Genomic DNA, 72,089 nt, shown 5'->3' with positions numbered 1-72,089 from the left:
AAACTACCCAATGGATTTCCATGAATTTGGTATGGAGATAGTTTGAGACCCTGGGAACGACATAGGCTACTCTTTATCTCAGGAAAATATATAGCGGGACTTTCATTACAGGAAACTGTTTCACGCGGGCGAAATCGCCAGCAATAGTGTATAAAAGACATTGATAGCAGCCAGCCTGCCAGTCATAGTGCTCTTATGTATTCCATTAATCATTATTTTTTTTTAGTCATCCGAACAAAAGTTGAATACATACAAAAATGTTGTTGTTCGTGTACAATTCCCAGATCATATGATATTACAAGGAATATTTTGCCCATCAAATACAATTCAAGACGTAACAAATTTCATTAGAGAACATCTTGAAGATTCTGATAAACCTTTTCATATATGTAAGTAGAACAGCTTTTTGAAACTTGTGTTAGCGGTTATGGTTACAGAATCTACTACAAGCCGTAGATAACTGCGGTCTTATTGTAGAAACGGTCCACGACACTTTCATTTTGATTAGTTTTTGGAAATAATTGTATGGTGGCACTACATTTGGCGTATTTCTTACTCTTTTTTAGTAAAGCAATATCGGCTTTGTGTTACAGACGGACAGATAACACAAATATCGCCCAAATACGCAAAGTGCGCAGCCATTAGTATATCTTATACGAGTTTTTGTCACGGTTTCACTCTCGTGAGTGCTCTGCAGTTTTTCAGGATAAAAAGTGACTTGGCACGTGTTTATCGGGTAGATACAGCTATCAGAATTCATTACCAACAAACTTTCAAAAATCTTTCCAAACTTCACAGTTATAATATGAGTAAGATATAAAGATTTTTACATTTGCAGTTACAACTCCCCTTAAGGAAACATTGGATCCAAAAATGACTTTACACGATGCTAAGTTTGTGCCATGTGTTCACATGCACTTTAACTGGTTAGAAGAGAATATAAATCAGATGTATTTGAAAAAAGAGATATATTCGAAAAAGACATCAAGTGATGCTGCTAGTATTTTAGCGTCTAAGTATAGGTGAGTATGATAAAATTATTAACACATGACTATAAAAAAGTAATGTATCGTATCGTCGATGTATCTATATATTGTAATTACTTGTGGCCCAGTTAGTCCATGGTCGAAATTGTACTATCAGGTGGATGACTCCACTCTGCTGCGATGTAATAGTCTGGTAGTTCTAGTAGAGCCGCATTTGAATTTCTGATTGAAAAAGGGGATAATAACAATGATATTTGAGTAAGAAGTTGTAGATATGATACTTCTTCTGCATTCGGCTTTCAATAAGGGCACATTAACGCACACATTTATAATAACGTATATAATTATAACAAACCACTATAAAAATATGACACGTAAAAGTAGTATGGCATATAGTTCTCATTACTATCATTAAGACCATTTTATCGAACATTCTTTAGACGAGGAATTTCAACAGATGCTTTTAGTTAATTTTAGTGTGCTACTCGCATACTTTATATCTACATCTTTCCATAAAAAAAATGATTAGATAATAATGTGTTCGATAACAATGTAATTAGAGAGACTTTCAAATAAACAATACTCTTTTCCAAGTGATACATGTTTGAATGAGGATTTTACAATAAAATAATTGTAATTTACAGGGCCCCAAGCAGGCGAAAAATAGATGACAATCAAGACAGTTCCCGGAAATCTAGTGCAGCCATACCATCTACTTCTAAAAATAGCAAAGTGCCAAAGTGGTTCAAAAACTAGTTTGTATTTTTCATGTGTGATACCTACTTATATATTTTTTAATTATATTAATTCTTACAGGTAACCGAACAGTTGAGTTTTATTTAACCACCTGGCCTATTCCATATGTAAATGGTACCTAAAAAAATCTTGTAGCAGGGATAAAGGAGATGTCCAGAAACGGTTCTTTATTCGACAAATTGAAATTTGTCATTTAACTTTGAAGGCGTGTGTTTTTGAGATTTTCGTAATTTTATTTAATTTAAAAATTATACTTAAAATGAACGCTTCTGAAATATAAATGCTGCTACATTAAAACGCACTCCCAAAATGAGGCAAAGAGAATATAACAACTACGTTAAAAATGAGGTAAATTTTCTTAAAAAAATAGTTTGTAGAAAAAATAGTATTTCTCTAAGAATAACCGTGAATGATTTTTTTATTTTTGTATATTAATTTTCCCTTTAAATCCGCAAATGACAAAAAGAAAATTCTAGGAAATTACAAATTCCACCTCTTTCGACGAAATCAATAAAGCTATTTTTTTAGTTACTCGGCCAAGACAATTCTTTATTTTTTTTATAAATCGAGGGGGTTTAAAATTATTCTTTTAATAATTACAAGTTCCACTTTTCGCCACTTTATTATACAATATGTTTGAACTTGATTGAAATTTGTGCGAAATAAAGAACCAGCGCCCATACAAAAAGCGGACGTATCCTTCGTTTAAACTCTGTAATTAGGTAAGTGTGTGATAAACTATTGCGCATTATTGCGCACCTCTAAGGCACACCGTGTAACTACTAAAGCATAGAAAACGTAGCTGTATAATCACAGTCCGTAAATTTATTTGTTATTATTATCTTAATTCTAGTATTTAATAATTGGAGCGCGCTTCCAAGGTCGGAAAAATCTTTCAGAACACTCTTTATCCTCGACTATCGGATGGAGTGGCGTGTGTAACGTTTCTTTGCCACTCCGCCCTGCTCGTGCTTAAAACTCAATAATTTGAAAGCTAGGTAACCACGGATGTTCATGTGGCATACTTGCCAAGACAACCTAATAATTTTGTGGCGCAGATAAAAACGTGTTGTCGCAACACCCATTGGAGGGATGATAGTACGGTTCTATTGGTTTCTTCGGTTTTTTAACACTATTTTTTTAACATTACATACATTTATTAGCCTGCCAAGAGTCGGATTGTACAAATACACCGGACTTTTGGATGAATACTTTAGGCGTTCGCAACACTTTCAATTAAGTTAGATGTGGGGCATCTAGATAATTCCACCTCAGTATACCCTGCCTGTCCTAAAAGGCGACTAAATGGGCTTTGTTTTACTTTTTTTAACGGAGTTCGGCACAGAGACTTCACTGCACCTGATGAAGTGAAGCCCAAAGAAAGTGCCGACGGGCAAAAGATACAGGCATCCCCAGACGGTCTGTTAGTCATGCCGGCCTGCATAATTCCTTGTTCACGCTCCGCTTTTATCCCCTCACGATCCCGTTCGGCGCTCTCCTTTCCGCGCACTCGCAGGCGAAGGCATCTGCTCGCTACGACCTCCAGCTGCCGATTACTACGGGAAACGACTGGTCTCCTACGACGCCTGCTCTTAGACCACAGAATCGGGGCACACGGCAGACTCCTTCTTTCCGATATGACACAGGAATAAACCCGTAACATCCATGACCTGTCTGGACCTGTTATATGGTAACCTAATATTGGATAGAGTATAAATCAACCTTGTATATCATATATAAATTAAATATCTGTTAAGAGTCTATTAATAACGTCTATTTACTTATTTGTACCTAGTAACGACATAATTGTGATGAAGAAAAACAGGCAATCTCAATTTTTCCGATTCGTTATGTAACATTCATTTGACGAATGCTCGATTTTCATCAAAATAAACCGGGGGAATCCATAAAAAAAAAATCAATACTTTCAATAATATTGGCTCGCGATGAAGCTAGGTAACTCACTTGCATTTTATTATTGTACATATTATTATCTGGCAAAGCTATACTCGACATGCGGCCGGTCGGGCGTTTTCGTGTGGCCCACCGAGCTTTTACCAATCTGACGTCCAAAATTTAATAAAACTAAAGATATAACATCTGGTCAAAATAACGCCCAAACCAACCAATCACACGCCGTTGCGACCAGCCTCGAGCTCGCTAGCGCCGCGCCTGCACAAGGCGGAAGCGGCGGGAATCCCCGTCGACGCCATGCACGCGCCATTACTCGCCCGGCACGTTAACGCTAAGTTACTTATTGTTATAAACTTATTATTATTTTAATTCAAATAAATATTACTGTGAAAAAAAAACTTTTCATCACTTGAGCTGTATTATAAAGTAATAAGAATAAAAACCCGTACATTACGAAAACTTTTTAATAAAATAAATAAATCTTTACATTTTTATTACATGCGTCAATTAATTCACAATGTGGCCCTGGGTAGACAAAGATGTATTTGTGTCCGCATAAAAGAACGCGATTAAGGTAGATAGATACACGAATCAACGAATAAGTGTTTCAACTATTTCACATAATATTCTTGTTTTGTAACTGCCTACCTAGGTAATTGGATAAATGATGGCAAATTACCTAGTTTACACCTAGTCGGTTTTATAACTTCGGATGTATCATTAATATTATCGTCCCATTTTGCTTGATCTTCATAATATCTACCTTCAATTAGATTTCCTTCTTGTTTTTCAGAATTGTTTGTAGTTGATTCAGTTCGCATAACTGTAGGTTTATTTTCATAACACATGGACTTCTTTCTGACTTTTAGTTTTTCATTTTTCTTGTATTTATAATAAGAATGCTTTTTTGTAAAGTTTGTTACAGTCACGTGGCGATTAACACATTTCTTCCCCTTTTCACAATAACCTTTAAGGAAGTCAGGACATATCTTTGTGTTGTCATTTAATTTAACGTGTACGTAAGGGCAATCTTCTTTAGTGCACATTCCTTTTAGGTAAAAGTAACAAGTTGGCATTTTATTATTTGTTAAATCATGTGACAAGAGACAATTAGAATCGAAACAGATACCTTTAAGAAATTTTCTACATAAACTTACATGCTTCTTGTCATGTGAAAATTCACAATTACCATGAGCATCCCTTATGCACTTTCCGAACTTTTTGAACAAAGGACAAGGTATATTGTTCTTTTTTAACATTTTCTTTGCTAAGATCACTTTGACTTTGTAATTCTTTTTTATCATTCCAACACTAGGTTTGCTAGTTATAACGGTCTTACTTTCATTAAAAGCAACAGAAGTTTTTTTATATTTCGTATACTTGTACCTGCTGGTATATTTATTCTGATTTCCTGAATGCATTACAGCTTTTGGAGTTTGTGGCAAAATAGTCGTCTTTCTTACATTAAGAAGTAGCGATTTCGACGAATTGTGTTCTATCGTCATACTATTTTTGATATCGCTTAAGGGTACTGATTTGTATTTGCTGATTTTTATCGTTTTAGATGGATTTTGAGCAATATTTTCTTTCACTTTTATTGTTCCTTGCCTAACTAAACTGTAACGAGATTTATTTACATTGAATATTGGCAAATTCCGTTCGTTTGTAGTTATATCCATGTTGGGTAGAAGCGGATTATTGTCCACTTTGTCAGGTAAATTATGTTGAAGTACTTTAAAAGTTTCTTTAGAAGCTTGTCCCTGGAGAGATTTTACAAAATTGGGATTGATGAAGATCCTTGCATTACTAATATTTTTATTCTGTTGAGTTATAGCAGTTGAAAATTTTGGGTTAACGTGCATTGAAATATTCTTTCCTTGCAAAACCTGGTTGTTTGTTGTAGGATAACTGTTATGATTAAAATTGGGATTTATGTAGACTCTATTGGCATTACATATTTGTGTTTTGTTTTTTATGTCTGAAATTTCAGCGTACACATCCATGTTATAGCAAATTATATTGAAAATATTTGTTACCAATTTTACAACTTATTTTGTCTACTAAAACAGTTTTCAAGTCTTTATTCAGTTCAGAGACTAAAAGATCGTTAAACTTATCAATGAATTTAACAATTTCTTTCTTTTTATTACCATTCACCCATAACACACTCATATGAAACGACGGTTTCTGAAACAATTTTATAATAATAATGTACATCATATTTTTGAAATAAGTGGTAAAATAACTATATTTTGTCTGCGCAAATCGTGCTAGGCAGGCATATCTGCAATGTCAATTTCTGTTGCCAAATGAAATACTGTCAGCCTATATATCACACGCTCAATAAAAGATTGATCTAACTCAAAAACAGCTTTGGCGAAATCACAAAAGCAATTGCTTTAAAATATAGCTTATAACTAGGTAAAAATAAATAATAAAGTGCGTTACGTTCATTCTCTAACATAAAGTAATGTAATGTCGATCTATTTTTGGGGATATATTTTGTACTAAGTCTTTATTTTATAAATGTCTAACACCTACTTTAAAATTGGTGTTTTAAATTTATACAACCAAAGAATGCGGTGTAATTTTTTACCAGTCTTATTAATCGGTCAGTACCGGCATCGGCAGTGGCGTAGTGTAGTTATAATGGGGATGGCAAAATGCCTAAAACAAAACCTTTAAAAAATGAAAACTTTTGTCGCATGTAGGCACCACCTAGAGGAGCGCAGAAACAACCCAAATTTCACTTTGCCAAACCTAGGATTCGAACCCACGACCTCAGGGCGCTGCCGTTCCACGCACGCAGTACAACTACGCCGCCAAGGCAAGCGTTATAAATTATACTTATTATAATTTTTGTGAACTGAGAAATCTTAATAAGTGGATTTAACGGCATTTGACGGATCGACAGTAATCTGACCTATTTGAAATTGGTGCCGCATTATACTCACAGTAGATAAAATTAAGAAAATTAAGACAAATCTCTAACTATGCTTAACACATTTTTTATCTAAACCGTTAGTCATTTCACACAGACCCTCTTCACCAGCTCAAAGAGCATCGGACGACGGAGTTCAAGTTCAGTTGTTTATACGTTTGTAATATTAATTTTTCGTCTTAAATGTTTTCAATACCTCCCTTTTACGGAGCACACGTCGGTTAAGTTCAAACATTAGTATTAAAATGGCGACTGTTGGCAAAATACGCATGAGAGGTCGCAATCGAAGCCGGTCCATTATGCGATCGCGAAAAACCACTCAAATGAAGCTAGTCAGCTGTGCGAGTATCTTGAGAGGCAAACGGTCGGCTACTGTCGTTATTACACACCAAGTACTTTAGATCGGCTCTCCCGATCATTGTCAATGACGAAAGAAGTGAAATGCAATAATAAACCTTTTTAGATACCATAAAACTCTATTTAAATCGCAATTAAATTCTGCTCTCCCCTCTAAGCCGGTTTGTGTGATAGGACCTTAGTGGTCAATCTTGTATTGAGTGTGCAATATAAGGAAGCCTAAACGTAAAGTCTTTGTTAAGAACACATCCAGTTTGATTTGTAAAATGAACTTGAGAATCTATTCACCACCAAGACCACTATAACTGTAGTCTTATCCCACGTCACGCATTGCCTGATTAAAACAGTATGATAAAGCAAATCAGATAAACTGCACAATTTGTCTTTCGGCAGTTACTGCTGGAGGCTGTGGTCTATAATCAGGCCTGTGCTGCTTCAAGCTACTTTTTATGGTAGGAAAATGTCGACTTTAATTCCTAAATTTTGTTATAAACAACTTGCCATATGATAAGTTGAATAAAATTCAATACTTACATCATAAAATAATGGCAAATTAAATTCACTCAGAACTTTATCTATTTCTTTAGTAATTAAATGTAACTGTTTTTGACTAAAGCAATCAACTTCTAGTACAATAAATGTTCTGGTGCTGTCTTCATTACATAAAACTTTCACTCCACTAAATCCCAATTCAAAACTGCAAAAAAATTATATCTTCTATAAAAACCACGCCAACTTCACCTAATTTATCATGTGGGGAATTCTATTAGTCTTTCAAATGTAAATCAAATCTGTAAATTTGCAGGAGGCTGTCATGTTAGACAAAGGTCACAAAATTTAATCTCAGTAAATAGGATAAAATGCCTGGCCAAACAATAGTTCAGTTGGTAGGTACAGAATTGAATTCATTATTCCCCAATATTACTTACCTTTCTATGGTGCTTAAACTTTTTTGTATAGAAGTGTTGAAGGATGATATCCAATGATAAAGTAAAATAACTGTTTTTGATAAACTTATGTGAAGATCTTCACATATTACCCAAAATGAACCTTGAGATGAGGCTATAGATTTCAACTTGTTGATTAAATTTATCAAGATGTCGTTCTGAGGATCTGCAAAATAGAAATATTCATCATCAGAAAAGGGTGTTTGGCTCACTTTTGTTTTTAGTTGTTATTAAATATTTAACATGTAATAAACGGCAATAGCCAAGTTGGTTGTGTAAAGGACTGCCCAGATGAATAGCCACAGGTTCAAATCCCAAGGGCACACACCTCTGTCTTTTCTAAAGTTATGTGTGTATTGTTTGTGAATTATTGCTTGCTTTAACAGTGAAGAAAAACATCATGAGGAAACCTGCATACCTGATAAATTCTCTATAGGAATTTTGATAGTGTGTGAAGTCTACCAATCCGTACTAGGCCAGCATGGTGAACTAAGGCCTAACCCCTCTCAGTAGTAGCGGAAGCCCGAGCCCAGCAGTGGGACAGTATATAATACAAGGCTGATAATATTATTATAAATATTTAACATATATAAAATTTGCCACAGAAAGATTGAAATCCAGTAAATTAAAAGAAAACTGATAAGAATCACAATAAAGGTAATTAATATTATCTGACATTACTATATATGCAAACTAGCGACCCGCCCCGGCTTCGCACAGGTGCAATGCTGATACTAAATACACTACAGAAAAAATGTGAATGTTGTATATAAAAACATAGCGGCCCGCTCTGGCTTCGCACGGGTATAACGTAACGAAATAACAGTATTTTTCCACTATTTAATGGATATAGGGACAGAGAAAGCGACTTTGTTTTATATTATGTAGTGAAGAAAAGTATAGCTCTAAATCTCCATTGCAGACCTTTTCATGGTTTACAATATTTGTAATGTGAATTGCTACCTAATTCTTAACTAACTTTATTGCTATTTTCATAGAATTACTTTTTCATAATATTTGTTATTACTCATAGATTGAGCACAAGATCAGTCATATTCAATTATTACATATACTAAATCCAATTTTGGTTAATTGTTATTGGCTGTTAATTAGTCAGTTGGGAATGAAAATCTAACTGTCAAAGTCATTATCTGCCAAAGATCTAGTATGAGATTTGAATAAATGTAAGCAACTCGACGCTGACTTCTAAGTGAAGGTTACATTGTGCTCAATATAATATCTTACAAATTAATAAAGATGTACACACAGTTAACATACACATATGAGGGCCAATTTCCTCTTACATGAGGAAATGAGCGTTTGCGCCCTCCATGGAGTTTAGGGTTATCTTCATGGGTGTCCGAAGGAACAACTGGAATATGACTCAAATCTGGCACTGGAAACTTGTTTCTGAAAACATAATTTCGTAATCAAAGTATGTACATAAGGTAATACATTATTATGATATATCGTTATAGTAAGGATATATTTAATGTTTTCGATATAAAAACTTATTTTATTAAGTAAATGAAATAAAGCGATAGAACATGATATGCACCTACGAGTTTCTTCTAAGTCACTTACACTGTCTTCAGAATCAGAACCGTATTCACCAAGATAGGCTAGACCTGACATTACACAAACTACTTTTACGTGATATTTTATTTTCTCTATGCAGACCACTATATAGATGAGACATTAGAATAAATCAACACAATAGTTTTTACTAACTGAACTAAGCAACTCTAAAGTTGGAACCACACATTGAAACTTCGATAAAATTCCAAACAAAATTCATTAAAAGTCGTCAATAGGGTTTTTTTATTTTATTTATTACCAGAGTTTATTACGGCTCTGGAAACTCGACAAAAGAGTTAGCACCAGTGTTGCCAGAGATTTTAAGTTTATCACGTTGAGACCAAGGAAGTTATATTGGGACAGGCAGACGGATGTGGTGGGAGAATTTGTTTTATACTAAGTACTGATTTCCAAAGTGGTTCACGTGACCCCCACAGGAGACTTGTCGGAGATCGGAGGTCCTTATTGGCGTTTCCAAAAAATGGGGGTCCACAATTCGTAAGCCAGCGTACACGAAAAATGTATTTAGTTTGAGAGGATAATACTTACTAAAATGTTGGCTTGACCTCAGCTTTCAATGTAGGCAGATAAAATTGATTGGGGTCGTAAGAAGCACGGTGACCCCAACATAACTCCCGCGATGGCTGGACGGTACGTAGTGGCGGCGCTAGACCACATGTGGACGTCGGCAACATCAAGTTCGCGAGGCCTCTTTTACTTTGCAGTAAAAAATATAAAGTAATGTATGAGTAAAGGAGTTTTATTGTTGATAATCCAATTATGACAAAAAATAATTACACACATAGAAATTAAAATAGGCGAACTTTTCGGCTTTTAGCCTCACTGAATTTTTTCAGGATTGTGTCGTAGCTAAGACTTTCCGCTATTTCAGCTTCGATTGACAAAACTGATAACGCGCATACTTCCATCACGTAAGATGTTTTTATTACATAGATACGGTGTCTGAGCTCAATACTGGCAAGACGAAAGTAAGGTAATTGCCCGACTTAACAGCCAATGAGTGTGCGGCACTAACGTTGTTACGTAACTGTCGATGTATATATATCCTTTTCTAACGAATGTATGCTGAATCTTTTTATTCCTTATTTGAGTCAATTTGTAATTATATGTATAGGTACGTGAATATAGAAAATAGTGCGCCGTTTTTATGTGCCATTTTGTGAGTGTATGACGCGTCTATCTGAAAACGTCATTGTCCATCACGCACGTGTTCGAAAATAATAAAAATCACTATCATCTGCTTAGCTTCATTCCCGAATTGTTCGGAGTCGGCGACCTAAACCAGGATGATTGGCGAAACGAAAATGAATAGGTAACTTTAAAAAAAAATTGCGAGACCGTCGCGTCGGTGCGGCGGTGGCCGACGTCGCCGACGCCTAGCGCCGCCACTGGCGGTAGATGTATGCACTTTCTATGCAAATCCTAAAAAAAGTTTGGGAACCTCTGTTTTATACTATGTTTGTAGAACTTTTTAAGCGGAACAATTCCGTCATACATGTTTGTGGCTTAACTTGAACCGTTAACGCAGCAAATACAACGAAAGCTCTATAAAAGGTAGTTCCTGGGATTAGCGCGTTCCAACAAACTCTATTTATGTAATTATATAGATAGGTATATCTATGTGCCTAATTCATATAAGAAAAACAGAAGCCTAAAGTAGGTTCTACATTGTGCAAACGTTCATAGAGGAAGCATGAGTTTTATATTATCTTTTTAGTGCTTACGCACTACACAATATAACGTACATTTTCTCATGCATCTAATAAATTTATTTACTTATATTCGAAAAATTCGAATACTGCAATCCGTACTTACCTACTATGCAAATAGTACATAAGGCGAATATTCCATTAATAAGCCCTAGTCGCAGTAATATTCTTCAAGTAACATTCATTTTATATTATAATATGAGTGCTGCATTACTTACTTATATGATAAAAAAAGTATTTTTTTCTTCCCTACACGAGATGCTTCTCCTTGCCTCTATAGGCCACGTAGCAGATACGTTGTAATCCATAATTTCATTTGAATAATTCTGTATGATCTTGCACTACTGTTTGTGATCAGGCAAGCGGCATGCTCATCCTGCCATGTACTTAAGGTGGTAGCTCAAGGTCCATTTTCATACATTTTGTTTCGGCTTTAATCTGGGTAACTAAACAAGTATTGGCAAGTAAAGAATTTAAATTCACGTCTAGTTAGTGATTAGTTCTCGCAGTTGAAAGAAAAATGTAAAAATAATTAATAATCATGGATATTTCTGCCTTTAAAATTTCGTCATATTAAATTTTAAAGGCCGAAATATCCATGATTAAAAAAGAATAACAGTGTACTCCAAGGTATTGTCGGAATGTAGGCCGCCGTGTCCTTACGTTAGTCAAGAGTATTCGCCAACTTGAAGTGGGGCTATTATACTTATAGCTCGTTTGTAGAGTTTACACATTTTTAGTTTAGCATACCTTACTTACCTTCATACTTTAAACTCTTTAGGCCACGTTCCCATATAGCTGACCTAATCTACTTAAACTTGAGATCATGAATTTTCAACGCAGTGATTAAATTCTTTGATGCAGTTTAAACAACAGAGTTGCACCGAATAGACCGTGTATAAAGTTTTTTGGGTTTCCACGTTTATAAAAAAAAAGTCATATAAAATCTAACACAGAAAGAATAAATAAAATCCGGTAATAATCAACAAGTTATAAGCCTTGGAATTTCGGTAGAAGGGGAAAATGCTAAGATACTAGAAAAGAGACACAATACGCATACGTGACGTATTCGGCAATTACGATGCGTGCTTCAAAATCAAACGTAGGAAAATACCCTAAGTATTATTATTTTATAGACCTACTATATAAGTAGATTACAGCTAATTTGTTGAATTTCATATTTTATCCTTCTATACCATGATTATAATGACTTTTTTTATCACTCTTTTTAATCTAATTAACACTATTCATTTCATGAACTGTGGAAAGGCTAGGCTAGGCTCTACCCTTAGGGTTTTCGGTTGCCGGTTTCATGCAGTCATGCGGATATAAGTAAGTAATTAAATTAAGTTCTCATAACCATCATTTTTATGATAATTGTGTTGTCCGTTTCCTTTCTTTTCCATCTACGCCTTTATACCGGTTCTAATTTACCTAGGTAATTCAATTCATATGTTCTTAGAGAATAAGGTAAATATGTCCCTAAATTAAGAATGATTTTTTTTTTATAAATTACGTGGGTATATAGGAAGATACTTTTATTATAATATTTGTTATATTATGTGCACACAGCACATTGAAAAATATTTCATAGACACCCAGAACGAATATTAATTTTCACGAATTTAAAAGGCTGCTTAAAATATTAGACTTACAAGATGTTTTGCGAATAATACGCTGTTTATGAAAAATCATTTATTCCTCGGAATTGTGATTTAAATACCATTACTAAGGTTCAGACCAAAAATGACTGGCATTAAATAAATGAGTAATAAATGCCAGGCAAATACTTTCCTTTACATTAGAAACATACTTGAGCTCTTCACTTTTCAATAGATAGAGGAAAGTATTGTCTGCATAGAAAAATAAGGAAGTAACTAATGTTTCCCGTTTTCCAAATGTAAGAAAATCCTTAACAATATTTTAGCTTAAAAATATGTTTGGTTTACGTATGTTTTATCCCTGTAAATGTTATATACAAAATATGTAACAAAACCAATAAATACCACAATAATATTGTCCAAAAAATATATTTTATTGTAGTAGACAACACGGGGGCGCGCGCCCGGAGCCCAGCCCGCGCCGCGCGCGCGTCCCGCAACAACGCTTCGCTATCTACGCCCAGCTCTCTTGTTTAATAATTGGAATAATTTATTTAATAATTACAACGCTTTTTTATCTGTCCATATTTAAACATTAAGTATAACTAATTTCGCCTTGTATAACTTGGTGTAAGAACAGCCTTCAGAAATTGAAATAGAATGGCGTAATATACGCCTCACAGCACTGTTTCCATTTCTACTCGTGTCCGCTCTCTGAAATAGGAAATAATTTAATTCTAAATCATCGTAAAATAATTTAATCAAATATTCGGATTCCAGTTTGAGTTAGGACTTACATTGTATTATTAGATGATTATGTGTACCCATTACAATGCACGAACTTCTTCAAACACGGGATGAAAAACAACACCTTGTATAGAAAGTAGATAGGGGAGAACCTGCTTTCTATATAGTACGTAGGTAGCTATTATCATGCACTCAATGTCATTATACCTACATACTATTATCTCGTATCTACCTAGTTCGTAAATCACCACAAGAGAGCGGTCGATCGAGTTCAGGCAGGAGATCGGCTGGCGGGCGCAGCGTGCGCGGGCGCGTGGCGTCGTGCGCAACTCCGCCTGCCAGTAGCGCTGCGGCCGACGCCAAGCGGCGCGGCGGCGGAGCCAGCCCGTGCGCCGCCAGCGCCGCAGCCAATTGGCGCGCGCGGGCGACTGCCGCATCGCGCTCGTGTCTCGCGCGCCACAACTATAATCCAGATTATGAGATATAAGTAGGCTTAGGTACCATAATTACGAAGAGCCAAACCGGGACGCAGAAGAGAAAGAGGCTCATTTTCATTTTGCTGCAATCGGTATCACTCGTTCTCGCTCGCCTTTGTTTCGTCTTTGACGCGGGTGGCACGGGCGGCGCGGCGCGGGAACGATTGGTTGGGATGTCGGTGCTGTTCAAGTTTGACCGGGACGCCGGGACAGGGATCTCAAACCGGGACTATCCCGGTCAAACCGGGACGTATGGTAAGCCTAGATATAAGTATTAAGCAGGTACATAGATGTCCGCCCTGTGGAATGGGGGCGTTTGGAGAATTCCACCACGGTATCCCCTGCCTGTCGTAAGAGGCGACTAATAGGGGCCACGAAGGGGGTCGTCGGCGGGCAGCAGGGGGCTGTCCGCCTTAGTGCATTTCTGTGCATCTTTGCACATTTGTCGGTTGACCCCCGGGATGGACGGCAGTGTGTAGTTGGCCTCACGCTGCCGTAGACGCCGAGGGCGTCCTTCGGTGCGCGGGGGCTTCTGAGCGCCCCCCCCCCCCCCCCAAATAGGAGACGGACCGCAAGGCGGCACCGCGCAGGGGCGGTTGCGGTCGCAGACTAGACACTTCAACGTCAGAGGAAGCCCGCAGCCGTCCCTAATGCGCCGAAGAGAGCCACCGCGGAGTTTTAGCTGGTAGGTCGTGCATAGGTTAAGTTGTATATAGGGTTAGGGACTCGGCCCGGCGGTCGCCCGAAGGTCACCATCAAATCCGGGCGGCTCAACGCCGGGCCGTAAGGCACGGTTACCCCAGCATAACCGCTCAGTCGCCCCCCACGAAGGCTGGGCGGTAGTAATAAGGGACTTTCTCCGCGAAACAAAAAAAAATAAAAAAAGTACATAGATGTGCCCAATTTTCCGAATCCATATAATAATAATAATAATATCAGCCCTGTATTATATACTTGCCCACTGCTGAGCGCGGGCCTCCTCTACTATTGAGAGGGATTAGGCCTTAGTCCACCACGCTGACCTAGTGCGGATTGGTAGACTTCACATACCTTCGAAATTCCTATACAAAACTTCTCGGATGTGCAGGTTTCCTCACGATGTTTTCCGTCACCGTTAAAGCGAACGATAAATTTACAAAGAATACACACATGATTTTTTAAGAAAAGTCAGAGGTGTGTGCCCTTGGGATTTGAACCTGCGTACATTCGTCTTGGCAGACCGTTCCACACTCAACTAGGCTATCGCCGAATCCATGACTTTTACTATAATAATAATATTATGCTGGTAGGTACAGAACTGTCACTCTGAGTGGATCGCTTCTTAGTACCTAATAGCCACAAGTGATTACAAAATTTTTTTTTCTGATGATTGATTGATGGAATATCATCGATATAATATTATGTTTATACTAGGGGTCGCAAACCGGTATCCCGGATTTCGAAAATACCGGAATACCGGACCAAATTAAGAACTTCAAAATACCGGTATTGATTTTAGAAAAACCGGGATTTTCGGTATTTTATAAAAATAAAATTCAGTACAAAATGTGTGTATAATTATTAATTTCTCGAGTTTTAAATCGCAAAAATTTAAGCTGCTTGCAATTTCATTCATTCGTATAGGCGTATATTCTATAAAGAGCGACCAAAATACATTGCTTATGGCTATATTGCTACTTTTGTTTTGTTCTAAGCATAGCGGTGTTAACTGTTAATTGTTATTTAGATTAGAACTTATTAGAAATATTTTTTGTTCTTTAAAGTCTATCCTCATTATTCATAGACGTTATTTATCTAAGGACGGAGCATTGCTGTGATAACAAGTCTGTTTCTCAGTGCTGACGGTATGGCAGCCTTCGTAGTGCGTAGACGTAGGGCCGTTGTGATTGGCTAATATTGAGATACAACTTGAATCTAGTTGGCTGTCAGATTAACAAAGCTGAACAAACAGCAAGCTGTCAGATAAACAAAGCTGAGAAACATAACAGAGGGAATTGATGTAAAATACAACATGTTTAAAAGCCTTGAGCTGCCTGCAATAATGGCCTGGTATTTCATGGCAATTTCGCGGCGTTTACCGAAAGGCCGAAATTGTCCTTATTTACTCTATCTACAGCTGCGGACACACGATCGACTTGTTCCCGAGAATAAATTTGCAAGACATCAGCATACAGATGGTACGCACATTGAAGATGTTGTGTTAAGAGGTTTATGAAGATAGAGAACAATAATGGGGAGAGTATGTCGCCTTGAGGGACGCCACAGTCTATATCACGCCAGCTAGACGAAAAATCGTCTAGGCGCACCAACTGTTGGCGTCCCTGAAGATATGAAGAGAACCAATTCAGTGCCGTAGGCGCAATTATAAGGTGGGAGAGGTTTGCAAGAAGAATGTCGTCACTGACTATTGAAAGCGTTGGAGAAATCAACCAAAGCCAAAACAGTGACTTTGGAATCCTCCATGCCCGCCCTTATATCGCCAGTCACTTTGAGGAGTGCAGTAATAGTGCTATGGCCAGGCCTGAAGCCAGACTGGAGTGGGCACAGTAGGTTGTTTCGGTGCACATGCTCAGACAATTGCTTGTGTGCACAGGCCTCGAGCACTTTCGAGAGAAAAGGAAGAATGCATATGGGACGGAAATGCTTAGCAAGTGATGGGTTAGGGATTTTAGGAAGAGGGATAGCAATAGCTCTCCGCCACAAAGACGGAAAGATACCAGTGCTGAGCGAGGCGTTAATGATATGGGACATGATTAGTAGAAGTTGCTCCAGGATAGGGATTATCATGCGACGACTGATGTTGTCACAGCCAGTGGCATTGGATTTAATGGACAGGATAACTTTTCTAATTTGACCCAACGGCACAGAAGAAAAGTGAAAAGTATTAATGTTAGGCCTGGATAGACCCGCTAAGAAATCCATGGTACGACGCCTAGTTTGGTGATCAATCATGGTAACAGATGTGAAATGTTGATTAATGTCATCCAAACCAATAGGCTCACCGTGGAGATCTATGTTTTAACTTTGCCAATATCCAGAGTTCCGAGGAATCTCCAGATACTGGCTGGCGAGGAGGAAGAAATATTACAGAGAATGTGTCGGCGTTTAGCATTACGTACCAGTACGCATAAGGCACCAATTCTCCTCCGAACGATCCTTTCTGTACTGGCGAAAAGCCCGTCGTCTCATCGCCAATCTAACCCCATGTGTAATCCATGGTGCAGGAGGACGTTTTAATTTAATTTTCTTTAAAGGGGCATGGGTATCAAAGAGTGCAGTGACATTGCAGTTAAAAATTGCGACTTTATCGTCAATGGAGGTGGCTACCAATAGGTGATCCCAGTTAAAGTTAGCAGCGTCTCCTTTCAGCTTATCTGCATCAATGCGACCAATACTACGCAAGTGCAATATCCTAGAAGGGAACTTGGGAGGTTTTAGGGCGAAAGACATGTAGATGAGATCATGGTGAGAGAAGCCAGAAGCGGGAAATTGACCGTGGGAGAAAACAAGGGAAGGAGCAGAGGTGAGGATAATGTCAAGCCAAGTGTCGTGACCATCCATATTATGGTGGGTAGCTTGCAGTGGTAGGACATGCAGTTTAGCAGAGTCAAGGATAGTAAGGAGTTTACGAGATCGGGAAGAGTGGCTGGTAAGGAGATTAGTATTTAAATCACCCATGATGACGTGATGAGCATATTCTGATCCTATAGATTCCAGAACTGTTTCCAGACTGGAGAAGTAATCAAGAGATGGGGGACAGTAAATAACACCTAGTAAGGTTTTCACTCCCTTGACCCAAACCTCAAGAAATAGAAATTCCGCCACAAGCGGAATAAGAAGCAGAGGAAGATATTACAGTTTTATATTTCAGGTCGCTACGTAAATATATAGCGACTCCGCCCCCTCTCCTGTCAAATCGATCATTTCTAATCAGAATGAAACCAGGGAGGGGGTAAAGGTTCGAAGGAAGGTGAAGTTTGAGCCAGCTCTCAGAAATCAGAACGGTATGGACGTTGGCTTACAAAAATCTCTTTTCATTCATCCTTTAACTAACCACTAAGCTATCACTAAAATTTGACATTTAATTACTAACTTAAATGTATGTTTCCTATTTTTCTAATATTTCTTCAAATACCGGAAATACCGAAAATACCGGAATACCGGAATTTATTTTAGGTCAATACCGAAAATACCGGTTTTGAAATATGGTCCGGTATTGCGACCCCTAGTTTATACACACACGCACGCAACTAGTTTACCTGCTTTCCGCCGTGTGTAATACCTCCCATGTGATAGAGAGCCTATCGCCATTTCGAGCACAAATTCTAGCCTTCGGACTGATACTGAGTAGAAAAACCCATGTCACTGCTCAACCCGGAGAACGAATCCGAGACCTCAGCCCTCTAGTTATACAGTAATACAACTCCGCCACCGAAGTGACCTTATTTTGATTGCAGCCAGTGCAATGTGAAATTTCGATGATTAAGTAAGTCGACGGTTCTTTCTTCGATTATGTAAGTTATTTAATAAATATGTTAATGGTAAAAGGATCGCTTTCATAAAACCTGCGCGGCGCATATAGCAGAACGACAGTGACTTCGTCCTCCTGCCGCTATACCTCTAGCTGCTGCCTCCACCACCGCCCCGTGGAAGGAAAGCGACTGTCCTGAAAAATTAAGAGGATTTACTTATTTCGTAGCAATTATATGTTTAGGTAGATTTTTATCACCTATTACAATTAATGATGTGAAAATCAGGCAAACACCCCATGTGAAGTATTAAGGACCAATAGTGGATGGCCTGACAAGGAAATATCACATAGTTAAAATAAAAGTCGGCTATCATCAGTTATATTTTTTCTGCGGCAACTTCGTTATAATGTACTACTCTTTATTCCACTCCCATCTGTCGTATTTGATAAATGTATGGGGAAGCTTTAGTAAAAGAAGCTCCAATGCTCTGAGGTCGGTCTGCGCAATCATCTAACGTGATAACATCAATAGTAGTAGTGTCTGTACCAGCACGGAGGCTGGACAAGGTGTTTAGCAAAGGTTTCAGCTGCCCGGAGGGGGGGGGGGGCATACTTTGGTATTCCTCCCGGCAGAGTTTCTACAAATGTGTGCGCATTGGTTTGAATTATTATGCCTAGCCGATGGTAGCAGATTTCTGCGGAGTTTGAGGTTGGTTGCGCCCTCTAGCGACAGTTCATGATAGATGGACACGAACCCAGCAACGGTATTTCGATGCAGCACACATTAAGTTGAAATGGTTGGAAATGACGATACAGAGTCTTCCTATGTTTAAATAACAATTTTAGGACATCTTTATTAAACCTGAAGCCCGCTAAGAGGTCCACTAAACTTCAAAAATCTCACTAAACCTAACGAAATGTTAATATTGAATACTTTTTATATTAAAATAAATAAAACGTTCATTTTAAATTACGTTATGAGATGGTGAGTTAGGTCAGTGAATTTACTTTGTGGCCCAAGGTATCATAACTAGACGTCATTGTGACTCGTGTAAAAATTTGTGTTCAATACTGTTGTCCTAGCAAATCGAAACTTACAACCGTTTTTAATAAAAGATCCCAATCTCAATCTTCAATCCAATACCGAGAGGCGAGAATGAACCAATCACAATAAGTCATAAGAGAGCATGTCAAAAAAAAGCTTTGTTCTCATTGGTCCATTTTGACATAGATCGAAAAAAGTGATTAGGATCGTTTATTGAAATCGTGGTAAGACAGTCAAATTAGGTAAGTAATAAGTATGCTGACAGCTAGTGATGGCATTTCGAATGAATTTCATTAGCATGCGAATTCCCATGTCTCACCATGCTAATGCGATTGCTAATACTTATGACGTATTAAAAATTGTGTCAACTTAATTTACGAATCATATTTCGCAAATTAAAAATGCACAATAAAGAAATAGCAATTTGCGCGCAATCCGAGTTTCAGACTAAGTTTAGGGCTATATATATATTTTTATTTAACGCCAGGCTATATATATATTTTCCTTCTATACATTTTATTTAAATTATATGATACTAATATGTATATTATAGAACTAGCTTTTGCCCGCGGCTCCGCCCGCGTTATAAAGTTTTTCAGGCTAAAGTTTTCCGTTATAAAAGTAGTAGTTTCCCGGGAGCCTATGTTCTTCCCAGGGTCTCAAACTGTCTCCATACCAAATTTCATCTTAATACGTTGGGTAGTTTTTTAATTTAACACGTTCAGGCAGACAGATGCAGCGGGGGACTTTGTTTTATAATATATTTTTTAGAACTTTTTAAGTGAAACATTCCCGTCATACATCATTGTTGCATAACTTTAACCGTTTACGCAGCGCAGGCAACGGAAGCTCTCTAAACTCATAATTTTCCCCGTTTTTGCAACATGTTTCATTACTGCTCCGCTCCTATTGGTCATAGCGTGATGATATATAACTTTGAGCACTCCACAAACAAAAGACTATTCAACACAAAAATATTTTTTCAGTTCGAATCGGTAGTTCCTGAGATTAGCCATTACTGCCCCGCTCCTATTGGGTATAGCGTGATGATATATAGCCTATAGCACTCCACGAACAAAGGGCTATCCAACGTATAAATATTTTTTCAGTTTGGACCGGTAGTTCCTGAGATTAGCCATTACTGCTCCGCTCCTATTGGGTATAGCGTGATGATATATAGCCTATAGCACTCCACGAATAAAGAGCTATCCAACGTAAAAATAATTTTTCAGTTTGGACCGGTAGTTCCTGAGATTAGCGCGTTCAAACAAACAAACAAACTCTTCAGCTTTATATAATAGTATAGATATAGAATGAGTATAAGTACCTCGTATAATGTGCAAGTTAATCATAAAATTACTTTTAATTCTCTATTCAGACATAAAAGATACTTTTGTGTACAATATTATCCGGCCTATTATTCAGTAATTTTCCGAATAAAATCAATGAGACACCGTGCGACGCATATCTCGCGCTTCTTTTCTCGCTCACTCCTCCACTCAAATCAAGCTACGTTAGCATTAGCAATTAGCACGGAATATATATTAATTACTAGCTTTTGCCCGCGGCTCCGCCCGCGTTATAAAGTTTTTCAGGCTAAAGTTTTCCGTTATAAAAGTAGTAGTTTCCCGGGAGCCCATGTTCTTCCCAGGGTCTCAAACTGTCTCCATACCAAATTTCATCTTAATACGTTAGGTAGTTTTTGAGTTTAACACGTTCAGGCAGACAGATGCAGCGGGGGACTTTGTTTTATAATATATTTTTTAGAACTTTTTAAGAGGATTAATCCCGTCATACATCATTGTTGCATAACTTTAACCGTTTACGCAGCGCACGCAACGGAAGCTCTCAAAACTAATAATTTTTCCCCGTTTTTGCAACATGTTTCATTACTGCTCCGCTCCGATTGGTCATAGCGTGATGATATATAGCCTATAGCACTCCAGGAACAAAGGGCTATCTAACACAAAAAGATTTTTTCAGTTCAAACACGGTAGTTCCTGAGATTAGCCATTACTGCTCCGCTCCTATTAGTCATAGCGTGATGATATATAGCCTATAGCACTCCAGGAACAAAGTGCTATCCAACACAAAAATATTTTTTTCAGTTCGATCTGATAGTTCCTGAGATTAGCCATTACTGCTCCGCTCCTATTGGTCATAGCGAGATGATATATAGCCCATAGTACTCCACGAACAAAAGAACTATCCAACACAAAAATATTTTTTCAGTTTGAACCGGTAGTTCCTGAGATTAGCCATTACTGCTCCGCTCCTATTGGTCATAGCGTGATGATATATAGCCTATAGCACTACACTAATAAAGAGCTATCCAACACAAAAATAATTTTTCAGTTCGAACCGGTAGTTCCTGAGATTAGTCACTACTGCTCCGCTCCTATTGGTCATAGCGTGATGATATATAGCCTATAGCACTCCACGAACAAAGGGCTATCCAACACAAAAAGAATTTTTCAGTTTGGACCGGTAGTTCTTGAGATTAGCCATTACTGCTCCGCTCCTATTGGGTATAGCGTGATGATATATAGCCTATAGCACTCCACGAATAAAGGGCTATCCAACGCAAAAAGAATTTTTCAATTTGGACTGGTAGTTCCTGAGATTAGCGCGTTCAAACAAACAAACAAACAAACAAACAAACAAACAAACAAACTCTTCAGCTTTATATAATAGTATAGATAATTATTCCTGCGGGCGCTAAGGAGACCGCGCACCTTGCGCTGCTATTGCGAAGCGCGACAACGCACGAAATAATTAGGATTTCCCGAAACTTAGGAACTGTATTTAATTTGTGAAATTCTAAATGTGATTTAGCTTGCTAACAATTAATGCTAATTAATTCAATACTACCGACAGCCTAAAACACAGTTTGATGAAATTGGATTTCTATCCTAACCTAGATCCTCTTCAAATATTTATTGTTTTTTTTTTGTATGTAGAGATTTTAGGTACATTTATTCGATTAGTAAATTATACCTGATAAGAAAAAAAATTACCCATCGAAAGGGACACAAGGGCACAACATGCGCCCGCTCTTGACGCGGCGAGGTGAATTCGGAAATATCTGAAGTAGAGATGTTCCATCAGCAGCAGCAGGGCTGCTAACAAAATACCGCCCATCAGCAACAGGAATGCAGAGAGAAACTGTTCCAACGCTAGTGGATCCGACGACTTGTGTTCTTGCTTGTTCGGTTTACAAGTCCCGGTCATCCAGTACCTGTAATTTTATTGTTGTATTACAAAAATCATATCCGACAGGTATTTAATAAGTTTTAGGTACTGTTCACCTGTCGTTATTCTAGTTTAGTGGAATCGGCGGAAAAGCGGTGTTTGAGCATGTTGCAGGCTGGATTTCGCCTAGATATATATATATATATATATATATATAACTACCTTTGTCTTTAGGTACCTACCTACTTAATGGTACATTGTGTGAATTACTAGATATTACCACTTATGTAAGTACCTGCGCAGGCGTTCGAGGTCTCCGTTTGAGCGCAGATCAAGTAATCTTTTGTTGAACATACTGAGATATTTCGAATTGCGAGTAAAGGCTAATCCGTAGCCCGACATCGCATACCATGATCCCACAGTTAGAAGTCTACAGTCTTCGTCCTGTAATAGGTAAAGTATTTTTATAACGAAATGTAGGTAGAAGTGTGAAGTAGGTACTTACTTAATTGATTAGTTTATAACGAAATATTATTGACTCACTTGAGACACTAAGTAGTCTAGTACCGTGCCATCATAAATGAACGCGTCGAGTTCTCCAGTGAGTACACTAGTGACGCCTGCGCTTACGGTGCTCCGATTGTATCTGAATAAAAAATGGCACTATAATTTTTTTGGGACAAAAAGCATGTAATCATAAACTACAATATATTACCGGTTTTCATCTAACCAAAATTTATTTTTATGGGAAGTCTGATTTAAGATGAAAGTGTATTAAGTAATTACATAATATTATTATTATATTCAAAATAATCACGCAAGAAATTTGTTAATTTAATCATTAAATGTCGCTCTACAAAAAATATGTAAGTATAGTGCGCGCACGAGCTCCGAAGAATCATGGGTCGAGGAACAGGTTGGCTGTGCCCCAAGAACAACCGTCCTGCACACATCCCACACTCCACACCACACTCGTTGGTCATAAGTATAACTCGTAGCCAACACTCGTAGGCACCGGGATGGCGCGGGTGTATACAAATGTAGATGTTCTAATGCTCATTTCATTATGCAATTTCGAATTTTACGGACTAGTCACAAGTCACAACCCGTAATGTTAATTCGTTTTGCGTAATTTATTTTTTAAATAGTATGAATGGGTTTCAACTAGACCATACCAAATATACTAACTTAATTTTTTATATTTAAATGTTAAATTTACTTTCTTAAGTTATTTAATTTTGTATAGAATTAAGGTCAGGGGGGGCAAGTGCGCCAACGGGGTAAGTGCACCTACCCTAAAAAAACGAAAATTATTGATGTTATACAATTACCGCATATCTATGCTACTAACTGAAATACAGTTCCACTAAAAAACATAAATGGCTCTGTTCATTTTAATACGATTTATTCGCCATTTTATTTTAAGTGTCATTTAGACCTGTAAACAGAGATGACCCCGTGAAAGATAACATCAAATATTTCAAGATATTTAACATATTTCTGTAAACCAGTTAGGTGAGTACATAGTTTAAACCTTTTATTTTAACTTCCTGCCTGAATTTTATTTATATACAGGGTCATTTCGACATTGCGTTACTAAATGAAACCACAGGTTCTTGGTGACCTCTGCTAACACCGTGCAAAAGATTATTCATAAGTAACGAATATTTACGTCAATAATCCCGATTTTAGATTTATGGTTTTTTGATCACGCTGTTTCTTAGCGCGCTTAACTGAAGTGAATGAACTACGTCACAGCTGATGATATTATTACCGAACCTATAGGGTTCAGAAGGTCAGCTCACAAATGAACTCCCAATACGTTCACTGACTTGGTTGCAGCAGTTCATTGAGTCAATAATTAATTACTACAAAAATATTTCGTTAATTATAAACGTTATTTTCGTTAATAAAATAGTTTTCTTACCAAAAAAGTTACCTACATAATTACTAAAGTTACAACATTTAAATCTATTGGTATCGTATTTTTTTTAGATTCTACATGATATTCCGACATTTATTTTAATTCCAACATTAATATTTCGGTTTGTCATAATACCTAAAAGAAGACTACGTACACATTACCGAACGTCATATTATGCTTTCTGTACCATTTCTTTGCTAGATAGGTACACTATGGCAATGCGTCCGAGTCTTTGACCGAGTCCGAAGAGCGCGGGATTATTCAATACAATAGTCGTACTCTTTCTCGCCTAAACTCGCAGTGTTGTCAGTATAAACTTTTTTACCAAAAAGCTTGCTAAAACGACACAGCATTTCAAAAATTCTGATATTAGATTTTTTTTTTATTACATGATGTTCTAATAGATTTAACACACAATTGTATTACAAAATAAAATAAGTAATGATTTATGATGAAATGATTAATGAAAAGTGTACCTAATTAAAATAATACACAGCAATATTTTAGTATTTTTGAAACATTATTTTAAGTAATAAAGTATAATAGAGATTTTGGATTCAGTGATTCATTTTCAATAGACATACAGGGTATAAAATAAACAAGATATTACACAATAAGGTAATAATAAAAAGTTTGGTAACACTGCGAGGGCACGTGTTAGTTGTAAAACTGTGGCTCGTCAAATATCGTGTACCTCCAGACTAGTGTTGCCAAGATCAATTTGTTTAAAATCAAGAAGGTAAAACAAATCGAGATTTAGTGTTGTAGATCGGGACATAAAAAAAAGCAAGTATTTTTTTTTTAATTTTAGTTTTATATGTATTGCGTTTTACAAAAAATATCACTGCAAGTCATGCTAAAGTTGCGTTTTAATTTGGATTTCTGTTTTAACATTAAAGAACAGATCGCCGGGGAGTCGCATCTCTAAGCAAGAGAATAAAACAAAACTGTACCTTCAGCGCTTGTGAGATGATACGTGCTATTTTGGTTGCATTGTCGCACTCAACACAGTGATTAATGCGTAGTTTATTATTTCATAATACTTAATGGTTTTAATAATTTATTGGTGCAAAACGGGTCACGTCCCAGAACTCTGAAAATCGGGACGTCCCGCGCAAATCGGGACATCAGGCAACACTACTCCAGACCTTGCCGCTATTTTGTGGAATTCACTAAACTCGTGTGTCGCGTCTTGGTCGGTCAGGCACAAAGAAATTTAAAGTGGTCCCCTAAATGCGACCATAACTGGTATAAAATAGAGTCTATTTTTAGAAATATTTTTTGTCATTTTGAATATTTTACGATCGCGAAGTTGCATCATTGACGCGTACGCGAAACTGAACTAATCACAATCTATTGATTATGTTTCTATCCGAGGCTGTCATTACGATTTTAATGTGGATTTATGAATTTGCGATAGTTACTGAATGGAAAAATCCAATATCATTTTGTCCGACCCGGGATTCGATCCCGAGACCTTAGCAAAGCATCCGTACTATAATACAACTGCGGCACCGAGGTAGTCACCAATTAACTGTATTAAAAATACTTTGAAGTATGAAACAACTTTTAAAGGAACAAGCAATCTACAAATCATCATTAGGTATTGGTAAACACATTTACTATTTTGAATAATGTCTAGATACCTATTAGACGCCGCGCCGCGCCGTGACGCATCCCGTCGCTCGACATTTTTACCTCAAATTATTACATTACCTAATTATTATCAAGACAAGATTGTAACTTCGTTATTAATTGTTCGTGTGAATTGCCAGAATTGCAGAATGATATTTTATGAGTGTTATAAATCTAACCGTTGAACGTATTTATTATACCTACTTATCTACTAAAATGGATGAACTACCTACATTAGAATGTGTGTGTTTTGATTTAAAAGAATGACACCACTTTAAAATTACGGAAATAATGTGTTATGTGTACCTAACTTATGCATTTGTGGTTGTTTGATTAATGTCGTTTACTTATAATGATAGTTTGTGCATAGAAAATATTGTTCTAATGAAATGTGATGATTAGTGCGTGATGTTTATGTTGGCGTTAGATATCCACCTGCAAGGTGGACAGACGACTTGATAGACGTCACGGGAACATATTGGATGCAGGCAGCTTTCGACAGGTCCGCCTGGAAATCTTTAGGGGAGGCCTATGTTCAACAGTGGACTTTATGTAGCTGATGATGATAATGATGTTTAGGTATGTGTCTTTTTGTAACGTCGGCGTAGCGTCGTCGCTGCTGGTCTAATTGTTGATTGAGTGATGTAGCACGACACAAAACCCTAGGTAGTTAAAGCGCCGACATCAGCTGTTCGGTTGCGGCGCGGCGCGCACGGTGCGACGAACTACCCTTGCGCGCCGAGTGTATATCACTTGTTCGTGTGCGTGAGCATAATATTATCAATGACTGTGTGCGATGTTGCCGCTCCGACGAATTCTAGTATAATAGTAGTGACAAAAGGTGTGTAAAAATAAAATGACTATTTGAATATTTATTTTGTTTGAAAATTTTACTTTTTTGTTTTTGACCTTAGGTTGGAGTAACTTATAGTAAACGGCTTCTTTCAAGATGACTTTCTCGCAGTTAAATTTAAGTCTAGGGTGACAAAATGACCCTGTATACTAAAATAAAGGATTTTTTAGCAATGCGAAAAAATGTACCTAAAAATTGTCGAGTAGGGCAAGTGCGCCACAGTTAATAGTCGTATGGCGCACTTGCCCCTGATCCATATATAACCAACCTTTTTGAGAATATGTTTTACTAATATGAATTATTATTATTAAAATGTTATACTGTATTTTGTTTTGAGCCGACCTAAATAAAAGGGCCTATTAGTTAATTCGTTTTTACAAAACAAAAACTGAAATACCTTGGTCTAGAGCAACTTTACGTGACGAGGTTGCAACTGTTCGATCAGGCACATTATCTGGGTATAATGCAGCTAAAACATGTCAAATGTCATAAGGCTAAATTCTAAGTAATTGAGTTATAAGGCATTCAAAATTGTTAATTCCTACATTTTTGTATTTTTTTTTTAGTTTTTAGAAATAAAATGGATTTTGTATTAGCGCTACCATTTTTTTATTCCAACATATCCGCACACAAAACTCTAATATTAAAACCCAAATATAGCAAAAAAAATATTCTAAAATGCTTTGAAGCCCTGATTTACAAATATATATGGCGCACTTACCCCGAATTAGATTTGACAGCCATAGTTTGTTATAATATTGAGTAGTTAAAAATTATCCAAGAGCAATGCGAGTAAAACTTATTTCTCTATGGACTAAAATGAGTGTTTTCTTTATAATGTTCCATATTGGCGTTTTTTTACACAGACGCACTTACCCCATTTCCGGAGGCAAGTGCGCCTCCTACCATTTTTTTTTTACTTTGAGCAAAATATTATTAATTTATGGTCCGATTTCCTTGAAAGGCTATAGGTTGTTGTCACAAAATATCAAATATTCTTAAATTAATAAAATTACATTCTTAAGTCAGCACAAAAAGAAATTATTTGACATCGAATCCAGCTATGTAAATTTTATGGCGCACTAACGTTATCGATGTCGGTGAGGTCTGTCGGGGGACCTCACCGACATCGATAACGTTATATCGTTTAAGTGCTTACGTCAACAATCCTTAAGTATCCTCGGAGTGTGGGCACGAGCTATGGGTAGGTTGTATAAAAATTATGATTAAAAACAAAATCTTAAAAATATGAGTTAAATAGATTAAAAAATACATTAATATACTTACTGAGCCATGTAAGCGTGGGGTTCTGGAAAATATTTGGCCAAAGTAGCATCCGTATGTGACCACGGTACCGTGCCAAATTTTAGTGGAGGCCGTTGAGAAAAAGGTCTTGCTATCCGTGGGTCATCTAATCCACTAAGTTCATGAAATTCTTCCCTAGTTATCATGAACGCCGCTAAATTGGCAGTGTATATAGCAAGGAAGACCACAGCGAACATCGCCCACATATTAGTCATGAAACGAGCTGTAAACCCTCGTGGTGAATCTACGTGCACGGACGCCTACAATTAAATCAACAAATTACACTGGTATAATATGATAAATACATATATAGTATCACGCTTCTATCCCATAGGGGTAGGCAGAGACTATGGATTGCCACTTTGCACGATTCTGGCATAATTCTCTCGCTTGCTCCACCTTTATCAATCTTATCATGCATTCCCGCCGGTTCAGGGTACTTTTGGCCTGGCTTTTTGTTATTGAAATATATGTAATATTTCAATAAACAAAAGAAAAGAAAATGCACGTCGAATTGATAACCTCCTCCTTGTTTGAAGTCGTTTAAAAGGGGGCGAGAAGTAGAATCATATAAATGAAAAGATAATGTCTTCCGCGAAGAAGATACACCGTATACTTGCCTGGCTTAAATAGTTCATGCAAAACATCCCTAATCTATCTCTATATAGCTTATTTCAACTGCATTTACCAAGCCAAATAACTTGGCTATACGAATCAAACCTTCCGGAATGTAGGTTTCCTCAAATTGTTTTCCTTCACTTCGCAAAGTCAGAGGTGTGTGCATGTAAGGTCTACAGGTTTTGAACCTGTTTGGTAAACTGTTCCATTTTCAATCTTCTTGGCTATCGCGCGAATCACATGTATGTGTAGTATTTACCTATTTATTAAATTAAATTTACTGTGATTAAAAAAAAAACGTAAATAAGCTTACCTGAAAGAGAACTGCCCAAACTATCCAGTAAGTTCGACAAAGAGAAAATCGGTTTTGAGGCACTCGTTTTGAATTATTTCCGGTTGAACAATCAAATCCACTAGGCGATAACCATTCAAAGAAAAATATAGAAAAAGTTGCTGCTTGTATCGCTACTGCACCAACGAGCATCCACGACGCCGTATCAAATGGTTCTAAGAAAGCAGTAGGTGAAATAATGCCCGTTCTTTTAGCCACGACTATCGCTACGCCAGTCTCCATAAAAGGAACACTAAAGTCCACCACAGCTTCGCGGTCTGAATTTATTATTAACGATGTTAAAACCTAAAATGTAATTGGTAAATTTTATACATGTATCTTCAATCATAGACAAAAATTTGCAACGAAAATACCGGGAGGGGTCAGAAAAAAATTAAGACGTATTCTCACTATCTACACAAGTTGTTGATTTGCATCCCTGCCATATTTACGGAGGTTGGTATACTTCACTTATAGTACACGAATCAATGAAAAATAAGTACCGAAAATTACTTACACTTTTTAAGAATAACTATTGATTAAAAATAAAACCACACGTGTTATGGCAATCACCCTGAACTCACCCCGTGTGGCATCGATGATTTTCGCGCCACACAGACACACACAAAATGCTTTGACGCGCCGCGGTTGCCGCGACTAGCCGTGTTGATTGCAAACAGCTGGTGCTGTCCACGTGTGTGTGGGCTATTCGCTTTGCCGTGGGGTCCTATTCTGCCTAGTACGTGGGGGTTTATTCTAAATCATCGTAAAATAATTTAATCAAATATTAGGATTCCAGTTTGAGGTAGGACTTAATTTGTATTACTAGATGATCATGTGTACCCATTCCAATGGACTCTTCAAATATGGCGGGGATGCAAAGCAACACTTTGTATATTATGTAGTTAAGTATAGGAACATTCTTTTGCTTTCGTCTAAAAATAAAATAATAGCTTCAGCTAACAAGTAGGTACTTAGGTAGGTCTACATTATTATCGTAAGTTTTAATTCAATTAACCTGTTTGAGGTATTACCGTTTCACAACTTCTTACATTTATGTTTTATTTTATTAAACAATTATGATATATGGAGTTTATTAATTGTGGTTTTGCGTGATACGCCAATGAAAACTTGAGCAAATAGGCAAACACACGAAAATTTCAAAAGCTTTTTTATTTTCATTATAGCACCCATTCGTCCCGTCGTCCAGGTATTTTTTTTTCCGAAAAGTATTTAATGTCTTAAAATCCTCGATTTTATTAAGATATGCATTATGCACCTATAAATGTATCACATACCATGTCGGTCTTTTTGTTCACAAGATCTGCTATTAAACCGTTCCATTTGCCGTGGTACAATGTTCCCCAGCGTCCGTCTTCTACTCGAACCAGTTCGTATGTGAAACCAAGTTGTTCAGCTAATTGTTGTAATAGATCGATACAGAAGCCACTGCAACATTGGTACAGTGAACTGTTCCCATGGGCAGTACCAGCTTCTAATCTAAAACATGCAAATTCATTTAGTATATTATAATTTGTAAATGATTTATTACAAAATACATTTTACGTACCCAGCCACTTCTGTTTCAGGTGCAACCCGACATATCACACCCCGATCTAAAGAACATCTTCCGCTTACGGGATCAGGTGGAGCTAGATTTATATAAGGTGGCTCTTCCAAAAACGTGATGCGCATGTGAAATTTTTCCGGTACTCCCTGAGGGGGAGTGTGCAATCCACCAGGCCAAACAATATCTTTTATAATAAGGCGTTCTTTTGGATATGAATTCCATGTTCCAATTTCTTCCCAAACCAGCTGTAAATTACGTCACATTTCTTTTAAATCTAAGTAGTGAATAAAAGCAGACGAGTTTAACAAGCCTAAGGGGTGAAATGCCCGAGTAGAAAATCTTGGAACCATAATAATAGTATGTTTTGTCTTCCCCGGCTTGTTAGAGTGAAGATTGATAAGTAGGTATCAGACGCCTACGTGCAATAAAACTATACTGGAGTTCGCGTGGGCAAAACTGAACTGAGGCGTCATTGATTCCGCAAAACCTATTGCTTCTACCAGACAATAACTCTAACATCGCGTCAAAGGCTTTTTTAATCTGGGATTTAAATACGAGTAAATCACTTACTTGTTCGCCAATAGCAGGTCTAAGATTCATTATTTTAAGTTCGGCTGCCCGCAATTCACCATCCGGAGTAAATTCGATACTTGGCCTTCCAACTTCTCCTTCCACACTGACGTTTCTCAAATGTCGATAGAACCGTTCGCCTGTCGACCAACGCGCTTCACCTGCACCCGCACCACTACATGACAATCGAGTACCCAATGGATATCGAGCGTTTTCTGGTTCCGAAATATAAGACTCCACGCCGTAAGCGAACACTTTTACAGCGGTTGCTATTTCAGCGATTAGCGAGGAACTCGATGTGTCAAAATGCACGCCTGAAAATGAATGAAATATAAATATATTTTTGCATTATGTATGAGGTACACACTATTTGTAATACAAAATGTGAAAATTTATTTAATATTTTTTACTGATGTAGAATATAAGACTGACTCACCAAGCATACCCACAGGGAATTTATTTGGTTGTTGTAAAGAACCCAGAACACTTTGCGTAACGATCCACACAAAATTTTCTCCCGTCAAATGTAAATCACCAGCAGCAGATAAAATATCTGCCGCTTCTTCTCTGGTGGCGTATAGCAACATTACGCGTGCTTCACTAGTAACTAGTTCATTTAAATCTGACCCCCTTTTTACAACAATTGCATTTAATATGGTGAATTTAAATCGATCCTGGAAATTAAAACAACATAGGCGTGATACAAATATAGGTCATAGGAACGTAATTGAGTTTAGATATTAAATATTATAGTCAAAGTCTGAAGCACCGACAATTCTTGTTTGGTTAGGCAATGTGAATACCTTTAAACTTACAAACTATGAGTTTTTATAACATTAGATAAAACATATATTACTAAGGTAAATAAGAAAGCTCCAATTTGAATATCAATAAAAACTATATAATTATGAAAGTACTAGATTACAAACACCTACTTGTAATGCTGTCACTCTTTCTCGTACAGCTTGGATGAAATCGTCATGCCCAGCAATAGCGGACGTAACGACACTAAATTGATGCCACTTATATCTTTCTAATATCGACAGCATGGCAGCCGTTTGATGTTCTATGGACGGGGCTAACTGAAGTCTTAAGGACGCATGCGAAGCCCTCTTTTCAAGGCCGCTGTTATCTGCATTCCAAGCAATTACCTGTAGAAGCAAAATTATTTGTAATATTATGGTTTCTGAATACTATTCACAAAGAAAAGTATGAGAAAAGCGAGTAAGTAATAGAAATGAAAAAGCGTTTACCGGTATGCCAAGATACCCCGCTAGTTGTAGAAAATACTGTGCAGAGGCAGTAGAGCGTCCATATTGTTCATGATTCATAAGATAAAGAATAGCAGACACGTTGACTGCTAAAAATTCTTTACATAGCGAGTCCAGGATAGCTGAAAGCGTTAAAACCGTCAATGCGTCAGATTAGTAGCATTTTTAAGAAGTATTTAGTAGTAACTGATACAAGAAGATGTTAAAGATCAAACAGGTTAACGTGCACTTACACATAGGACTAGGCGTCAAGCCCTGCGTAGAAAGCGTAATATTCAGACGCACGTGTAGTTTTAGTTTACGTGGCAGTTTCGAAAGGGCTGCCTTCTCGGCCTTCGTGTAATCACGCGTTCCAAAGGCTTTGTGTGGCACAACAAGCGCTGCAGTTATTGAAGAGGGCGCACGAGGCGGAAGTGGTGCTGGTGATGTGCGTGGACGCCTCAGGCCATCACCAATGCGCACGCCGCCACCGCGGCCACCATCGCGGCTGCCAACTCCTACTGCGCTACCGCTGCCAACTTTTATGCCACTTCCGCGCTCTGCCGCCGCCACCGCCGCCGCCGCTAGCGCACCGAGCGCTGCGAGCGCCATCAATGCTGTGCGCGTCTGCATCTCTACTCTTGATGCTATTAACATACATGATTCATAACAGATTTTTGTTTTTTATTGTGAGTTTTTAAGAGAGGTACCCTAGTTTCATTGTGCCTACCTACTTAGAGAAAAGTGCCCTTAGAAAACAGCATAAGAAACTAGAAGGTTCCTAGTTCAAACAAAAAATAATCAAGTCATATAAAAATAATATGCAAATACATCTATGGCATTAACTTTACCGAACACTATAGACCAGTGACCTATAGCATAGCTAGCCGAACTGCAACCAGGCCTAGTAATTAGATAAGTAGGTATATAATTATTGCCCACTTGGCATAATTAATTATTTTTTGAAAGTCAATCTATTGCAAAACTTAAATCGGCGAAATTAGATACTTAAATAAGAAAAATTGCCTAGAGCATTTAATCATTGCGGCTGAATGTGTCTACAAACTGTACTTAGCTAGGTAAGTATATGTATAACAGACTGATTTCCTTGGTGGCGTAGTTTTAATGCGTAGGTACCTAAGCGGTACCAGTGCGCCTGTTGCGCTGAGGTCGTGGGATTGAATCTGAGTCCAGATAAAAATAATTGTAACTGAATTTTTCCATCTCAAAAAGTACTCAGTTGCAGCTCGGAGTCAGGAAGTTGGCGGAGTGATACCCCCATCCTGAGGAAGGCACGTAAAGCCGTTTGTTATGCGCCTGATCTTTACCCGGTCATGTCGGATTACAGTCTCCCCAGACTTTGAGAGTGAAGGAACAGAGAGTGCACCTGTTTATTGAGCACACAGTTATCCGGATTAAGACTTATCTCCCGCGTACCTAGCTCAACTACAATGACATTGGCCACCGTGTCGAATTTCGGCTAGGAGGGATTCATCACAGACTGGCAAAGGATTATAATTTCTGTTGTCAGTTATAATTATTAGCCATGTTGTTAATGACGAAACAGCCCTAAACAAACTGCCGGTAAACAAGTTTTTAAAAACCTTATCGGAATTTCGAGGGCATAAAACTTAACTACCTATGGTTTTAATTCCCCGTAAATTCTAAGACAAAAATAATTATAAAATGCAAACTCTTTTTAAAATATATCCTGTCTTCAAATATTGTTGAGAAGCCTACGGCTTCATCAATACGGGATGTCCAGGGTCAACCTGCCATCCAATACCTAGCGCTTAAAACTCAATAATTTATAGGTAGGTATAGAATAAAGTAATTTTGCGTGGATATAACGAGCCCTAAACGGAAAAAGGGCGTAACCGCCAATACCACAATAATTGTTTTATTATATTAAACTGCGATGGGCACGAAGGTCCCCTGTTTGAAAAAAAAACAACAAAAAAAACCTTCCCATACACTACTATTTTGTCATATGATTTATGAAAAAAGACACTTTTTTGTTAAACAAGAACAAGTAACGCCATTTCAAATAAAGGCAGCTGTACCACAGGGTTGTGTCATGTGGCCAACCTTGTATCTCCTCTGCTGCTTATCTAACTTCTACGGAGGGTCTTGTTACTGGTACTTTTGCTGATGATACCGCTGTACTTATGACAGATGAATCTTGGGATATGGGAGGTCATAATCGAAGGTTATAGAAAATAAATAGCATCAATGAAATATCGTTCTGGCTCAAAGACTGGCAAATAAGGGCAAATGAATGCAAATTCGTGCAAGTCCCTTGCTACACGTAAAAACTCGTGTCAATCAGCTACTTTAAATGGAGTACAAATCCCGCACGCCGATTAGGCTAAATATTTGGTAATATACATCGATAGACTAACGGGAAGAAAACATGATATCATTATAATCAAACGATGGCATTAAGTCAACAAATGAGAAAAAAATATTGGATATTACAGCGGAAGTTGCAGCTCTTACAAATTATTACTCTAGTAAGTGTATAATAAATTTAGTCTGGACGGCCTGGAACTACTTATAGAACACATCATTAAATTCCAACGTCGAGATTATACAAAGATTTTAGTAAAAAAATGTATGTCCGACAGCATCTACACCATGGTATGTGACTAATGATAGGCTACACTACGACCTTAAAGTAAAATTACATAAACAGAAACCCAAAGAAATTACTCAAGCATACATAGCCAGACTATTACAGCATCTTATTGCCACTCGCAAAGCATCTAATAAAGAACCCTGTCACTTCGACATTTAAAAAGCAATTTATTATAATATAAGTATGTCCATTATTTATAATAATATATTTCCATTTACGAGTAAAGCAGACATATGCAACTATTATTAACTATTTAGATTCTGAGGTCACATAGGTTTAAGCCATCATTACCTATAGTCACATTAAGTCTATCCGATAGGGCGCAAAAACTGTTAGAGAGATACCTACTAAATTAACTAAGATTGCCATAAAATATTTAACTTCCTACAGCAATACCGAGAGCATTTAAAATTTTCGATAATTAAAATATGAGATACAATACTTATATGAGATAGAATCCGGCAGTTTTTTAGGGCACTGGTTTCCCGTGGCATCTACTAACAATATAACTAAAATCCATAAACCGAGATGACCGTCATTTACTTACTTACGTTCTAAAATTGTGACATGTCTCGAGACGATTGACAAATATAACAGAGAAGCTTTGCAACAAGCCCGGCATCACAACGAGCGTTGACTAGTGACGTATTATTTCTATGAAATCACGCAGTGTACTTACTTATCGAAAAACGCAGACACCCAACCTGCTATTACTAGTGAGTATATTGTTAGTCATCCAAACGGCGTTTTATCTAAATGTACACTCACGACGTGATGTGTATATAAGTAAATGCTACAAAATAAAAACCGATAACTACAAAATAAATAGCCAATAACCTAGCCCTAATAGATAGGTAAGTATTATTTTGTTATGATTTTCAGTTGGTATAGGTACATAGCTACCTCTATGCCCCTACGTAAAATACCTACATAAAGAAAGAAAAAAAATTGGTAAGTACCTGTATTTACATCCATCTACTTAGTCGGTGTTCATAAATACGTTTTCATGTAAACTATTGTTAAATATTGATTTAAGGCTCTAATACAGCATTTAGTTACGCCACAGTCAATGATATTGTTTCCAACAATAATATTAAGTAAGTACTTACTTATATTATTTCGTAAACCTCATAAAATTTTACAGTAAGTAAGTACTTACTTACTTAAATGTTTTTGCAACTATATAGGTACCAACTTTAGCGAAACTACAAAGAAGTAATTTTTGCATACACCCTCTTGCTAATAATCAGATACTTAGATAAATAAGTAGGTATATTTAAATTTTCTTATTTAATACGTTATTCAAACAATACTCAGAAGACAATCGAATATCATGAATAATTATTGTAATATTATGATAACCAATGTACACAAATTCGAAAAATCACATTACGAACGAACTACATATTTTCTCAGAATCAGAATCAATAAAATAATACCCATTTAATATTTTTACAGAAAAGCGTAGATACGTTTTTCTGTAAAAATATTCATTATAGGTACGTAGGTACCCACATATTACTATGACACGATATTCTGTCGCCCTAAACCTAGGTACCTTTATATAATAAAATGTACGTTATCTTCTCCTGTCTTATCATAACATAATATAAAAATGAATTGGAATTTAACACTGTATTCATTTAGTCGACACATATTACACTTTGTATAAAAATGTCGTATGTACCTATAAGCGCGTTACACGGCGGTGGCGGCAGTGGCAGCGGTGGCACGACAGAGCACGTGTAGTTATCAACATATAATCAGTAGGCGGCGCGGGCCAGCATGGGGTCGTTCTAGGACGGACAGTGGCGCGGCACCGCGCCGCCTGTAATGCGATCTGTGAGCCACGCGTGTTTACGTAAGCGCCACGCCCCGAGCCACGCTTCGGCTGTTTGGGGCGCGGCGCGAAGCGCGAGGCACCTCCAGACGCCGAGCGCCGACTGACGCGCCCTCATCCCTTATGCGCGCTCCAGGGCCGCGCCTGCGTTAAGCGTTTATAACCACCACGCCTCCCGTTACATAATACTATGTGTCCATACCACAAACGTTTTTTAATCCCATTTGCTGTGACCAGTTACTTTACGTTACTTTGGTAGGTAATTATTGCAAATGCAACTTTAAATTGTACACGAAAAATCGTTACTAACTTATAATGTAAAGTATTTTCAGTGCTAGATTTAGCTAGCACGGCACGTATAGGCTTATAGCGGACTGTCTAGGCGCCCTCTCCGCCTTGAGGCTAATCTTGTGCGCTAGGTCTTCACACCGAATGCACACCTATGCACGGGGTGACGATAAGTCGCGGGCCAAGACACAGAGTCACAGATTACTGAATAGTACACAGAGTTTAATGTGTACACTTTGGTTGCATCACAACATTGAAACCTAAATGGGCCAGCGAATTTTTTCTTTCTTTCCCCTTCCATCCTAACAATTAATTTCCTCCTCTCCCCACCATTTCTTGCACCGTTTTCTTTCGTGGTAGGATTCTCAGGATATTCCAGTAAAAGCTGCAGCAGTCCCATGAACAAAGAAAAGTAGCTCTTACTTTGCTTTAAGTTCTAATGTTCTAGGTAGGCACTAGGCAAGTTGTTGAAAAGATGTTTTATGACATCAAAAGGACTTCAAACAATATTAACACAACGCCTTTTGCCGAAACAACGCCTGCTACTTGGACCACATATATTATGATTTTGCTCGCGGTTTCGCCCGGTTTAAAGTTATCCGGGATAAAAGTACCGCTATATATTTTCCCAGGATAGAAAGTAGCCCATGTTCTTCCCAGGGTCTCTAACTATCTCCATACCAAATTTCTTAGAAATCCGTTGGGTACTTTCTATATGTATAGTGTTCAGACAGCCAGACTGATATAGCTGGGGACTTTATTAAAATAATGTATTATTTAGGACTTTTAAAAAGAGGAACGTAACTAATCGTTGATGACTGTTGCGTAACTAACCGTTTACGCAGCGCATGCAAGAGAAGCTCTCGAAAAAAAAAAAATTCCCTGTTTTTGCAACATTTTTCATTGATGCACCGCTCCTATTGGTCATAGTGTGATGATATACATTACTATTTGTATTATACAAACCCGAAATTAGTTTGTGGGGAATCAGAAGCACAAGCCATTGCACATTTTTTTTACATACTATGTTATATTTTATCCTAGAAACATATTAGTATTTCGTCAAGCTGGTTACCTTTTGTATTTAATGAAAATCCGGCGCATGTCTGTCGCTCACTGATACCTACTACTACAGGCGACTGTTATAAGCATACCCTTCCCCTCCCCGCGGCCCCGCACACGTCCCTCTCGTTACCAACGGCGGCGCGCTTGATCTATCAATTCCGCATGAGTTTTGATTGATATTATTATTTTTGTATTTTTATATGATTTTTTATACCAAAATCTAATTTGGGTGTTTCGGTTTTATGGTATACAAAAATTAATCATGTATAACTTTTAGACTTCCTCGATAAAATATGACTTATCAAACGCTAAAGATTTTTTGATTCGAACAAACTCATCAGCTTTATATAATAGTTTGGTGTTTGTGTTACTACTTGTGATGTGCAGGATCGTCAACAAGTATATCCGCGGCTAAGGATACGAACACGGATATTAATTGGCGTCATGATCCGCGAATACGAATACGGATCCTATCTTTATTACTTAATCGATGTCGGTGCGGTATTGGTATTGTAACTCGCTACGACAAATGTTTGCAATATAAAAGTGACAAATATTTGATTTTAAGAAATAAATAGTAATCTGAATGGAATTCAATAGTTTTTCACTGCTACCTAATCACAGAATTAGAATATATCCGGCAAAAACGTAACGGATCTTTCTTCTCCTTTGATATTTGGACATCACTTATTATTACGTTTAAATGCACACTAAGTACTTACTATTTTTTTTTTTGGCTTTATAACGATGAGTTTGATTACTATTACTACAGTAGCTCTAGGTCACGACTAACGTGGTAATCATTCCCTTCTATTGGAACCTAGATATTTAACTTCATTTGTGGGTACGGATTAGTTAATAAGTAACATTGATCATCGCCGATGGACACTACTTACCGATTAACGAGGCAACAGTTGGCAACAGCTAAAGAGACGCTATTTGCATATTCGTTCTTAAAGAGGTTACTCAGATTTCCGCGAGATTTTGGAGCTCGAGATGATCAATGATTTTTTAAAATTTTATGAGAGATGTTAACAATATAATATTTAAAACAATGTGTATCTTTACCGAGGTTTAAGCCAGTTTTGGCCCTTTAAGGCTACTGGTTTTTACCGGGTACCTACCTGAACAATCGATGCATCACTCTTCTGAGTTAGTCACACTTCACAGAACATGGTGGTGAATCAAACAATCAGGGACTGTCGGAACAAAATTGGGTAAGGTGGCCTGTATTCTGGGTGGTTTTTCTTGTCTCTTGTGAATTCGACACAAAGATGCTCTACATCGACGCTCAGTCATAAGGAAAGAATGTCCCTAAGAGAGATAATGGCTAATCGTACCTCCCTTCTTCTTCCCTTTCCTTCTCAAAGTCCCTTAAGAGTCAACTCACATATCATAGTTGTTTAATTTTTTTTTCTACGGCATTTTTCTGTTGGTTAGTACCTATATTGCATAGCCGGAAAATAACATTCGGCCAAGTGCCACCATTGTGACAATAACTAATCGTAAGACGCGGCCCAAAGTAATATGTTGGGCACTAAACGATTATCCACTCTGGGATGACGAGTAATGATAGTATTTCTCGGTTTCGCTCTCACCACTCTATGGATTGACGATTTTCAAGATTTCAACCACAATATTATCATCTGCCTATCAAAAGGGCTGTCATAAGATGCAGGCGCCGTATGGGTTAATATGATTCTCCCTTTTGTAAATCCATTACATAATGCAAATCGCAATGGATGAAAGTACTGGTGCCTGGTCTTATACTGCCTTAGATGCCTGGAATATCCTTTGCTGCATGTTAGCTACAAAGCTCATCGCATTTATGGAGATGGTATAGATTTTTTCAAAAATCTATAAAAATTAAATAATGGTGACATCAAGCACATGGCTAGTATCGAATAAACTTATAAAAGAAAATGTATACTAAAGGGAATAGTTATAAGATGTAATTGGAGACAGAAAGGGGTTATAACTTACTAGGTCCAAATATATCCCAAACTATAATGGTTACAATCAGTCCATTATTGTGTAATAAATAAGTAGGGATACTGGGTATAATTTTTTTTATAAAGTATACTACAAATACACAAAAATATATAATTTGTAGCCTTTGCGCTCTTATGTAATATAATAATTGATAATAATAATAAGTTACATCATAGTATCACAGATGACTACACAACCTTAGGTTGTCTAACTTTATATGATTTACAGTACCTGTGTAGTTATTTTACCAATTGTTTTTAAAAATTAAATGAAAATATATTAATTATGTAGTTCTAAAATACAATAAATAATTCATTTGGTTGTTTACACATGTCATAATACCTATCAGCATAGTCTTTAAGATCATATTCATGTTGTACCCTGTAAAAAATATGTTCATATTATAACTTGGTGAACATTCTTCAGATGGTCTTGATATCAATAGACGTTTTGCCAAAATGTCCATTTCTTGGCCTATTACACTAAAAGATCATTGTCCATAAGTAATAATTATTCACCAATCCAACATTTATACAGTTCATCACAGCACTATAAGATTTGCATTGAATAAAGTTCTCAGTTCATACACAACTTTTTTATTGATTAAAAAATAAATCATTACATCGGTGGTCAATATGGCTTTATCGCCGGTCACGATACGATCTGTAAGCCTCGCGCTCACGACTACGACCATGAGACCTTTCAGTCGTACGCCACAAAAACTCATCAACCGAACGTTCATATGACCTTTTATCGTACACTATCACTGAACGTGAATAATCTGCTATATCATAATATCGCGGAGGAGGTGGTGGAGGTGGAGGTGGAATCCCATCATAAGGTGAGAGTGCTGCACTGAACCCAGGCGGAGGCACGTAAGACAATGGTGGTAATTGATGGTGCATGGACCTCATGTATTCAGCTACATAAGCTTCTGCTGCTGAGGTAGTGCTGTTGTACCCATCACGGCTGCGACCAAACCATGATGATAGCCGATCACGCATATAGGGTGATGGGGATCTTCTTTTATATGAACTTGATGACAATCGACTTCTGGGTGACGAGAATATTTTGCGTCTGCTTCTTGATGATGTGCTTAAACGGTTTCTGAAGTTTGACCCTCTTGAAGACAATGGTGCACGATAAGTTCTAAAACTACCACCACTCTTCAAATATCCTTTTTTAGATGCTTCTTTAGATTTCCGCAATATAGGAGTCATTTCAATACCTTCATCTTCAGGGAACAATCTACAAAGCTCTTCTGCAACTTTAGGCTCTATTTCTTGGCCATCTCTGCCAATTTTAACTGGTTTACCTTCATTCCATGGATTATACAAATGCAATGTACTGCTGAAAGGCAATTCCTTTCTGCATATCCAATCAACTTTAAAAACTCCATCCAGAACTTTAGCTGAGAGACCTGGTGGCAGAACCCAAGAAACCGGTGTCACATCCCTTCGGGATTCGCTGCCTAATCGAGCAAATCCTGCAAATTTCCCACTTTCTTTTACTGAAAATATCAACAATACATTCCGTGATTCTCTATAAGCTTGGTTCAAATTTGCCTCATTTTGTGGTAGAGTTGACCAAACTCCTTTCGCTTTGGACAACGTGACATTTTCTGCATTATTTGACTTTATCAAGAAAAAACGTGTATCTCTGAACAAATAATTTAACTTTGTCATATAGTCATAAGTTTTGACTCTGTGACTAGTGCTTGTTAAACATCTTCGTTTGTTTTGTATAGGCGAATGGCTTTCAGATTTTACGCGTTTCCGATTAGCCCGTCTTTCTTTAGATTTAGAACTGCCAGAACTTATGCTAGGTGTGCTCGATTCCGTTGACGACGAACTAGTAACTTCACTGCGTGTGTCAAAATCTTTTCCTTCTTCTAACTGTTTCAATTCTTCACCTATTTCTGCCTCTACTTCGCCAACGCCAAGGTTGACGGCGTCTGTGTTGTTGGAAACCTCCATGTTCTATTCACCAACAAAAAATTACAAAATGTAACGATTCAAGTAAATCATTGGTTTAGGAAACTATTTCTATCTTCTAGTAATAATAATACAAACTCTAGTATTAATGATTAGTAAATCATTTTAGAATTTAGCTCTAAATGTTTTTTACAATCAACTCGATTGACGATTCAAGCAAGCTAAATGAATATTGGCTATGGCAGCTAGTATAAGATGTTGCCAAATGTAATAAAACTAACAATGTAGGTACGTCCAATAGGTATAAACACTACACAAAAAACCTCTACAAAGTAAAATAACAATGTACTTATTTGTCTTTTCGATGGTCTCTTCAGTGAGAATATTAAAAGTCCCTAGTAATATTGTAATCCAAACGTCGCGTCGTTGCGCTTAAGAACCGCTAAAAAGTATTTTCTTGCCCTGGATCGCGGTTTCGTCAATCGGTTGGAATCACCGCGTACATAGATAATATATGTATGATCATTATATTGGCTCGATTGTCTAATAGCTCCATTTCACGTTCGCTAATATGTGTGCTAATCAAGGTATAATTCATTACTTTTGTAATTAGACTAATAATTAGGATTATATGTAATACTATTATTTGTAATAAAAATATATTCCCATTACATTCACATCAAATATTACTTTTTGGAGTGCTTTCCATGTTTGATCATATACGCAATTACAAAATGAAATTGTCATGGATAAACAAATTTAGGAATATTCTTTCGATAAATTGTATTGTTAAAAATTGGACACAGACCGGTTTTGGCAGATCTATCTGGATATCTTTAGGGGAGGCCTATGTTCATCAGTGGACTTCACGTGGGTGCCGAAGATAAAGACATAGGCTACCGTGCAAAGAAACCATTACCATAAGTCTATAGTCGATGAGCAAAAAAAACGGATGTTATGCTTGTCAAGTCAGGTGATTTTATTGTCATTATGTTGGCAGTAATGATGGATTGAAAAAACCGCGCAAAGTTTACGTATTGTTTTGTGAAATTAAGTTTATATTTTTTGCTTCTTAATCCATTCAAAAGTTTAATTATAACTTCTTTCTAAAATGCATTATGTTCAAAAATATTTAGAAAAACTTCCTATCACAAAAACAAACACGAAAATAAATGATGGAAAAAAAAACAATATTTTTCTGTACTGTAATTATTACAGCTTTTATTCACAAAAGGTAAGTCGAACCTTTTGAAGTTCGTATATTAATTCTTGTTATGTTTAATCGGTGAAAAAATAGAATAATATTGAATTATTTCAGGTTTTAATGGCTCTTTACGAGAAGAATGTTGATTTTGAACCATTACTTGTAGACATTACGAAAGGAGAGCAATATTCTTCTTGGTTTTTAGAAATAAATCCCCGTGGGGAAATTCCTGTTCTTAAAGTTAAACACGAACTTATACCTGATTCGACAAGGATTTTGGATTACTTGGAATTTTATCTGGATGCAGGTTCGTATTTAATTAACTGAAAATAAAGCAGAATGGCAAGTAATCATTTGTTTAAGATTGGAACTTGTAACTTCATTGGATCCAAACAATCTAAGCATTCATTGTAATAAACAAACAAATAACCTTTTTTTATAGGTGGGTAAATATTAAAATATTACCAAGACTTAAAAAATTCCAAAGGTATAGTAGTTTTTATTAGGACTGCAATTATATGAGGTGTAGTATCATATTTCATTTAAATTGACAAAGAGTACTTATGAGATAATGGTAACTAATTAACATTTGACTATATTCTTGAAAGGAAAGTAAAGCCAGCCGAGAGGAAAATTCTGTTAACTAGTGCTAATATATAATATAATAATTAAATGTTATTTATCTAATTAAAATCATATTCTTATCAAATTAAATTTTATATTATTATTTGCAGATTTGCCCCCTTTAATTAATGTATCCACTGATAGCAAAGTATTAAACAACATCAGCAAATTTCGTGAAGTTATAGAGGCTCTTCCAGCAGGTGTTATAACAGTGGGCTCATTCTTTCATCCTCACCTCTGTGGCAGCCCGAAGTTGCCTTTCATTCTGCCAATCCGGGAAATACTCAAAAGTAAGTACCTATGATATGAAAATTTATCAATTGACTGTTATATTGGGGTAATTTATTGCATGTGTGGTACTACCCCGCCCTAAGATCCCAGGTCGGACAGTAATAATTTTTTTTGCTTAGTACCTATTTACATATACATAGGTTCTTTGTGTAGCTGATTCGCACTAAGCTGTTGTGAGCCAAATGCATGCAAATCTTCATATGCTAAGCATATGGGGCCACAGTCTGAACTGTTAATTAGATTCTATTTTTCTTGTTAACTTGAATATTCTCTTACTATTATCTTATTTTACTATAAATTTTATTATCTACTCATAAAAATGTTTATGAAGATGTTTGTTACATTTGTAACTATTTAGTTATATACAATCACAGTAATCATTCAACCGACATGGCTTGAACTTGAGACAAATAGGGGTCTTGTGGTGGAGAGAGGGGAGGTGGGTTGCGATGGGGCAACCTTCCAGGTTCTCTCGTGGCGGGTATGATGCAGGATTTTATTTTTATATCCTTACCCTGTGAACTAATAATACACATTATCTACCAAAAATGTGAAACTGGGACCTTTTGCTCCAGCCTGTTACTTGCAATGGCTTGACCGTCCTGGCTTTGGACACAATATATAGATTATGTCTAGGACAAACACACTACTACAGATACATTTAGGCTAGTTTTATTGTTGTTTATAAATGTGCCTGAGATTTTCTAACTATAAAAATGTATTTTCTGCCATTTCAGGTGGAGATTTAAGCAGTTCTAGAAATTTGAGGAAATTGGCAGAAGAAAATCCGAATGCCAAGAGTATATTATTGTATAAAGCTGAAATACAAGATCGGAAACATGAAATTTTATCAAGTGAAGAGGAGTACTTGAAGATTTTAAACATAGTAGACCAAGTTTTGACACTTATTGAAGAGCAGTTAAAAACCCAACCTGAAGGTATATATTCTGGATAAGTATTAATGACATTACAGATGGTATTTTTTTTTTAATAAAAATTTTTTTGGAGTCAATTTTCTAACAAAGGTAATTGTTTCTTTCTAGGTAATTGGTTGTGCTGTGAGAATTTTAGCATAGCAGACATCAATCTGGCAGTTCTTTTGCAACGTCTATGGGAATTAGGGTTTGATGAAAAGTTTTGGGCTGAAGGAAAAAGACCACTAATTGAAAACTATTTTAATAGAGTCAGGCAACGTGAATCCTTTAAGCGAACTATTCCTAGCTTACCGGTTCACCTCAAGATGATAGTGATGTCACAACCTCCGGCCTACCTTGGTGCTGCAGGAGCTGCAACACTTGCTGTTGTTGTATCTATTGTTTATGTTTTTAAGAAAATTGTACAGTAATAATGCATATTGTGCAAAAAGTGAATTTCAAAAAAGATATATTTAAAACAATAGTAGTCTTGACTAATTGAAAAAAAATATTATTTATATTCTTTGTCAGAAATCATTAGTAAATCTGTTGATTGTTTGAACCCTTTTAATTTAGTATATGGATGCATAATTAATGACATATGTTCAAGTTAAAGGTAATTGACTACTATAATTTTTTTGTTTTTTTGTAGGCAATAAAATTTCCTTTATCTAATAATTAAACAGTATTTTGGAAAATGATCCACTGAATTGATTATATTTAATCATAGTTAAAGTGTTTACAACAATATCAGTATTATTATCAATAATATAATAGATTTGAAGTAACCAAGGATAATTTTATTTTGATTTGTTATTAGCCATATATTTGAAACTAATAAAACAATGTAAATATTTATAGAAAAAAAGTTTATTAATAAATTATGAAACTTTTCAACATAGATCTTATAAATGAATATAGTGTGAATAGATCAATACTAATAGTATTATTATTCATGCACACTTCACACTATTATAAGTACTACAAAACCTTATCCCAGTTTACACTTATATTAAGGCAACCAATATTATCTCCCCTTTTCTATCACAAAAAATAAATAACACATATCCCAATATAATTGAGAAAAAAATTAACTATGGTCATCACTGACATTTTCAGCAGCATTTGAGTTTCTAATTGGCATGCCCATAAAATGTTTTCCATTTGTTGTGCTGGTCCTTTTGCGTGGTAAATTTGTGGTAGATCCTGATCTTTCTTTATTGTATTTGAATATTCCTTCTCCAGGCAAATTTGGTAAAATATTTGGTATGGTATACCAAACTCTATAAGTCACAAACCAGGTGAGTATAGCCATTACTCCACTGATGAACTTCTCAACCATAATGTGATAGTAAAGTATTGTTGATACCAACATCACATCCCACAAAAGCTGCAGCATTGCTATAGCTATAAAAAATGCTCTCACATAAGGTGTAAAGCTCTCATAAGATACTTTTAAAATGTTTAATTCTTCTGTGTTTATATTTTTGAGTGGATTCACACTAACTGATTTGTCATCTATGCTTCTTGAGTATTTTTCATCTCTAATATAGTCCTTGATTCTTTCCCATCCAATTATTGCTCTAGCCTCTTCTATCATCACTAGGCTTGAATAAATCAGTATAAAACAGTGTCCTGATATATCAAATCCATTCCAAAATGAACCACTTTTTAAACATTCTACTTTGGTGCCCAGTTGTTTTATATTACAGCGACCATAATTGGTCTCTATTATGTTAAAAAGTGTAGTCCAAAAATACCAAAAAAATGTAGCAATTAATAATCGAACCAGATGTGAAGTAGCAATAAGTCTTTTTTTGCCGCAACATGTGGTATAAGATGTCAACAAAACATAAGGCACTGTTAAAAATAATGTCCAAAACCAACCAATTTTAACAAAATATTGGTTAAATAGATTGTCACTTCTCGAGAAATAGGTCTTTGGAAATGTCAGAACATCTGCTATTAGTGATAGTAAAAACAGAGCTCCTAAGTACAAGGCTATTTTTAAATTGATGTCGAAGAATAGTATCTTCTTACAAATGTGCACTATCATTAAAACTAAAACTTCCAATATAGATGAGGCTTCTCGGGTGGGTTTGGTACCTTTGGGTTCAATTGGATCATTTGGAACTTTAAAATTCATTCGCGTGCTTTTTATGTTAGTCCTGCTTGTCATGATTCGAATTTTTCACTTAGATTATGATTTTTGTACGTCGATTTTTGGTACCACTGGTACCTAATCATTGGTGCTCAATGACAACTGACAGTAATTTTTTTTAATTACAACTTAATCTTTAGGTTGTGGCTCCATAGTTGTAATATTTTTATTATAGTGACGAATATTTGCCTCTTTTTTTGAAATTCCTATAAACAGTAAAAATTTCTCTAGTTACAACATAGTTAGTATAAACAAGTATTAACTTCTCATTAAGTAAAGCTTATAATAATATTTCCACATTAATATGTCGATAATAGAAAGACAAATCATTATTTCTAGGTTTGGAAAAAAATTACAAAAAGATTCGAAGCTTATATAAACGGGAGATTTTTTGTTACAGTTAATCTCATATAGATATTTCCGATAAAGTGTCGTGTCGTGTGCGTTAAAATACTTTTTTGCATCTTAATTTTATTTTTGAAGTGAAACGTCTTTAGAATCGTTGTAATACTCGATGAAACAAAATAGCTTCGCGATGTTTAAAAAAAGAAAAGCGTTCAACCAGCCTTCGTGATAATTTTTTTTAATGTGTGGAATAACTTGTAGTCGGACTGACATGATGGCGTTGTTATACAAAGACTGACAAAGACCTCAACATTTCGATATGACTATGGGCCGGCTAAGACGGCTCACGGTCACTCAGCGAGCTATGGAGAGGGCTATGCTCGATGTTTCTCTACGCGATCAAATCAGAAATGAAGAGATCCGTAAAAGAATGAAAGTCACCTACATAGCCAAGCAGATTAGCAAGTTAAAGTGGCAATGGGCAGGGTACATATTTCGCAGGACTGACGGAAGATGGGGTAAAAAGGTTCTCGAGTAAAGAACACGTACTGGCTAGCGCAGCGTTGGACTTCCACCTGCAAGGTGGATGGACGACTTGAATAGGGTCGCAAGAATTCACTAGATGCAGGCTGCTTTAGACAGGTCCGTCTAGAAATCTTTAGGGGAGGCCTATGTTCAGCAGTGGACTACATGATGATGATGATCCTCTATTGTTATAAATAGCGACATATCAGTTAGGAATTTCTGGCATAGCTACTAAGGTGAGTCGGGGGAAGTGCGCCATAAAATTTTCATAGCTGGATTCAATGCAAAATAATTTCTTTTTGTGCTGCCTTAAGAATATAATTTTATTAATTTAAGAATATTTGGTATTTTGTGATAACAACCTATAGCCATTCAAGGAAATTGGACCATAAATTAATAATATTTTGCTCAAAGTAAAAAATGGTAGTAGGCGCACTTGCCTCCGGAAATGGGGTAAGTGCGCCTGTGTAAAAAAACGCCAATATGAAACATTATAAAGAAAACACTCATTTTAGTCCATAGAGAAATAAGTTTTACTCGCAATGCTCTTGGATAATTTTTTAATCACTCAATATTATAACAAACTATGGCTGTCAAATGAAATTCGGGGTAAGTGCGCCATATATATGTAAATCAGGGCTTCAAAACATTTTAGATTTTTTTGCTATATAAGATTTTTGCTATATTAGAGTTTTGTGTGCGGATATGTTGGAATAAAAAATGGTAGCCCTAATATAAAATCCATTTTATTTCTAAAAACTAAAATAACATACAAAAATGTAGAAATTAACAATTTCGAATGCGTTATAACTCAATTACTTAGAATTTGGCCTTATGACATTTGATATGTTTTAGCTGCATTATATCCAGATAACGTGCCTGATCGAACAGTTGGAACCTATTCACGTAAAGTTGCTCTAGACCAAGGTATTTCAGTTCTTCTTTTGTAAAAACGAATTAACTAATACGCCCTTTTATTTAAGTCGGCTCGAAACAAAATACCTTGAGTACAAAAATTCTGCTGTTAAGTATAACATTTTTATAATAATAATTCATATTAGTAAAACTTATTCTCAAAAAGGTTGGCTATATATGGATCAGGGGCAAGTGCGCCATACGACTATTAACTGTGGCGCACTTGCCCTACTCGACAATTTTTAAGTACATTTTTCGCATTGCTAAAAATCCTTTATTTTAGTATATATAAATAAAATTCAGACAGGAAGTTAAAATAAAAGGTTTAAACTATGTATTCACCTTACTGGTTTACAGAAATATGTTCAATATCTTGAAATATTTGATGTTATCTTTCACGGGGTCATCTCTGTTTACAGGTCTAAATGACACTTAAAATAAAATGGCAAATAAATCGTATTAAGGTGGTAGCTCAAGGTCCATTTTCATACATTTTGTTTCGGCTTTAATCTGGGTAACTAAACAAGTATTGGCAAGTAAAGAATTTAAATTCACGTCTAGTTAGTGATTAATTCTCGCAGTTGAAAGAAAAATGTAAAAATAATTAATAATCATGGATATTTCGGCCTTTAAAATTTAATATGACGAAATTTTAAAGGCCGAAATATACATTTTTCTTTCAACTGCGAGAACTAATCACTAACTAGACGTGAATTTAAATTCTTTACTTGCCAATACTTGTTTAGTTACCCAGATTAAAGCCAAAACAAAATGTATGAAAATGGACCTTGAGCTACCACCTTAAAATGAACATAGCCATTTATGTTTTTTAGTGGAACTGTATTTCAGTTAGTAGCATCGATATAAGATTGCGGTAATTGTATAACATCAATAGTTTTCGATTTATTTAGGGTAGGTGCACTTACCCCGTCGGCGCACTTGCCCCGACTGACCTTATATACTTCGCACATAGCCAATAAAAACATTTAATTTTAAAAGAGGTTGCGCTGCTATTGTACGTATGGCGCGGTGTATCGCTATAGTCTAGATATAAGTTTCTTCTTGTATAAATTGCTAGTTTGGGACTCCATTTAGTACAGGAGTACTTAGGCCATAGATCACCCGTATTCACTATCTTTTAGTATATTTTGTCAATGTATAAGATTATTAATAGACACATTCTAAATTAACAACGCCAACGTATACAACGCCACAAATCGTCCTTCTTCGTCTTGTCCAATGTTTATACCGTGTACATATTATATTGGTATTTGGCGATGACCATTGGCTTATACTATATCGGGCAAAGTTACGAAAAGCTGTAAATTAGAAACTAAAGACGTTTTTGCTGCATCGGTTCCCTACTTATAGCATATGGCTTGATAATGCATTTTCACATTCGACACTTGAACACATTTGAGTCGTCTGGCAACACTGAGACTAAACGCTATCGTTTAGCATCGCTAGGTACGCGGCTACATCACTAAAAGAACCAAATGTCTCAACTCTCAAGTGAAGCCATCATTATTCCCTCCTTTTGTGTCCTGTTGCTTGTTTGTGAATACATTGTATAAAACTGCATAATTGTGTATTTTCCAAAATTCAATATGCGGAAAGTATCGAAGAATCGTACGGATGATGATGTGATATCATCTACAAATGGTTCACTAATGAATGAAGACCAGACAGATACAGAACGTAATACCGACTCCAATGAGAAGAATAACTCTGTAGGTAACGATAGTCTCGACCAAAACGACGATGATTCCTCGGATATATCTAAAGAGACTAAAAGAGGTAGACCGAGCAAAGGCAAGTCCAAGAAACGTAAGTCTGGAAAAGAAAAGCATGTCGTCGAAGAAGAGTACGAGGTTTGTATTTATCTGCATTTGCCTCCAAAATATTTCTCAATAAAAATATTGAAGGGAAAGTTGTAAATTACATAGTTGAAACGTTATTATTGTTTTTGTTTTAAATGTTGTTTATGATTGTAAATTGAAGGTACTATTTATTTTTACATTTATGGATGGCGCAGCGCCTAATCTATTTGTGAAAGACAGTTTACGAACACCGAGGCGGGACAAATTTTTGTTTTTTTTTTACTCGAGGTTTTTACGCTGTGCGCCGCTTTTAGACTTATGTTTTTCGTGTTGATACCGTCAGGTTCGCGTCTATTTCTACGTCATGTAAGTTTCTGTCCACAAAGTCAGAGATATTCTTTGGATTTGCTCATTTTATCTACACATGTATTCATGCATAAATATCATTTAAATTTTTAATGACATTGTGATAGGAAAGTATAAATTTATGAAAACAATAAAGGCAATCATACATTTGCTAAATCACACAATTGCATGGTTTATTAAACAGCAATTCTATTAAACTTATTAATCCATTTGTAATAGTTTTATTGGTACATACATATTTAAATTGTTTTTAACATATATTTTTTTTAAATATACAAATACAGTGTAATATAATTTTGTTTAATGTGTGTAGGTTCAATTAGATGTGTGATAAAAACTTTTTAACAAAACAATAACCAACTTCCAAACATACTATAATCCAAAAAATAATTGAGCTTTATGCATATACAGTTTAATAACAAAATTTATATGTATATTCAATATTTTTTTGAGGGTGTGCCTAATTTAAATTGCCAACTAAGCTAAGTAACAATTAAATATGCAAAAACAAGGTTTGACTTAAATTAGCTACAGATTACTGAAAAACTCATTCACATGCGTGGAGCCACAAACAAATGGTAGTATGTATATAGATATAAAAATACAAATTGGGAGGAAGATTACATTGCTGGTGTTTTAAATATATCTTAATATTTCCATATATAAAGTTCAATTTTTTTTTGATTGTAGTGGTTTTTGGATTTGTGTTTTCTTTTTGTTATGATTTTTTTTAATACTCCCTTTTTTACCAAGTGTTTTGATATGAATGTAAAGAAATTATTTAGCAAATTCAAATAGGTTCTCATGTTGGAATTATTTTCTTCATCGTTGATTACTCTATAATTTTCAGGTGGAAAAAATTGTTGACTCAAAGAAGATAAAGGGGAAATTGCACTATCTTATCCGCTGGAAGGGTTATTCGGCTGACAGTGATACTTGGGAACCAGAGAATACACTATCTTGCCCAGAACTTATCAACAAATTTAATGAGGAGGTAATTGTTTGTTTATACAAAGATAATATTTTTCATTTATTTTGAGAAATTGTTTATACTACTTAGTTATATTCATTTTTAGCGCTCACTATTTAATTTGATTAAAAATTTAGCTTCATGACCATCATAATGACCACTTTCTCACCAAAGGCTTTATTAGGGTGATAGTTTACATAGCAGCATACTTATTTGGGATTATCAGCTCAGGCAACATAAATGTGATATTTTCCAATTTGAAAAATTATATACATTGTTTGCCATTATCATGACATGCAATTAAAATCAGTTTGGTGAATGCACTAGTTGCATTTTTGATATAAATGCCCGTATTTACCACGTGCTTGTAGCACCCACTTTGACATGAAGCGCGTGCTACTTCATTGGTGTTCGTGTCGAATATGCCGCGCCGTGCAAGTACTACTTCAACGCACCTAATGCCGATTATGCTGCGTCGTAAGAGTAAATAAAATATTGATTTGGCGCCTTACTCGACGTGTTACTAGGTATACAAAACAATCTCACACGCACCGTTTATAAGGTAGGAATAGATTAAGTTTCGCATTGCCCTTAAAGCCAAGAGTGATCTTCGAGTTCGGGAACTTTTTAGCCTCTCATTGTAGAGATGGGCCGAAATGCGTGTAGCACCGAGACGGTGCCGCGTATCTATGTTAGGGTAACATAGAGCTTCCAATCACGCATCACGCGACATTTTCCAGTTCCGCTTGTTGCGGATTTATAGTCGTGGGATTTGCGGAACTATTTGGTATTCATTGGCAGGCTCAAATTTCTTTACAAACATTTTTAATTGAATGTTGACTAAACTAAACAAGTTTTAAGAGCGTTTACGTGCAGCGCGTGAAGTCAACTATAGGTAATTCTTCGCAAAATTCACTCACACAAAACGGTGCGTAGCTGTGTGCGTAGAGTTAGCGCGTCGGCTATCTTTATAGTCGGACCAACCAATTTTGATCATTTCGCTTTAATTATCTAAGTAATTGGAATGTAACTTATAATTTATGATACATGAAGAATTCTATTATTAAATATATAAGAATTCTTCATTAAATAGTTTATATGTATCATTTTGTAATTATAAAAAAAAAAAACATTTTTAACAAATTTTAACGGCAATTTTACAAATTTTTGTTTTCACTTTCTAAGTAAATGCAAATGCTTAAATTTTTTAAGCATTTGCATTTAGAAAGTACCCTTTAGTAAAGTGGAGCTCATCATGAAGCCGAAAGATAGGCACCAAAACTCCGTAATCAGACAATAAATCAGGAAAATTACCATGTCCTTAGGAAAGGAAGAGGAAAATTACTGTGCTACGATGTTTATAATGGACCACATAATTACTCCATAGATCTGCAGTTTTTAATATTTAGCGTATTGAAAGTTTTAATTAAGTCATTAGAAATTACATATTGGAATTTATATTTTGAGTCCGAAGGTGTATGTAATGAGATATCATTTTTAGGTGTATAACTAAAAAGTGAGAAATAAAAGACTTCTTTTTTCGGAAGTTGGTTATATTTTTTTGGATAGTTTTTTTTTAATAGGTACTAGGTAGTGCTTCTCAGTGACATCGATCATCAATCGATCGATCGTACATCCATGTATAACAATTTACCAGTTTTGTATCCATAGTTTTACATAATATTTGCGACACTCGACGAAGCAAAATAATTGGTTCTGTACTTTTTTTTCGACCAACAGCAGTCAGCTATGACTAAGTATGGGAATACCGTCTTTTACATCGCCACAGGCAACAGCTTTATCAGTTTCTTCCCTAGCGGTCTCTTACATCCTGTCCTCTGCAGTTGATTTCAATCATTTAGCTAACTCGTCGTAACATTTCATGTAAACATTTTGCGTTAATATTGGTAAATCTGTGGAAGCTAACTGTTCGTTTAAATTTGATCTACCAAATCCAGTCATCAAAGCTCCATTCACAGCTCCACGATATACGTCCATACTATCAGTATATCTCTTAGAGGTAAATAGCTTAAATTCCATATTGCACATATGACACTTCATTAAAAATGTTGACTGCAAGCAAACTTTATTCTCTTTCAATAATTGTAAATGTTCGATACTACAACCTGTTGCTCTGTTGTGGTTATTGAGTGTTTTAATTTGATCCAAGAAATATTGAAAATCTATAATTTTGCGGCTTTTAATAACCTCATTTATTTTGAGTGTAGTTTCAGGCTCGATTACCTAAAAATAAAAAAAAAATATATAGAACATACTATTATTGTTATCGAAGTTTACGCAAACATTACATACTTAAGTAAAACTGCATATGGATCTAGACGCGTTTAATTTATACAAGTATAATGACGCCAAACCTGCACAGGGTTAAACGTCAGGATAAAGTAATACTCGTATGTAAAATAAATGTGAGCGTGTAAACCTAAACTAGCCCAAATAGTTAAGAAGATAGGTATACTAACTACTACTAGTAGTTTTATTCACTAGCTACATAAACTACCAAATCCCTTATTTCTAAGGTTCAAAAAGGAAAAAGATATAGGATTTCGTCTCTCGTCACTTGAATTTTCTTAACAGTGGGCACCAGTGAACACAAAAACCTTGTTATTTGAAAGTAAGCGTACCTATGCAAAATGAAAAAAAAAATCAGCCATGTGCGAGTGGAACTCGCGCACTGAGTAATTTGGCGAGTTGTAAACATTTTGACAACGGTACAGCAAAGTGATCCTATAAGGCTAAGAACTCACGAAGCGGTTTTTACTCGCGCCCGCCGTGGTTAAGAAACGGCAATAATTTATAGCAAATTATTTTGCCTACAAATATGTTTTTTTCCCCTTTGTCCTCAAATGGTAACTCATACCTTTTCTACCTGCATAACATTCGATAAGTTAAATTTGGTAAGTTCTATGGCAAAGAAAAGAGTTAGGAATAAATAAGTAAAGTTGTACGAATTTAACAAAAAAATTGTAAGAATATATTTACAATAAAAAAAAAATCAAAAATAAGTTAAACATTTTGTTTCGACCGGATTTTCATGAGCACTGACGAACCCGGTAAACTTTGGAGCGCTGTAACAGCGTTTTAAATGAATGAAATAAAAAAAAATATAGGGAACAATTTTCCTCAAAAGATCAATTACAATTTAGTTTGAGGTAATTTTTTTGTAAAATATATGAAAAAAAGTTATAGAGCAAAAAAGAAAACTTTTAAAAACATTTTCTCACATTTTTGCTTATAACTTCTTTAATTTTTAATTTAGGGCAAAAAGTAATATAAACATTTTTGTAGGCAAAACAATTTGCTACAAATTATGACTTTACAAAATTTATGTAAGACGCATAGTTTCCGAGATATCGCGAAAAAAGTGTTTTCACCCCTTTTTCCATGATGGCGGCCAGGGAACAATGGTGGCGACCCCACAAACTTGAGGTTAAGCTTGTATTGACCCCCCGCACATGTTCCAAAAATAAAATTGCGTCCTCTAAAAAATGCAAAGCTCATGTAACATTTCAATGGGCTAATTGATTTTTGACATATATTTGCATGCTTTAGGAATTGCAGGCCCGTAATTGCGGCGGGCGCGGGTAAATACCGCTTTGTGAGTTTTTAGCTTAGGGTTCCATTTTTTTCCTTTGAGTAACTGTTGCTCAAGTGTTTAATGAGTAAAAAAACAACCATAACTACAGACGCATGTTATAACATTAGTACACCAACCTTTTAGCTCTTGCTTTAGCCGAAGTTTCAGCGTTGTTGCGTTTCCTTTTCTTACCTAGAAATAGCTTTACTTCCCATTGTGTCTGAAACATAATAATAACTTATAGTAACTACTAAAATTATTGTCACTCATCAAAGAAAAAAATATTTTACTTACTAAAGTACTAAGATGTGGCAATCACTGTATACACGTGGCTATTTTTTCTACGCACAGCAAAGGTCGACTGTAGTTTGGCCGGAGCGACGAGCGATACGTCCTCTCTCTAGAAAGCTTCAAGGCGGACTAATTTGAAACGATTTGTGCGTTGCGTTTTATAGTGGTATTTAAAATATTTATAGAAAAATAACAGAACTAATTTTGTTGAATTTTTAAATTGTATGTTTTTAAGGGGAAGTTCTTCTATTATAGTAATTCAATATTATATTCAATTAATTAAGATATAGTGATATAAAAAAATCATTTTAATGACCAACATTTCTGAAATTTTCGAATTCTTTGAATTTTTATTTCTCATGAATTAAACATAAAAATATATTTTTTCTCTAATAACTTTTTTCTTCAGGATCTTTTTAGTTAGATAAAAATAACGTATTGTTATGTTCTTTAGTGGTTTAAGATATTTTGAGCTTCGAAATAGACGTTCGAAGCGCAAATAAGAAAACCTCTGTTCAGTAATCATTAAAGAATTTACAAATACTCAATAAATCTTAAAATTTGCTCTACTAACTATTTAGACAACAAAATTTTCTATAATGATTACTAATTCATATGTTTTTAAAATAATGTTTTGATGGATATTATCCCCTTCGAAAAGTGCTGTTTTTGAGACATACGGCGCGCGGATGCGTAAACGCTCTTAATCAGTAGGTTGATTCCCTATGCCACTCGCGATAACACACCGTAAACGCGTGTTGTCAAAACAAGCTCTAAACACAAACGCGTTTCATACACGCGCCACGATGAGTAATTGAAAAATAGGTATTGTGTATGCCATACGATAGGTTGTCTATGCTTAATATTTTTTATATTACGATGTGTTAATGCGTTCAGAAATATTTCATCCCCTCGAATCGGCAAGTATCGGTTTTTTTGAAAAGGCTTTTTTTGTTTGTATTCGTGATTTTAAATGATGTAACTCGAATAAATCACTGCCAAACTTTATTTAATCCCATTTTTGTATATACATAAATGTAAGAAACATGACAGGAATATAAAAATAATTTAAAGAAATTTCTGTAGACTGTGATTGTTTTCAAACGAAAAAATATTACTTCAAAATGATTGTCAAATGTCAATGTCATAGACTTATTTACTTGATTTGTTTACTAAAGCCACATTTTAAAAATTGAATTGAATTGATATATTAATGCTACGAATTAGAAGATTTTACACGAATGCTGTTATATGAATAAGAGTAAATGCTGTTGTGCTTATGTAGTTTGTGCTAAATTGGCGCTAATAATGTATATTAAGACGAATTCTATGGACCTTCCATCATAACATTTGTTGCAAAATCGTTAAGGCATTAACTCAATTTCTTTTTTTTTATTTAGTTAAATAAAGTGACGAGGATGCCGTTTACCTGATGATAAGCGATACGACCGCCCATAAACAGTTACAATACTATCTGGAACTTTGAATTGCAAAGCACTGTGTGACATTCCACAATAGTTTTCACAATGAGAGAAAGATTTTATGTCTTATAATGAAAAGTAATTACGCTAGTTACAATTTCCTTTAAACTGGTACACATCAGTGCATAGACACAGTTTAACTTGGCTAGAGAAATAGACATTGCCGTCGACACCTTATAACTATAAAGACAGACACTCACATATAACAGACTTACCACCAATAATTGAAATAATTATTACATTTGATATTATCAGTTTTGTTAACATTAGTATTCAATGTAAGATGCCTTTGGTCTCCTAAAATAAAAAAGAAAGTGTTTGTACAAACAATTTTAGATTTAACATGATTACATACTTTTGTTTGTAATTGTGTAAAATTATTGGGATTACCTACATGAAAATTTTGCTTTGTTCCCCTGGATCGATATTCACATTTTGAAGATTTTGATATCGAATTTAACCTGGCTAAGCCCTAGATTAATAACCTATACCCATTACTTATAACAACAATAATGTATAACTAGTAAAAATTTCTTCAATAATCTTTATTGTTATCAAACTTTTTAGGTACAAAACATTCACCACAAACCAATTTCAAAGTATTAATTGTAATCTACATAATTAAGAAAACATATTGTTTAAAAGATACCTTCATTAGTGTTTTATATTTGTTTGCCTATCTATTTACTAATAGAAATATTACATCGAAGTAATAAAAAATAAACTTGATTGACCTCAATTGTTGTCAAAAGTCGGGTTGCCAGTAGTAAAGTAGCTTATTTTTCACCGCTGAGTCCATAACACAAATTTGACTATCAAGATACAAAAACATATGTTTGAATATTTATTCGATCATTTAGGATTTATATTTGTTTTGGTTTCTGCTAAGGTAGAATATTATATTTGAGTTTTCACGATGTAAAGAGGATACTATCAATAGAAATTATACGGTCGTTGTATCTAAATAATTAATTTGTCTAAACGCGCATAGACGCGCTGGATTGCCGCACGTTATTTTGACAATTCGTAACATGCCCGTAAGGCGGATGTGTCACACCCAATGATTAAAGAGTATAGAGGATGGGTAATATGGTCACGTGACATGCGGCACATTTAATGCATATAATGGCGCCGACTCCGCCCCTAACAATAGTGATATGCTAGTACCGAAAATTTTGTATCGACATCGAAGAATTAAAAGAGAGACAAACAAGCCCAAAAAAGATCAAATACGAAAAGGGTTAGGTTCTACCATAATATAAATATAACAAACCATAATATAAACAAACAAACTGAAACTGATTTATAAGTAACAATTGTTAAAGAAAGCAGTACCTGTTGTGACAAACATCCAGTTGTGTTTGATCTATATTTGTATGTTGCACTATTCCTTGCTAAAAATTTAAGTTACAGATTAACATATTTACTTAATACATGATAAATGGAATAAGATAGCGTAGTCAGCAATTATTTGGTTGGTTTTATTTTATTTTATTATTATGCTCTTTGATCGAGAAACATAACCATGTTTCAGCAAACTAAAATCAATGAGCGTAAAGATGGTGGTTAAGATAATCAATTATAATAATTATTTGCAATAACAACAATATGATTATGTATCTATTTCCGTACATGCAAAGGTTGCTCGAAACATAAGACCGCCAATTGTAAAAATATATCTTACATTTCATCTTTATGTTGTTTCTTTTATGTTTATCTATTCTTTTATGTAACAATTCTAATTTTATTCATAGCAATATATTAAAGTAATATTACTATTAGGTGAAGTATAATAATCATTACTATTTTACTTATCTGGAATATTGTTGGAAAACAGTTATCTTTACTCGCGTTAATTAAACGTGTGGTTTATGCATATCTTCTCAAAATGTAAAGAAATATGTATTTGGTGTAGGATTTCAATCACGTCGCTCAATATTCTCAATTCATTTTGCCTTGGTTTTTAAATTTTTTGGTTATCTTAAAAAAATATTCTAATTTCCCTTAGTTTGTCGTTCTGGATAATACAATATTGATGTGTGCTCTAACATTCTTTCAAAGACAAAAACCGTAACTGATAAACGGGCGTCTGTTAAAATATCGATAACAATAATTTCTAAATAAATCCACCCACCCATCCCTAAGCTCGTGTGTAAACAAACATAATGATTTTAATGTGTATAAATCACGCCTAAAAGGGTCCAAAGCTTAACAAACCAGATCCACATATCATTTCAATTGATAAAAACAAATCCAAAAAGTAAATATACAAAGATATTTGCTAATTTTCGGTAAAAACAGTTACTAACCTATGAAAAGATATTTCGGGGTCTTTCTTGCGTGAATTCGATTTGCATCCTTTCACACAACACTGAGTCATTTTCGAAACTTAACAAATACACTAATAAACACACTGAACAATTGAGAATATGATTATATTACTTTAAATTCAATATTTATGAAGATTTGTTTACATCGTCTGACACTACATGTACTTGCTGACTCGCCTGCAACAAATGGCGTTTCTGCCGCAAGGAGGTCCCAGTGTGTTGAAGTAAACGAAATAGTCCCATATGCGAAGAAAGCAATTATTTTTATCTTTTTTTGTTGCGTTCCAAATAAGCTTTGAGTAAAAGAGATAGACATATATATTGACAATTCTGCGTCGATTTCCCTGACATAAATATAACTTATTCATATAGCTAATTTTTGAGGCCTGTCTTTATATTTAGTCATTGGTCACACCTAATCGTGTCCATGAAATGTCAATTTGGCATACAAAATACCCTTACATACTCATAACACGAAGTTAACAAAACACACCGTGTTACGAGTTTGGCATTGTCGTAGGGAATCATGCCCCAGTTTTGTTAATATTCCGTTGAAAATGTTTTTGTTTTTTGTTTAAGCCTTCTCGCCCGCGTTGACGTATACGGCTCTTTTGACAGATATTCAAATAACCATTTTTCCTAGCAATTATTGCGAACGATTATTACCAGCAATAGTTGATTCATCTAAATAAGGGCCTAACTTTAAAGTAATACGTGGAATAATATTATTAAAACTTACGCGAGACATATTAAATTAGTCGAAAACAACACGGTTTTACTCACGTATAAAAAGTAGTCGGAATCGCCGACCAGTTTCGACCTATTAAGTAGGTTATCCTCAGGGGCGAGTGCTAAGAGGACGTCGCGTCGCGGAGGCCTCTTGATCACTGATCGATGATCGAGGATGACCTACTTAATAGGTCGAAACTGGTCGGCGATTCCGACTACTTTTTATACGTGAGTAAAACCGTGTTGTTTTCGACTAATTTAATACGTGGAATGATTTTTTTTCTATTTTTTTTATTTGATCTTTAAATATTTTTTAAGGACACAGAAATTACTCCTCTGCACCTGATCGCAAGTGGAGAGGCGTTCAAATAGGGTATCGACTGACGAGTGCTTGATGAGCCACCCGACAGTCGGCACAATATTTTGTCAAATTCCTTGCTATGTTTTCGAAATAAAATGTCCGATTACAATGAAAATTAAATAACACCACCATAAAGCTTTACCAAACACAACACAAAAAATAAGTAATCAATATCAGTTAATAATTGCCTGAGACATCGCATAACATACACACATAAATAAAAACAATTGAATTGAGAACCTTCTTTTTTGGAAGCGAACCGAAGATCTGAGTTGGACTTATCGTAATGAAATATTTGCTAATAATGATAGACTAATCTACTGGCACTCGAATGTACTGGCACTCGCCTATAACAGCGCTATCTTGTGGCGAAAACTGGGACTACTCGAACGTAGCACGTTCGGGGATGGAACGTTCTCGGAAGATATCAATGTTCTCAGAATGTCGTGTCTCCCGACTGTTCCAGATCTTTCATGAATGTTCCACGGACATGGATAGATCATGCGACCTGGTGTAAAAGGGGTCACGCGGCCTCCGCGTCTCCACGGAACAAAGAAAAGATTTTTCTTTTCTTTTCCGTGAGCGTCATTCTTGTTTAGAACGCGATTGAAGAGAACTTCAAAGCGACCACTGAACTGTGTTTGACCGTGTAGTGAAGTGAATGTAATTGAGTGTTGCAGTATTGTGTGTTTATATAAATAATATAATATCAGCCCTGTATTATATACTTGCCCACTGCTGAGCACGGGCCTCCTCTATTACTGAGAGGGATTAGGCCTTAGTCCACCACGCTAGCCTAGTGCGGATTGGTAGACTTCACATACCTTCGAAATTCCTATAGAGAACTTCTCAGATGTGCAGGTTTCCTCACGATCCCGCCCTGTGGAATGGGGGCGTTTGAAGAATTCCACCACGGTGTCCCCTGCATGTCGTAAGAGGCGACTAATAGGGGCCACGAAGGGGGTCGTCGGCGGGCAGCAGGGGGCTGTCCGCCCTAGTGCATTTTTGTGCATCCTTGCACATTTTTCGGTTGACCCCCGGGATGGACGGCAGTGTGTAGTTGGCCTCATGCTGCCGTAGACGCCGAGGGCGTCCTTCGGTGCGTGGGGGCTTCTGAGCCCCCCCCCCATAGGAGACGGGCCGCAAGGCGGCACCGCGCAGGGCCGGCTGCGGACGAAGACTTAGACACTTCCGTCAGAGGAAGCCCGCAGCCGTCCCTAATGCGCCGAAGAGGGCCACCGCGGAGTTTTAGCTGGTAGGCCGTGCATAGGTTAGTTGCACTCGGGTTAGGGACTCCGCCCGAAGGTCGTCATCAAATTCGGGCGGCTCAACGCCGGGCCGTAAGGCACGGTTACCTCAGCATAACCGCTCAGTCGCCCCCCACGAAGACTGGGCGGTAGTAATAAGGGACTTTCTACGCGAAACAAAAAAAAAAAAAAAAGTTTCCTCACGATGTTTTCCTTCACCGTTAAAGCGAACGATAAATTCACAAAGAATACACATGATTTTAGAAAAGTCATAGGTGTGTACCCTTGGGATTTGAACCTGCGGACATTCGTCTAGGCAGTCCGTTCCACACCCAACTAGGCTATCGCCGCTTGCCGCTTTTTTTTTTGTGTGTTTAGTGCTAATAAATTGCTTATTGGTGTTTTCATGAAAATTCGATATTGTCATTATTTATCTCGAACCCCAGCACGTAACAATAATAAAACATTGCCTGCTCTATTGTGTGTTGACGCCTAGTTGGCCACTTTTGGTATATTCATCTAAATAAGAGTTCTCAAAAAGTTTTATGGATTAATATCCATAAAAATGATTCATAGCAAGATCTACACATTATCATAGTTCAAATCCACTTTCTATTCTATCTCTATAGTTCCTAAATATACAAATTTACCCTGACTGATTCAAATACCAAAATTCTGCAGTGGTTTTCTTCCTTTCTCTGATGAATTGAGCAATAATCTGGTTAGTGGGTAAATAACGGTGTGCTGCTTACAAAAATTTTTCACGTTCGAGTCCGCTTACGATCCGACAAAGAATCCAGCCACTACACCTCTGTCCCGTTAATGTCCATGTTATATAAAATGTGTTGTTTGTTGAGCCACACGACGGTCTCCTAGGCCGCATGCGAGCTTACCAATCTGGCATGCATGATATCGACAATTATACCGCCTACTTCGTTTGGCACGGAAACTTTCTTGGGCGACATTCTCATGCTTTTCTTAAAGTCTAGTTTTCGACGGTAAGATTTTTGTTTCGATTGCCCTAATCGCAACGTCCTAGGTTACAAAAAAAAAACTATATGTGAAGCTCATTAGCTTCATGTTACGTATAGTTTTTTCTTTCTATTAAGTTAGGTATTGCTCGCCTCGTGAAAATAGTTTTTCCGGGATAAAAGTCCCACTATGTGCTTTTTCTAGATAAAGAAACAGCCTACGAACTGTCTTACGATTCAAGTCTAATGGAACCAACATTTGTGTCCTATCTATTTTTTCAATGTTTAAAATGATATAGGTAGGTCTAAATTATAAAGATTAAAAAAATATATATTTGTTGAGTTCTAATTATTTATTTTTAATTGAATTGTCATCTATTTACAACAAAATTGATTGTAGAAAGAAAATTCTAAAAACAAAGAGAGCAAACCTACTAAGAAAGCAATTAAAAGAAAAGCCAAAAAAGGTAAAGATAATCAACCTGCCAGTAAAAGACCCAAAACTGAATGGGATGGCAAAGACGATGAAAATGCTGAGTATGAGGTAAGTAAATGTTCGTTTAAGGTTATAGCTTAAGGTCCATTTTTCATACATTTTGTTTCACCTTTAATCTGGGTAACTAAACAAGTATTGACAAGTAAAGAATTCAAATTGATTACGACGAAATTTTAAAGGCCGAAATATCCATGCATATTAATTATTTTTACGTTTTTCTTTCAACTGCGAGAACTAATCACTAACTAGACGTGAATTTAAATTCTTTACTTGTCAATACTTGTTTAGTTACCCAGATTAAAGGTGAAACAAAATGTATGAAAAATGGACCTTAAGCTATAACCACAAGATTTATTACAGACTTAAAATTATCAATTTTTAAATATATATATTCGAATTTGTAATACAGTAAAAAATTGTTTGAAAGTTTACTTGGATGACATATCTTGTTTTATAGCACAGTTCGCCACATAAGTATTTAGGTCACGTGATTTTAATTTATTATTATTTATCAAAAGAATCATTCATGTGTTATGGGCATCAAAGGATCGGAATAGGAATTAGGGTGTGTGTTAATTTCGGAAATCTCACTTACCCATCGTACTTAACATGTAAAACGCAACAGCGAATTGCTACGCATAGTTAATTATGTTTCTATAAGTTTAGATCATACATAAAGGTACAATACTTGATAAATGATGACCATTGCATATATTCTAATTAATGATGAAAAAATATATAATGTATATTTTTTAAATTAAAGGTTGAACGCATCATGGAAGTGCATCATAAGAAAAATGGCAAAAGAGAATTTTTAATTCATTGGAAAGGATGGTCCAGCAAGTTTGATTCATGGGAACCAGAGAGCAACCTTAATTGCCCAGAATTGATTAAAAAATTTATGGACAAGGTTTATTTTTACATTTTACCTGCATATTTATATTTTATATATGTCTTACTCAGTTGGAAAATTGATTTTATTGTACATGTTCTAGGTTTCCAACGCTCGTTCAATGGATTCACGAAATTTAAGGGTGGCTCCAGAGGCTACTAACAGATTCACACTACAAGACCCAACAACGGGTCGGCGATTAAGCAAAAGACGTGGCCAGCGTCAAAGGTATTAAATTTGAGATGTGACGTTGCTGTTTCAATTTTTAAAATAAAAAATAATAATATTTTATGCCTTGTTTTTACAGAGTGCGTTATGACAATGCGGAGTAGAGGATTTTTTCTCATTATACCAAAACTTTATGTTGGATGTAATATGTGATTTTATGCATATTATTGGTATTTTTATTTTATATGTGAAGAAGTTTCATATTAAATGTTTTCATAGAGTCATTCTGTGTTCTATGAAGTATTTATATAGTATTTAGTTAATCTTTTGAATATATTTTTTTGTAACATAGCAAGTAAAAACCTGTTTATTTATATGTTGCGTATTTTTTTTTCAAAGAAACTATAATTTACTGATGTATAAAACTTTTTCGACGGTTGTAAAGCTAAGTTTAGTCTATGGCAGAATTTATTACATTAATACATTGTTGTATTAGGTGAGTATATTGAGTTATATACATATTTAGAATAAGCGATTGTTCATTCTCCTTTTGATTCTTTAAGGAACTCAGATATAGACCATTTCATCCACGAAGGTTCACCCCACCACTTTTCGAGTGGAGCGGGGCAAGGTCATTGACCCAAGTTTCAGTTGCGAGTTGCGAGCGGTTCGGTGTACATGAGTTTTATGATCTACGTTGCGCAAACCTATTGATTCGTCACGAAAGTTGCTCTACTACTTATTGTAATTTTAAATAGACTTAAAAGATGTGGTTTTTTTAACGACTGAAAATTTTGCTTTAGATTTCGTTAGGACTAAATATGTACCTTTTTAATTTCATTGGCATGAGACCTTGGAATTAAAGATACTGTACAGAAATTTACAAAAGCGAATAAGATTTTGATGATTTTCATTACGGTGGTTCTGTTGGGCTAATTTCTTACTAACAAAAAAAATAATAAAAACATAAAATCGCCTTGAAAAATCACTAAAAACCAGAAATTATTTAACATATATTATATGGGTTACTCAGAAATGAACAATTTGGCGCGAAAAATTAAAAATGATTTTAAATTCGATCGAGATTTAAACCGAGGTCTATTTTGTCAAAATGACATCAAATAAGCAATTTAAACGAATGCAAAGAAACATAGTAAAGTAACAAAGTGTTTACAGTTACAGTATTCCTCTGTTCTTACAATATTCCTATTCAATAAAACTCACTGTGCACCAACAGTTATTGCAAACAAATTACAAAATTTTTTTAGTGACTCAACTATAATGATTTATACTGGTTTTTGACCGCGGTGTTATTTGATGCTATTTTTTAAAATATCTTGGCTCTAAAATATCTCAACCTGTTATACGTTATCTTATACTTAAAAGCCAAATATGTAATAATATTTTACGACGGCTATAGGCCTTCGTAAAATATATCATATCCTATTAGTGATTTTATATCACGCTATGATTAATAGGAACTGATCAGTAATTAAAATTATTCCTTTTGTGACCTTCCGTGATGTGCGCTGCGTAAACGGTTAATATTACGCAACAATCATGAATGACAGAATTGTTCCTCTTAAAAAGTTTTAAAAAGTATATTATAAAACGAAGTCCACCTCCGCACCTATCTGCCTGTCTGAACGATATAAAGTCAAAAACTAACCAAATGGGAAGGACATAGGCTATTTTCTATCTCGAGAAAATATGTAGCGAGACTTTTATACCCGGGAAACTTTATAACGCGGGCGGAGCCGCGCGGAATACAAATAATAAAATTGGAGTAGAGCATATTTCCAATCGTATCATTTTTGTCTCGCGATAGACTTTTTTTTTTTTGTTTCGCGGAGAAAGTCCCTTGTTACTACCGCCCAGCCTTCGTGGGGGGCGACTGAACGGTTATGCTGGGGTAACCGTGCCTTACAGCCCGGCGTTGAGCCGCCCGGATTTGATGGTGACCTTCGGGCGACCGCCGGGCCGAGTCCCTAACCCCATATACAACTTAACCTATGCACGGCCTACCAGCTAAAACTCCGCGGTGGCCCTCTTCGGCGCATTAGGGACGGCTGCGGGCTTCCTCTGACGTTGAAGTTTCTAGTCTGCGACCGCAGCCGCCCCTGCGCGGTGCCGCCTTGCGGCCCGTCTCCTATTTCCGGGGGGGGGCTCAGAAACCCCCGCGCACCGAAGGACGCCCTCGGCGTCTACGGCAGCGTGAGGCCAACTACACACTGCCGTCCATCCCGGGGGTCAACCGAAAAATGTGCAAAGATGCACAGAAATGCACTAAGGCGGACAGCCCCCTGCTGCCCGCCGACGATCCCCTTCGTGGCCCCTATTAGTCGCCTCTTACGACAGGCAGGGGATACCGTGGTGGAATTCTCCAAACGCCCCCATTCCACATGGCGGACCTCGCGATAGACCTATCGTCGGAGATAGTGCAATATCGCGTCAGTGACAAAAACGTCATAATTTAAATTGATACTTAATGGACTAAACTTTTTACTGATAATTCTATATTTTTATACCGTTACTTACGCGGTATTGAAATTTCCCCTACTGTATCCATCGTACTATGCGTATGCACTCTAGCTGCTCAATCGTACTGTATGCGATTAAGGAATGTACCCAGTGGGGCGCGTCTTCGTGGATGAAATAATCTATAGTTTAAATTTAAGAAACTGGTCAGTTAACCTTTCAACCGTCATTTCATATACAATAATTACCTGGCACAATAAATTATAATTAAAATAGTAAGTGCAGTATAAAAAGAATGTAATATCTACAGTGATCAGTAGACAAATCACTTTTACCTTCTTTACCATTAAACCTTTTATTATTATTGAAATAAAGATCTATGTTTATCGATTTTAATAAGGACAACAGTAGGTACAGACTAGCTTGTAAGTAAATGTTTTTACATGAAATTGTTGATATATTACCCAAATAAATGCGCAGTTTTGTAAATTTTAATCTAAAAATTAAAATTGCATATGAGTAAAATTTAAGACAAAATTACCACAACTAGTAAATCCGACAGGAATGAAAGCTAACTTATTAACAATTCGTTAAGAATCGATATTTGTTATATTTTTATTTTGCATAATATATTTAATATAAACCGCCTGACTGAAAATTCAATGAAAATAATTATTGTGCTAATTTCTTGTCGCAAGCTTTCTGTCCAGTGGCTTTTGTTAAAGAAAGTAAGTAGAGTTTAAGATTCACGCTATATTTTCATAGAGTACTTATGAAACTGTTTGCTTTTTCGCATTCGGACACATTCAACGGAAGGGATCCGATCAAGGTCGACTGTGTCCACGGACGCGTAGCTTGAAGGACGCGTATTCGTCATTATATGCCCAATGTACACCTGCGTGCATGCTTCATGATTCCTATCGTACCGTATGTTTACGCCGGAGCGTACATCGAGTGGTCGCATTAATTTTTGTAAAATCTCATCTAGACATATTCTCGCATACCTATCGATGTTTTGTTTTTGTAGTAGTGGTGCTATGTTTTACAATAAATTCTGATGTTTATACCAAATACAATATATCAGAATGATATATTGTATCTGGTGTGTTTATCATTCTTTAATAATTCTCTTGCCGCTACGAACAAACTCAACACAGTTAATATTTTTTTACATAATATATGGATGCGCTCAATGAATCGTTCTCTTCGATGACTTCGGACGTAGTAATAAGCCAAAATAATGTCTTCGTCTTGCAACGGTATTATTACAAATGATTGAAAAGCGCGCGTAATACGCCTTGTGGGCAGAGGTCAATACGCTGGGCAGCATTAGCTGCACGAGGTATTTTGGAGCGTCCCTGAAGGTACGCTTCTGTGGACAGTAGACCTTGAGTCACTCTAGTTCCAACAAATTTTAACAAAAACTTATTAAATTCTTTTGTGTTGTAGTAATTGTAATAAAAATGGTATGTATGTAAGTAGATATGAGCACAGGAAGTACAACCCTGTGTGCGCAAGAATTTCATAGCCAACATATTTTATTCAAAAGTAATTACTTACTGTTTATCATGTCTGTTCATGCATTTAATGGAAAACTGATTCTACCCAGGTAAATTTGACCAATATTTTTTTTTATTTAATATTTGGAAAATATTTTAACATAAGTATGTATTATCCATCGCAATATATTTAGTTAAGATTTGCCGAAGACGATCACATTATGTACATAGTTCATGTTATATAAAGTGCAAAGATGTCTAAAAAGTATGATTAGTACACAAAGTATTTTATCTAGTTGCTCGTCTGATCAGATAGGTACACTCTATTATCAGTAGTAGATAATGTAGTACTTATATGTAGAAAAATTAAGTTTATTTTGAAATCCTAAATATTGAACATCTAACTAAATACCTATTTAGGTTTAAGTAGATCAGATAAAATTATAAATAGGGTATTTGACTTATTTTTAATTATAACTTTTATAAGATATGTACCTGGTATAAATTCTAAAACAAGAAATCTGGTGAAAAATCTACAAGTTATTAGCCATTGAAATTAGGTATTAGGGGTGATTGTCAAACATAGTCAAATACCCTATTATATATTTTGGCATCTACAAATAAAGCGTTTGCATTGTGAATTCCTAAGGATATTGACGGACGGATTCCTGACATCTCAAACTGAATGTTAATTATAATTGTTGTATTGTTTCTCCGTGTTATAAATATTACATATATATTTTTTTCGGAGACCTATATTATAAATAAAATATAGAATAAGTTACACGAATGTTTGATGTTTGTGGTTGTCACTTTTATTTTTCATTTAAAACTATGTATTAAACAGTTATATATGTTTATAGCAGCAAATTATTAACATTCATTAAAAATATTATTTTTAATAAAAATCGGTTATGCAACAAACCTTTACAAATTATGAATAAATAGATGCAGGCTGGTGTACCAACATCCCTTTTATGCAATTTGTATATAGTTATAAGATTTAGGAAATAAGCTACATTATAGGAATTGGCAATAAAAATATAAAAAGGTAGAATTCTGTCTTTTTTTACCCGATTTTATAATTATATTTTATTGAGTCTAGTATCTCTGTACCCATGTATATTTCTTTAGCGTGCGTTGTAATCATTATAACCTTTTTTTTGTCGCGGAGAGACCCTTTATTACTATCGCACAGCCTTCTCGAGAGGCGACTGACTCTTGACTTATGACATGACTATGATGCCTTACGGTCCGACGAAGGGCCGCCCAGATTTGATCTGAGAAGCCTCCGCGTACCGAAAGACTGTAGGTAGGTATCCCAGGAGTCGACCGAAAATGTGCAAAGGTCGCACACAAAGGCACTATAAAGTGCGCGCAATAAGGGCGGACAGCACCCTGTTGACTGCCGACGACCCCCATCTTGGCCCCTATAATTCAAGTGTTATGTTAAGCGTGAATTAATGTGTAAAGGATACTATACTGTATCTGATTACCTTAATGATAAGACGGTTTGGAAAGTTTGTCCTGCACACAATGACCCACCATGTTAGCACACATTAGTAATTAATTAACTGCCTAAAATGTCTTTGTTACATGTCTCACATGCTTTTTTTATAATAATGACATTTCTATAGTTCTAATTTGACATAATCATATCATATCTTAATGAAATGTAATTTTTGAAAGACGACCACCCGATCATGTTGTGTTTGCCTGTTCAATATCACTATTTTTTTCTTTTCTCATGATTGAAAACTATGATTGTAAATGTAGGCGAATGCACGCTGTACGCCGTTATTTAAGTATGAATCTATGTTCTCTTTTATTTGCTATCGCTAATTTTATTTTATGCCGCTCCAGGTTTAGTCGATTGGATTTCATCTTATCCCATGTTAACGGTGATGTGCGTGCATTAGCTTATATAACTATTGTGACTATGTACAAGAAAGACTTGGAAAAAATACAAAAGAAGTACTGAACAATTGATGACAAAAAAGAAAGCCCGGAGTTTCTTTCTGCCTTTCTTCTTCGGGTAGTCATCACTTAGGTAGCTAGTGAAAGGCTGGTAGGTTAGCTAGGCTAGGGCTCATGTCCTCACCGGTGAGGATCGCGACGCGTTACCCTTCTATTTCCCCTACTTGCCAGCCCGAGCTGGTTACTTCGTACTTTTGTACCTAATCTTTTGTATAAACTTTATCCCTAATTTAAAATCTCCATAGTTATATAAGTGATTTTAATAGTTGTTTAGAAATAATAATTATTCTTATTCTTTGTTTTGACGTATCATAAGTGCAACTTTGTTCGCCTACGTGATAAATAGAACCGTTTTTCCCCCGAAGGGTAAAAAAACGGATATTTAGGTTTCAGCCGTAGCTTGAACCACATTGAGATTAACGTTCCAATATTCATTGTCAACATCTTCAACATCTTCTATCTCACTCACTCATTAGGTGCATTCGTGACGTTGTAACCTGCCATAACTATACCTGTCCTTGTCACATACTTGGTGAGCAGCGCGCGGCGGGCTCTTCCTTCAGTACCTTGAGCCGGCAAGGCCTTAGGTGTGGTTCAAGCTACGGCTGAAACCTAAATATCCGTTTTTTTTACCCTTCGGGGGAAAAACGGTTCTATTTAGGTGTTCGAGCCTATGCTTGAACCACATTGAGACGTGTTTATTATCTGCCGGCGCGCTGTCCGACTAGTCCATAATATGTAAGATTTCAATATGGGACTAGAGCTAAGCGTACTGTGACTATTATTATTTTCGTGTGAAGAGAAAGACAGAGATTGTGAAAGATATTTATTCAAGGATAATATCCTCAATTTGCTTGAACAATTAAAAAGATACCTTACATAATT

At 36.0% G+C, this 72,089-nt stretch overlaps 7 protein-coding genes across 17 annotated transcripts in view; 3 read left to right on the top strand and 4 right to left on the bottom strand.

The window, feature by feature from the left end:
• The window catches only part of LOC115451860 (tether containing UBX domain for GLUT4), a 12,312-nt gene extending 10,501 nt beyond the window's left edge, over positions 1–1,811 (top strand). For all 3 annotated transcript variants that reach the window (XM_030180256.2, XM_037438755.1, XM_037438756.1), the window contains 3 exons: positions 227–389; positions 839–1,022; positions 1,631–1,811. In XM_030180256.2, the coding sequence (XP_030036116.1) occupies positions 227–389; positions 839–1,022; positions 1,631–1,742 (459 nt within the window). In that variant the 3' untranslated portion in view covers positions 1,743–1,811. The remainder of the gene's footprint in view (positions 1–226; positions 390–838; positions 1,023–1,630) is intronic.
• The window catches only part of LOC115451853 (U6 snRNA phosphodiesterase), a 16,864-nt gene extending 7,096 nt beyond the window's left edge, over positions 1–9,768 (bottom strand). Inside the window, exons 1-5 of one of the 5 annotated variants that reach the window (XM_030180241.2) lie at positions 9,460–9,765; positions 9,169–9,311; positions 7,884–8,067; positions 7,489–7,651; positions 4,872–5,843 (exon numbers count right to left, since the gene is read on the bottom strand). In XM_030180241.2, the coding sequence (XP_030036101.1) occupies positions 5,661–5,843; positions 7,489–7,651; positions 7,884–8,067; positions 9,169–9,311; positions 9,460–9,536 (750 nt within the window). In that variant the 5' untranslated portion in view covers positions 9,537–9,765 and the 3' untranslated portion in view covers positions 4,872–5,660. Of the gene's footprint in view, positions 1–4,102; positions 5,844–7,488; positions 7,652–7,883; positions 8,068–9,168; positions 9,312–9,459 lie in introns of those variants that run through there. The other 4 variants (XM_037438758.1, XM_030180237.2, XM_037438757.1 and 1 more) reach the window with 4 other exon arrangements.
• A 3,455-nt stretch (positions 9,769–13,223) lies between these two features.
• LOC115451854 (glutamate receptor ionotropic, NMDA 2B) lies at positions 13,224–37,391 on the bottom strand. 5 transcript variants are annotated; one of them, XM_030180244.2, is made up of 16 exons: positions 37,123–37,391; positions 33,052–33,444; positions 32,801–32,940; positions 32,483–32,698; positions 31,984–32,221; positions 31,548–31,861; positions 30,978–31,222; positions 30,706–30,907; positions 29,390–29,713; positions 28,441–28,718; positions 23,285–23,387; positions 23,037–23,185; positions 22,567–22,787; positions 18,599–18,699; positions 13,790–14,019; positions 13,224–13,524 (listed from the first exon to the last, which is right to left on the bottom strand). In XM_030180244.2, the coding sequence occupies exons 2-16, from the start codon at positions 33,428–33,430 to the stop codon at positions 13,488–13,490; spliced, it is 3,177 nt and encodes a 1,058-aa protein (XP_030036104.1). In that variant the 5' UTR covers positions 33,431–33,444; positions 37,123–37,391; the 3' UTR covers positions 13,224–13,487. The 5 variants fall into 5 exon arrangements, with proteins under 5 accessions (XP_030036104.1, XP_030036103.1, XP_030036105.1 ...); XM_030180243.2 differs by lacking the exon at positions 37,123–37,391 and adding an exon at positions 36,395–36,648; XM_030180245.2 differs by lacking the exon at positions 37,123–37,391 and adding an exon at positions 36,115–36,340.
• A 3,326-nt stretch (positions 37,392–40,717) lies between these two features.
• LOC115451855 (YTH domain-containing protein 1) lies at positions 40,718–42,818 on the bottom strand. Its single transcript, XM_030180250.2, has one exon. It carries the CDS (start codon positions 42,594–42,596, stop codon positions 41,262–41,264), a length of 1,335 nt encoding a protein of 444 aa, XP_030036110.1. The 5' UTR covers positions 42,597–42,818; the 3' UTR covers positions 40,718–41,261.
• A 689-nt stretch (positions 42,819–43,507) lies between these two features.
• LOC115451857 (ganglioside-induced differentiation-associated protein 1) lies at positions 43,508–46,375 on the top strand. The gene is made up of 5 exons (XM_030180253.2): positions 43,508–43,788; positions 43,873–44,065; positions 44,493–44,672; positions 45,411–45,611; positions 45,717–46,375. Exons 1-5 carry the CDS (start codon positions 43,666–43,668, stop codon positions 46,016–46,018), a joined length of 999 nt encoding a protein of 332 aa, XP_030036113.1. The 5' UTR covers positions 43,508–43,665; the 3' UTR covers positions 46,019–46,375.
• A 60-nt stretch (positions 46,376–46,435) lies between these two features.
• LOC115451856 (fat storage-inducing transmembrane protein) lies at positions 46,436–47,866 on the bottom strand. Its single transcript, XM_030180252.2, has one exon. The coding sequence runs from the start codon at positions 47,764–47,766 to the stop codon at positions 46,678–46,680; it is 1,089 nt and encodes a 362-aa protein (XP_030036112.1). The 5' UTR covers positions 47,767–47,866; the 3' UTR covers positions 46,436–46,677.
• Positions 47,867–50,986: 3,120 nt separating this feature from the next.
• On the top strand, positions 50,987–67,099 carry LOC115451849 (chromobox protein homolog 3). Its single transcript, XM_037438894.1, has 6 exons — positions 50,987–51,404; positions 52,570–52,713; positions 64,095–64,238; positions 64,954–65,100; positions 65,186–65,310; positions 65,390–67,099. Exons 1-6 carry the CDS (start codon positions 51,141–51,143, stop codon positions 65,412–65,414), a joined length of 849 nt encoding a protein of 282 aa, XP_037294791.1. The 5' UTR covers positions 50,987–51,140; the 3' UTR covers positions 65,415–67,099.
• The last annotated feature ends 4,990 nt before the right edge of the window (positions 67,100–72,089 follow it).

This window comes from Manduca sexta, chromosome 15 (assembly GCF_014839805.1).
Source record: "Manduca sexta isolate Smith_Timp_Sample1 chromosome 15, JHU_Msex_v1.0, whole genome shotgun sequence".
Lineage (NCBI taxonomy): Eukaryota > Metazoa > Arthropoda > Insecta > Lepidoptera > Sphingidae > Manduca > Manduca sexta.
Note: the sequence above shows the minus strand (reverse complement) of the source record. Positions and strands in the feature narration are given on the sequence as shown.

What these genes read in the sequence shown, in the direction of transcription:
- LOC115451854 (XM_030180243.2), bottom strand. An exon ending in CGGGGTATCTTGGCATACCG is followed by an intron (nt 32,699 to 32,800) that starts GTAAACGCTTTT and finishes TTGCTTCTACAG; the next exon opens with GTAATTGCTTGGAATGCAGA. An exon ending in GACCTCGAACGCCTGCGCAG is followed by an intron (nt 22,788 to 23,036) that starts GTACTTACATAA and finishes ATAAAATTACAG; the next exon opens with GTACTGGATGACCGGGACTT.
- LOC115451855 (XM_030180250.2), bottom strand. Translation starts at nt 42,596, where the DNA reads ATGGAGGTTTCCAACAACACAGACGCCGTCAACCTTGGCGTTGGCGAA.
- LOC115451857 (XM_030180253.2), top strand. Translation starts at nt 43,666, where the DNA reads ATGCATTATGTTCAAAAATATTTAGAAAAACTTCCTATCACAAAAACA. An exon ending in ACAGCTTTTATTCACAAAAG is followed by an intron (nt 43,789 to 43,872) that starts GTAAGTCGAACC and finishes GAATTATTTCAG; the next exon opens with GTTTTAATGGCTCTTTACGA. An exon ending in GGAATTTTATCTGGATGCAG is followed by an intron (nt 44,066 to 44,492) that starts GTTCGTATTTAA and finishes TATTATTTGCAG; the next exon opens with ATTTGCCCCCTTTAATTAAT.
- LOC115451856 (XM_030180252.2), bottom strand. Translation starts at nt 47,766, where the DNA reads ATGACAAGCAGGACTAACATAAAAAGCACGCGAATGAATTTTAAAGTT.
- LOC115451849 (XM_037438894.1), top strand. Translation starts at nt 51,141, where the DNA reads ATGCGGAAAGTATCGAAGAATCGTACGGATGATGATGTGATATCATCT. An exon ending in TCGTCGAAGAAGAGTACGAG is followed by an intron (nt 51,405 to 52,569) that starts GTTTGTATTTAT and finishes TATAATTTTCAG; the next exon opens with GTGGAAAAAATTGTTGACTC. An exon ending in TTAAAAAATTTATGGACAAG is followed by an intron (nt 65,101 to 65,185) that starts GTTTATTTTTAC and finishes TACATGTTCTAG; the next exon opens with GTTTCCAACGCTCGTTCAAT.